Source organism: Thalia democratica, chromosome 4 (genome assembly GCF_965202585.1).
Source record: "Thalia democratica chromosome 4, ktThaDemo2.hap1.1, whole genome shotgun sequence".
Taxonomy (NCBI): domain Eukaryota; kingdom Metazoa; phylum Chordata; class Thaliacea; order Salpida; family Salpidae; genus Thalia; species Thalia democratica.
In genome coordinates, this window is record NC_139168.1 from 5,842,350 (window position 1) to 5,914,438 (window position 72,089).

General features: G+C 25.0%; 3 protein-coding genes across 3 annotated transcripts; 2 read left to right on the forward strand and 1 right to left on the reverse strand.

Annotated features, from left to right (window-relative positions):
• Positions 1-4,798: 4,798 nt before the first annotated feature.
• LOC145833777 (pre-mRNA-splicing factor RBM22-like) lies at positions 4,799-18,112 on the forward strand. Its single transcript, XM_082940956.1, has 3 exons — positions 4,799-4,891; positions 15,389-15,569; positions 16,844-18,112. The coding sequence occupies exons 2-3, from the start codon at positions 15,403-15,405 to the stop codon at positions 17,841-17,843; spliced, it is 1,167 nt and encodes a 388-aa protein (XP_082797082.1). The 5' UTR covers positions 4,799-4,891; positions 15,389-15,402; the 3' UTR covers positions 17,844-18,112.
• Positions 18,113-29,828: 11,716 nt separating this feature from the next.
• Positions 29,829-43,628, reverse strand: LOC145834346 (uncharacterized). The gene is made up of 16 exons (XM_082941757.1): positions 43,253-43,628; positions 41,166-41,262; positions 39,440-39,555; positions 38,619-38,727; positions 38,272-38,340; positions 36,789-36,890; positions 35,927-36,120; positions 34,987-35,112; positions 34,468-34,546; positions 33,858-33,953; positions 33,397-33,570; positions 33,082-33,183; positions 31,780-32,439; positions 31,091-31,376; positions 30,515-30,592; positions 29,829-30,308 (listed from the first exon to the last, which is right to left on the reverse strand). Exons 1-16 carry the CDS (start codon positions 43,594-43,596, stop codon positions 30,271-30,273), a joined length of 2,670 nt encoding a protein of 889 aa, XP_082797883.1. The 5' UTR covers positions 43,597-43,628; the 3' UTR covers positions 29,829-30,270.
• A 6,041-nt stretch (positions 43,629-49,669) lies between these two features.
• On the forward strand, positions 49,670-54,882 carry LOC145832933 (claudin-7-like). The gene is made up of 5 exons (XM_082940136.1): positions 49,670-49,774; positions 51,128-51,167; positions 51,227-51,307; positions 54,144-54,308; positions 54,737-54,882. Exons 1-5 carry the CDS (start codon positions 49,670-49,672, stop codon positions 54,880-54,882), a joined length of 537 nt encoding a protein of 178 aa, XP_082796262.1.
• The last annotated feature ends 17,207 nt before the right edge of the window (positions 54,883-72,089 follow it).

Sequence of the window (72,089 nt, forward strand, 5' to 3'; positions counted from 1 at the left end):
TAAAACATAAGTACTAATTTCAGTTTTTGTACTAAACTACTTTTTAAATTAATTTCAAACACTTAAAAAAATATTGTGAATATTTGTTTTAAATACTTAACAAGGAAAAGTATCAGCTATTTCGTATACATATATATCTACTCTAAGAGTCTTATGTTATAAAAGAACTAACCATGATTTTAGTGTTACAAAAAAATCTTATGACAATTTAATTTGTTCTTTCACGAAAACTCTAATAAAACTATGTAAAGTATTATTTATACATAGTTTTATCTAAGTCACAGAAGTAAAACTACATAATCTAAAGTAATAAGTTATAGTAGCTTTACGTACTACTATTAAAAAAAATCTAATCACATTTTTTGTTAATAGGAGCTATAAGAAAAAATTATAAGCTTTATTTAATAAAAAAAAATAAAAGTCTCTTAGAAATATTATAGTTTATTTATATGAAAATAAACAGTTACACTATGTTTGAACATATTAACTTTAAAAACTTTACTACATTTATCACTAAATAATGTAATGTTAATATTCATATGATGTGTAATTATCAACAGAGTTGAGTTATTTTTTTACTAACTGATTTATTGATATAGCACAAATTTGGTCAGCTTAAATTTTTTTTTAATTAGAAATAATGTGTATTTTATTCTATTTAATATTATATTCTAGATTAAAAAGTTTAGTATGTATTAACATCATTTTGCAAAATTTTCGATAAGGTACTTTTGAATAGTTTTTGTAAAAAAATTAACGTTTTAAGAATTTACAATCTGAGCTAAAGTATAATTCCTACAAATATAAGTATAATATAAATTGTTATGTGAGTAAATAAGCTTTTCAAGCTACACAGCATTTTTTTAACATCTATTACAGTAATTAAAACTAAGAATAAAGTTATCAAACAGTTAAAACAATTTTTCCTATAAGATATAAACGGCATAGATTATATACAAGGTTTATAAAATAAAGTTAGAGCGTTTTATTTATAAGTGTAAAGTTTTTACGTAATTAAAAAAGTAAAAAGCACTTCAAAATAAATTTGTAATGTAACTAATGTAATTAAAATCTGCTAAAGCAAATTCAACTTAAAAATAAAATAAACAGCTTCTACAAAAGTTCAATAAACTTTCAAAATACTACAACTTCTTTTATAGATCATCATAAATGTATATACTCACTTTTTTCTATTAACTTTTGTATTAAACTTAAAAGACTTTTGACATTAAACGTTAAGTTTAGATAAAAATAATATGTAGCTAATTTTTTTTGATAAATTTGATTAGCACATTGCATTGATGAGCACTTTGAACAAAATTTGAAAAATAAAAACGATTTGTAGTTAAGATATTTTTAATTATTCTGCAATGTTTAAACAACGTTTAAGTATGATGATATATTAACAATGTACACATATAAAATAATACTTTTGTGCTATGCTTTCTAAACTAATCATGATAACTTATAAATATGATTATATGATAACAAAATATTTCTCAAAACTACAACAAATTGAGTTATTTTTTTATTATATTCTTTGTAAAAGATTTGTTAAAAAACAAAAATTGCGAAAAGTAAAACATAGTTTAGTTGAGGGCTTCATAAAGTCGACGAAATCGTAAAGTGCGAAAAAAGTAATTAACTAGTAACAAGGCAGTTTATGAAATTTTTTGGAAACTAAAATTTTAAGAAATTTTAAGTTATATTATTCTCCCTGCCCATAAGCTGAGATCTTTAATTGCTTTTTCAAAGATTAAAGCTTTAAGCCTAACCAAATGAATTAGCTTTTAATTAGTTTTTTTTTAATAAGCTTTCAATAAAAAAGCTAATTAATTTTCAAGACAATTATTATTTACAAAAATAAGTTGCTTACGTAGATTCTCAGACAAGTTGTTTAAAATTAACTGAAGAGAAGTTTTGTTCTTTTAAATTAAATAAGGGCCATTGACAAATAGTATAAATAGTACTTACTCATTTACACTTACAATTTTTAATAACTATTTTGAAAATAAAAAAGTGTATGTTGTTAACTTTAATTAAAAAAATAAAATGAAAAGTTATGCATTAAAATACATTTGATTTTGAATATATAAAAACTATTTTTTTTACAAATGCAAAGTACTGAACAAAGTCAAAATTTTATCACATTAATAGAGCTTCTTCATATGATGGAGGTTCAGTTTTTAATTCATTTATCAAATAATAGTCACTTTCATTTTTGCTTGTTCCATTAACATTCACTATTTCTTCATAAGTTGGAAGAGGAGCTAATTGTCTTTCCGAAGAAGAATTATTACCAACTGTATTTGCTAAAATATTAATTATAACTTAAACATGCTTTTTTTTTAAATAAATTATAGTTTTAATGTGTCAAGTAGTTTGTTAAGTTTTTCATTTTGTTTAAAAAATATTTACTTGAGTTCTCAAGAACTAATGTCTCATTATCTTCATATCCATTCGTTGACCAATTAAGTATTTTCAGTAGAAAATAAGTTAGAACAAGAATAAGTAGAAATACTACATTGAAATAACCGTTCATTTTGTGAAGAGTTGCACTTTATATAATCACTCTGTTATAATATAAAGAGTTTATATTTCGTAGTACTTCTAAAGTTTGTTAACTATCAAAAAACTATTATTGAAACCTAATGATTTAAAACTTACTTAGAAAAATGTACAGAAGTTTATAAAATTTGTATTTTTAACTTTTTTTTGATAATAGTAAAACTCTACAAAAGAGTATACTTGTCATAAAATGAGTCTTTTAGTTATAAAAGTGCTTAAACTGATATTTTAAAGTAGTTATATAAATAGAAAGTGTAAAACGTGTTATACAAAACATAATTTAACATCGATTCAAGTTAAAACTAAAATTAACATTAAATTAAACTAATATATTTTGTATAAATACAGATACATTTTATAAAGGTATTTCAAATCAGACATTGGCATTTTCTGCTTTATAACATAAACCTCTGGCTCGCAACGTGTTTCTTAGTTTAAAAATAACTTATGCAACAAAATTTAAGTGAAAATTTTTGAAAACTATTACTTTTAAATGTCCTCTTCAATTGTATTAGGCAACAGTGTTTATTAAAAGAACACTTTGTTAGAAACATACTTTTTAAGACTTTTTATTTTAGAAAATTTCTTTTTAAATAAGCGGCCTGCGAAGATTTTTAAGCCCTGCCAGCGAAATAAAATTTCTGTTAAATTGCAAAACCTTACTTAAAATAAAATACAAAAAAATAAGATGTTTTTAAATTTAAAACCTTTTTAACTAATTTTTAACTGAGAGTATGAAAAACATTTTATTTGTAAATTAGTTAACAAACAAAAAAAGCTTTTAACCCAAATTTTGAATACTTTTACTAAAAATAAAACTTGTGAACGAACACGCGATCCATGAAAGGCTCATGCCCTACGAACATGCCCCACGAAAACTTACTTCTAAAACTTACTAATGATTTAGACCTATTAGCTTTAAATACTTCACTAGGACTTTATACAAAGTTTAGAATTTTGTAAGATTTTTCCCTTCGAAATCAAAAATATATTAATAATTATAGTACATTCCAATGTAACAAACCAAAACAAGTTTAAAGTATTTTGTACAAGGTTTTTAAATAACTCTATGTTAACATATATCTTATCTAATTTTCAAAAAAACATAGTTAAAGTTATATATAGTAATAACTAGAGTAATTTTTATAAAAAGAAGTACTAAAAATTTTTTTAGTGAATTTACTATTTAGATAGAAATAAAAATTGTGTAATAGTTGTTTTTTAATTTAAAAACAAATCTTAAGCTTAACAATTAGTATGTCACATTATTTCACACAAAACACGATAAAATACTTCAAGATAGCTTTGTGTAAAAAAAAGTTAAAACAAAATACTAAAACAAAGCTAATATTGACTAATTAGTTTTCAAACTAATCTGAGTTAAAGTGTGGTTTGTACGCACAAAAATTTAAACAAAATAATATTTTACTGATTTAGCTTTATAGACTACAAAAAACTTTTATAATATCTATCACTTTCATTAAAACTTACTTATTTAACTCGTAGAAAACGTTTTGTTACATGTAAATCTATTTGACTTAAACTATAATCAAATCTAAGTACTTAAAATTACTTTTAACGTTTTTATCTATTGATGGATGAAAGTCTTATGGTTATAAGTTAAAAACTAGTTTCAAATGTAATTACTGAAATGTTCTCACGAATATTTTCCTTAAAATAGTGCTGGAAAATATTATTTTTTCATGAGTGTTATTTCTACTAACGATGTTAAAAATGTTTATTAAATTGTTTGTTATAAGAACGTTATTCTTCTATCTGCTGAAAAATTATATTTTTAATACTACAATGCTTGTTTGTAAGAACAATACAAATAATTTAAACTAAATTTAGTTATACTCGTTGTTTTTTTTGAAATATAGCTAAAAATTAAATTTTTTGCAACAGAAAAAAAAAAGATTTCCGCAACTATCTAGAAAAAGTTGTTATATTCAACTAATCTTTTATTTACACTAAACACAAAAATTAAAGGTAAGTAATGTCGATGGTTTAATTTTGGTAAAAATTAGAATTAAACTTTGTTTATTGTGAAACTTAATTTTTTTTATAGCATTTAAGAATACTTGGTCCTTTTTTATGGATAACTCTTGTTTTCTTTATGTCTTCAAAATTTTCCCTGCTATTTGTAAAACTGAAATTTTGAGCTTTGAACATTACAGTTTGAGTGGTAAAATTTGTTGGAATGTTATGACAATTCACATCTTAAATAAAGTTATAGAATAAAAAGGAAAACTGAAAAATGATGAACCCCTCCTATTATTTTAGAAGTGGTGCATGAAAACTTTAATTAGATTCAACAAATCCTGTTAGTTAACGTTTTTTAAATTGTTTTTTACATCTATGACAACCACCAGGAAGTATAAATTTTGCTGACAATGTAGTTTGTTTCTTAATATTTTCAGTTAATATTTCACTATTATCATTATTAACAGTGTAAGAGAGTATATTTTTGGTAAATTTTATTTTAAAATTTAAGAAAAAAATCCTTCACTTATAGTAATTACAGTAATTTAAACAACTTTAATTAAATTAGTAACTCAAATATTTTGAAATTTTATAAAATCTATGCTGTAAAATTAGTTTTGAATAGTATTTAATAATTTTCAAAAGTGTTATTACACATATATTTTTCTACTTTATACTGAAATTATATGGTTTTATGAATATTAATTATCTTCAAACTTGAAGTAGTTCAATGAACTTGATTTTTTAAACTGAAATTCAAGATGTGTGAAATAGTTTTAGGCTGGTTTTATGTTTAAATTTACAAAAGCATTATCATAGTATTGATTCTCACTTCAATAGTGTTTTGTTTTTAGTAATTTTTTTTTTGGTCATAATTAAGCAGATATATTCACCTTTTTTAGCATGATGTTTTAATATTAACATTAGTTTTTATTTTGAGTTTTTAAACTTGATTGCACCAATTTAAACTGAAAATATATTATATTTGATGTCTTTTTTTAACACATTTTTAGGCAAAAAAATTCTACCTTATAATTACATAAATAAAATTAAGCTTATTTATCATAAAATAATAAAACTTGAATACTTAAATGCTTTTAATTGACAAAATAAAAGCTATTATGTAGATACAATAATTTATATTGATTACGAAATTGTAAAATAAAGTCAATTTAATTTATTAGTTCATCATAAATAAATCTAATTCTTACTATGTATTTATACAGCTTGTTTAAAACAAAGTTTCTTTCTAGTTGAAACATATTAGTTATAAAATATTGATTTTTAGCCTATAATAGTAGTTATAAAAGACATCAAATGTAATATATCTTCAGTTTGAGATTGGTGCAACATCATTCTAGGTAATAACCAAAACTTTTCAGTTACTGTGTGGAAGAGCAGCGACAGATTGAGTATTATAAAGTTAAAATCTTTTCAACATTTATAAAAATTAAAAGCTGAAACCTTAAACCAAAAAATGCCTTTCAAAAATTAAACAACTTTTAAGATAAGTCAGTTTTTGTATAATTACAAGTTTTGGTACAAGAAGAAATTAATAAGTAAAACAAGTAACTTGTCCCCCTAAAGCTTGAAATTTCTATTTATTTGTTAAATCAGTGCTATAAAAATATCAGTTATGATTCTTATTGACTATTACTATTGACTGTTATTTTACTCTTAATATTGATGTCAATTTAATTGTTACTACTAATGTCTCTTTAACTTATTGAATATTTTTTATAATATAGTTTTGTATTAGTACTATTTAAAAAATGGTTTTCTTAAAATCTTAATATGTATAATTGTTTAAAATTTAAATTTCTTTATAGGCTATTAAGTTCTTTAATTTTTTTTTATAAATTTACACATCTAGTATTTTATTTAGTTTATAAAAAAATTGCTAAATATTTTATAAATAGTACTTAGTATCAGTATAGATCTTATTTGATATATATCAGTACCAATGGTTGTTTGTTTATTATTAGTAATCAGGATACTTTTTTTTCTTAATTGGATTGTCTGAAAATATAATAATAACACCTTTCTCCACATACATTGTTGTGTTTATATAGTTCTGTACTGTTTTTTTCTATATTCACAGTGGGCTGAAAACAGGGCTCAAGCGGCCATTGACCTTGATAAAATAATTTTCCTAAAAAGAAAATAATATTAAGTGTTTAACATAATATTAGATAGAACTTGATATTTTTTTTTAAATTGGTTTTGTTATTATTATGCTTTAAGTATTTAAGATATTATTTGAGTTTAAATCCAATTAGTTTTTGCCTTTTATAATTTAAAAACTAAGTTTAAAATAAAAGTTTTTCATAGTTTTTGTCAAAAACTTCTTGAAGAAAACTACAGAAAATACCTTAAAGACTTATTTGAAATTTTTTAATTATTTTTCTCAAGTTTTGTTTAATTAAATATACAATTTTTTTTTGTTAAAAAAAATTAATATTAAAAAGAAGGAATTAGGCATCAAAATAATGCTCTTATAAACCTAAAAAAAAGTTATTTTCCTATTGATTTTTTTTTTTGTATATTTGTTATATTAATACTATATAGAATCCTTGTTATATTTGCTGAAACAAAAAAAAAGATATTTCAGCACTAAACTATTTAGGTATTCTCTTTTAAAAATACACTGTTTTGCCTTAAGTACACCAAATAAAATTTTTGAAACAGTATCAGTTTTTTAATGAGCAATATACACTTGTTATTTTAAATTTTCAAAAAATTTAAATTTTTTTTAATTAACACTAAACCAAAAAACCTAAAAAAATATTTTTTTTACAAGCTTTCAAGGTATGTTTTAGCAGTTGCTGTAGGCCTTAATTTTGACATAAATTTGAAGTTTTTCAACTTATTTTTATACTTCAAAATAGCAAAAATTTGCTACATTTAAGCTTACATAATTTTTAGTATACATATAGCAGAATAGAATGAAACCCAGTTTGTAAAAGAGATCTAAAAAACTAAATAAATCTTTTAGTATAATTTTTAAGTCACTAAAATGGTCAATAGCCACTTGCCAGCCCACTACAATTTGATTCAATTTAAAAAAGTTTCTGTGAAACAAATTAAAAAAAAGTTCCTGTGAAACAGCTCATCCAGCAATAATAATTTTAGAAAACATTTTTCTATGATGTCTAACAGTGTTAGTGAGGGTCTAATGAAGGTATAAATTTTGTTTACAAAAAGCTTGAAATATGATCTATTAGTCAATATTGTATTTAATAAGAATTGTTAAATTAAATTAAGAAAATTAACTTTTTTATATCTATTTTGTAAAAAGCTTTATAAGTAAATGCAAAAGCACATTTTTTCTCAAAGTTTTTAAAATAATAATTAAAAATCTTGACAATTTTTCTAGTTTCTAAGTTTCTTAGCTAGATACTTCAAGTTTTCAACAAATAATTTTGCAACATTAGAAAAATCTATAAACAAATGAAAAATAATAATTTTTTATAAAATAAATTTTTTTCTTGAAAAGAAAAAAATTATAAAGAACTTTTTTTCAATTTGTTGAGTATATCAATAAAGTAGTTTAAAAAATATTGTTTAAAAAGATAGATCTTTAGTGAAATAGTCTCTTTTGCTTTTTAGTTTGATTGATCTATGAGGTTATTTTGATCTTATGTAACTCTTGGGAATGCTTGTATTTTGAAATTGATTACATTTTGAAAACCTGTAAAGTTGATTAGTAATATAGTTATAAATAAATAAGACTATTATAAACTGTCTTAATCATTCTCATTATTCATAATGTTAAGTATGAGATAAAGTACCAAATATTTAAATTATTAACATGCTTTACACTAAAACTAAGAGTTTTTAAATATATAAAATCTGAAATTTACAATCTTTTTATTTAGAAATTTATACAGATACTAAATAAAAGTTTTGGATACTATTTGTTATAAAAATAATATAGATACAGATATAGAATAACAATATAGCAGAATAGAATGAAACCCAGTTTGTAAAAGAGATCTAAAAAACTAAATAAATCTTTTAGTATAATTTTTAAGTCACTAAAATGGTCAATAGCCACTTGCCAGCCCACTACAATTTGATTCAATTTAAAAAAGTTTCTGTGAAACAAATTAAAAAAAAGTTCCTGTGAAACAGCTCATCCAGCAATAATAATTTTAGAAAACATTTTTCTATGATGTCTAACAGTGTTAGTGAGGGTCTAATGAAGGTATAAATTTTGTTTACAAAAAGCTTGAAATATGATCTATTAGTCAATATTGTATTTAATAAGAATTGTTAAATTAAATTAAGAAAATTAACTTTTTTATATCTATTTTGTAAAAAGCTTTATAAGTAAATGCAAAAGCACATTTTTTCTCAAAATTTTTAAAATAATAATTAAAAATCTTGACAATTTTTCTAGTTTCTAAGTTTCTTAGCTAGATACTTCAAGTTTTCAACAAATAATTTTGCAACATTAGAAAAATCTATAAACAAATGAAAAATAATAATTTTTTATAAAATAAATTTTTTTCTTGAAAAGAAAAAAATTATAAAGAACTTTTTTTCAATTTGTTGAGTATATCAATAAAGTAGTTTAAAAAATATTGTTTAAAAAGATAGATCTTTAGTGAAATAGTCTCTTTTGCTTTTTAGTTTGATTGATCTATGAGGTTATTTTGATCTTATGTAACTCTTGGGAATGCTTGTATTTTGAAATTGATTACATTTTGAAAACCTGTAAAGTTGATTAGTAATATAGTTATAAATAAATAAGACTATTATAAACTGTCTTAATCATTCTCATTATTCATAATGTTAAGTATGAGATAAAGTACCAAATATTTAAATTATTAACATGCTTTACACTAAAACTAAGAGTTTTTAAATATATAAAATCTGAAATTTACAATTTTTTTATTTAGAAATTTATACAGATACTAAATAAAAGTTTTGGATACTATTTGTTATAAAAATAATATAGATATTGTTTTTATGTAAAAATAATAATTTAGAATTAAATCAATTAACCAGTCTTGTACAAGTTTTTAAATGGTTCAATTATTTCAAGCTTATTTCAGGGTGGCCATGAAACCTGAAATCCTAGAAAAATATAAAATTAAAAAAAAAACCTGGAAAAACTCAAAATTTTGAACAAGTATCACTAACCTGGAATGTTTAACAATTTTTCATGTTAAGTAATGAAATTTTGATTTGACACATAAAATCTATCATATACACAATTTTTTTTTGTCATCATGAATTTTTTTTAATCAAAAATCAAATTTTAAGTAGCTTTACAGTATCCTTTAAAAGTTTTTACACTACTTAACTCAGTTATTAACCTAAAACTTAACTTTGGACTAAAATCAGATCCAAAAACATCTTCCTTCTAAACCCTGGAAGAAATCTCTCAAAAACCAGTGGCCACCCTGTTATTTAAAAGTAATGAAAATTTGCTCAATAATAAAATGACATCTTGTTTACCTGTACTAATCACTCAAAAAAGTAATTTTAACTAAATCTAATTAATTATGTTTTGAGTTTTAAGCATCTATAAAAATGTTGTCAAATATTTTTGATTTTAAAAGATTCACTTGCATGTTTTTTTTTGAGTTTTCATCTAAACTTTTTAAAAATACTTTTATAATGTTCAAGAATTTAGTATGCTGTTGAATGTTTTTACTAAAAGTCTTATATTCATTAATTTAAAGTTTATAAAGGTTACATTATGAATATTGAATCAAAAATCTATAATATTTATATTTGGGTATTATATTTACAGCAAACTTGAGTAAATAAATAATGCTATACAATTGTTTTTTTGTCAAATTAACAGGTATCTAAATTTATAGCTGATTGACAAGATAGTATTTGTTTTCTAAACTATTATTTTTTTAATTAATTTGAATTCAATTGCATTTTATATTTATTTAAATAAATACATTTTTATGTATTTATGCAATTCTAAATACTTTTTCCTAGTTTGAATTATACAGGGTTGCCACCTGGTCAGGAAAAGTCAGGAAATCAGGAAAAGCCAAGAAAATTTTTCAAAAATGACAAAAGTCAGTAAAAAATGGGGGGTTTTGAAAAAAAGTCTGGAAAAGTCAGGAAATTTGATAAAATTAGAAAAAAATCAGATGTTGTCAGTTTAAATTAACAAAACTCCTTGTTTTCCAAAGCCTTCAAATGGTAAAAATTAATTAAAAGTTCTTTAAAGTCAGAAAAAAATTCCAAAATTTTCCTAGAAATTCACAATAATATTTAATTTTATTTCCAATCCCTTCACGTGGTATGAATTAGTAAAATATACTTTATAAAACTGCAAACATTTTCTATTTAGATATTTAAGGGCATAGGGGGGTAAACACCCTTTTTTGGTTTTTTGTCTTATTTTATATAGTTTTTACTAAGCTACGAGATGCTTTTTACAGATTTAAAAAATTCAAAATAGTTTTTGAGATATAGCCGGTCAAAGTTGGAGGCAACAATAGGTACCTTATGGGAGGCGCAAACTAAAGCGGCAAATAACTAGAAATCACTAAAAATCTATCTCCTCCTACGTTTTTTGAGATAACTACCTCAAATTTTCAGGAAATGTTCCTTGCAATATTTATAAAATTCTGTCGGAAGGAATTTTTAAAAAATTAAAAAAAAAAAATTTTACAACAAAAAAACTAAAAAAAATTGTTTTTTTGTTTATTTTTTATACAAAATTTTTATTTTTTAATTTTTTTAAAATTCATTCCGACAGAATTTTCTAAATATATCAAAGAACATTTCCTGAAAATTTGAGGTAGTTATCTCAAAAAACGTAGGAAAAGATAGATTTTTAGTGAAATAGTCTATTTTTGCCGTTTTAGTTTGCGCCTCCCATAAGGTTCCTATTGTTGCCTCTGACTTTGACCGGCTATATCTCAAAAATTATTTTGAATTTTTTAAATCTGTAAAAAGTAGCTTAGTAAAAACTATATATAATAAGATAAAAAACCAAAAAAGGGTGTTTATTCCCCTATGCCCTTAACAAGTACCCTACTTGAACAAGCAGATTTTGTAAGCTTTTTAGTATTGATGATCTGTAGTAAGGACACTTTCATAGTGAAACTGTGATATATACACAAAAGTTTATCTAGCATAATTTTAGAATCCAAGTGTTTTTTGTTTAAATAATTGAGCTCTTTATAACTAAGCAGTTAGTTTAGTATTTTATGTAACAAGTTAATGTGTATACTTTACCTCTTTATAATTTTTTCAAAGTTGTTTAAATTTATAAATTAAGTTATGAAAGAGGTATATGCCAAGTTTACTTATTCTTAGTATTTTTTGTAGAGTAACTTAAGTTTTTAAAGTAATAAGAGTATATTTATTTGATACAAATTTTATACTAAATGATAAGAGGAAATATTTTATACAACAGATATACAGTTTACTTTTTTATGTCTTTGTTTAAAAAATACTTAAGTATATTCTTTTTTAATTGATTTTTAATTTAAGTAACTTATATTAAATAGTTTGGTAATATTTTATTAAACTAATTGAACAATTACTATAAGTAAAACTGATTGAGAAAAGTCAGAAAAATCTTGGTAAAAAGTCAGGAAAAGTCAGGAAATTTTTCTCAGCTTGATCAGTGGCAACCATGTATATTGCAATTCAAGATATTTAGTTTTTTTCATGTCATTTAAAAGTTTTTCAGAAGTAGTTGAGAGAAATTCAGACTATGTTTGATTTTTTATGAATTTCATGCTAGTTTAAGTATCTTTTTTTTTGTTAAATTCATATTTATAAATTTTAAGTCTTTTTGTTTATACTTAGTATTTAAATTTGATTAACAGTGTTTTTAAATTTATTTGCACTTTTTAAACATATTAAAAAAAGCTTAACTTAATCTTAAAGGCTGGCTCTTATGATTCACAGAGTAGTAACTTTGTTAAAACATGATTAGACAATAAATTTACTAAGTATTATGTCTTGCATCACATTAACTAGGAGTTTTTATCCAAAAAATAACTATTTTGGCTCTTTGCAATAAAACTATTTTGGCTCTTCGCAATAAAACTATTTTGGCTCTTTGCAATAAAACTATTTTGGCTCTTTGCAATAAAACTATTTTGGCTCTTTGCAATAAAACTATTTTGGCTCTTTGCAATAAAACTATTTAAGCTGAAGGCATTCAATAATATCAGTTTTAGCTAACAGAACTAGGAGTGACAGATTGAAATAAAAAAACATAGTTAGGATATTTTTTTGTGAAGTTAAGTACATTTTTAATTTATATTTAAATTATAAATACTAATATTGTGAGAGTTTTTAAAAATGAAATTAGTGAACAGTACTGCTACTTTTATAATTGCTTATTTAATAAGTAAATTTAATATTTCAATATTGATTTCTTTTTTATATAATTTTAAAAACCCTTCTCCTATTTATTTTAAATCAAAGAACTAAAGTAAGAGGTAAAGACATAACAGTTCATTGTAACCAGTTGCAATTTTATCATAGGTAGTTTCTAAAGTTTGAAATAATTGATAATTTTTATTGCAATTTATGATAATAAAAAGCTAATATTTGTACTTTATAGCTATTTTTTTCTAAAATAATTAACCTGCTTTAGAATTCCTCAAAAAGATAAAAAAGGTTTAGTTGGCAAATCAAAAACTTAAGTATAGATATTGCATACATATAAAAATTAAGTAGTAAGAATTATATAAACAACATGCCACTAAATGTTTTAATGAATTTGTGTAGAAAAGAAATAAAAAAATTAAGTGTTCATTATGTTTTACTAATATATTTAAATGAGTATAATACATTTTCAAAGATATTAATGCAGGGTTGCCACTTGGTCAGGAAATCAGGAAAAATTTTTAAAAATGACAAAGTCAGGAAAAAATGGTGGGTTTTGAAAAAAAGTCAGGAAATTTGATAAAATTAAAAAGAAGTCAGATTTTTTCCAGTTTAAATTTACAAAATTCCTTGTTTTCCAAAGCCTTCAAATGGTAAAAATTAATTAAAAGTCCTTTAAAGTCAGAAAAAAATTCCAAAATTTTCCTAGAAATTTACAAACATATTTAATTTTATTTCCAATGCCTTCACCTGGTATAAACTAGTAAAACATCCTTTATAAAACTGCAAACATTTTCTATTAACATATTGAACAAGTACCCTACTTAAACAAGTAGGTTTTGTAAGCTTTTTAGTATTGATGATCTTTAGCAAGGACACTTCCATAGTGAAACTGTGATATATACACAAAAGTTTATCTAGCATAATTTTAGAATCCAAGTGTTTTTTGTTTAAATAATTGAGCTTTTTATAATTAAGCAGTTAGTTTAGTATTTTATGTAACAAGTTAATGTGTATACTTTACCTCTTAATAATTTTTTCAAAGTTGTTTAAATTTATTAATTAAGTTAGAGAGGTATATGCCAAGTTTACTTATTCTTAGTATTTTTTGTAGAGTAACTTAAGTTTTTAAAGTAAATAAGAGTATATTTATTTGATACAAATTTTATACTAAATGATAAGAGGAAATATTTTATACAACAGATATATAGTTTATTTTTTTATGTCTTTTTTTATACAATTACTTAAGTATATTCTTTTTTAATTGATTTTTAATTTAAGGAATTTATATTAAATAGTTTGGTAGTATTTTATTAAACTAAGTGAAAAATTTGTATAAGTAAAACATATTTAAAAAAGTCAGAAAAATCTTGGTAAAAAGTCAGGAAAAGTCAGGAAATTTTTCTCAGCTTGATCAGTGGCAACCATGAGATAGATTTATGCTAGGAAATGCTAAAAAATTGTGTCTTTTTTCAGACAAGCTGTGTTTATATGGTAATAATACAAATATTTTGCTGATCGAGCTGTTTATTACAACCATCAATCATACACAGATGGTTTAAGTGATGTACTGGAAGTTTGATGATAGAATTCAGGAAAAAACTGTTATTTTTAACCTGTATTAAAGTTAGATTGAAAGCTTTATATAGTTTCAAGTTTTAGATTATGTATTTTAGAATAAGTTTAATTTAAGAGTTTGATTTAAAAAAGTCAGGAAAATTTTGGTAAAAAATCAGAAAAATTCAGGAAATTTTTCTCAGCTTGATCAGTGGCAACCATGATTATATAGTTAATTTAGTTTTTGATGTTAAGTATTTTTTTTGACTTGATTGCCATTTGGGTTTTTTTAAGGGCATAGGGGGGTATTTTTAAGGGTATAGCAATCTTCTTCAAATTTTCAGGAAATGTTCCTTATATTAAAAGGAAAAAATGTTACTTAAGAATTTTAATAATGTAAAAAAATAAAAATTTTATCACAAAAATTGAAAAAACAAGTTTTTTTTTTTCAAAAAAATAATATTTTTACAATTTTTATTTTAATTCTAAAGTAACATTTTTTGTTATTGTATAAAGATTAGACTGTGAAAGTTTGAAGAAGATTGATTGAAAAATGTAGGAGGAGATAGATTTTAAATAAAATAGTCTTTTTTTGCTCTTTTAGTTTTCCCTTTCTATAAGGAACCTATTATGCGGCCCAACTTTGACTAGTCACATCTCAAAAAATAATTTGAATTTTTAAATTGATAAAATACATCTTCAAGCTTAGAAAAAACTCTTTAAAATAAGATCAACTTGTAAAAAACGTGGCTTACCCCCCTATGGCCTTAAAACATTTAAATAGTCTCATACTTTAGTTGTCAAGTTAGCTTATAAAAATAAGTTTCAAGGTTTTTCGGTTATTTGGAAAGTATTTTATACAAAAGTAATAATACTTTAATTTAAAGTTTGTTTTAAATATTGATAACTTAATCTAGTTTAGCAACATGAATAACCCAATAAACATTTACAGATTTATAAGTTAAAATGGCAACATCGTTGGGAGCAAACCGTTACAATCGTCAGAAGTGGGAGGATGCTGACTACCCCATCTTGTGTCAGACCTGTTTGGGGGATAACCCCTACTTGAGAATGACCAAGGAGAAGTTTGGTAAGGAGTGCAAGATCTGTGAGAGGCCGTTCACTGTATTCAGGTATGTGTATGTTTCATTTGTTAAAATATATTGTAATAAGTAATACTGACACAAATTTATTCATTTAAGAATTCTTACATTCACAGTGTTTCACTCACTTAATCAATGCTGCTAATGAGAACCTCAGTTACAATTAAGTTTTATTCAAACATAATCTTTAATTAATATCTCAAAATACAGTAACCTGATAACTAAGTACTCACTTTGAACACAAGGGCGTACCTAGGAAATTTTACCTACACTAAGACAAACATGTTAAAAGCCACTGAAGTTTAGAATAGAGGCAAAGTTCCCAAAATAAAAATTTTTACCATAAAAAAAAACATACTTGTTGAAATTTTGTAAAAAAGTATAAGTTCTTGTTAGTTATATGTTTTTATGTATGTATATTTATATTTAACCTCAAAGTTTTTTGTTCTATCTTGTATTTCCTTGTACATTAAAAATTTACATAGTAAATACAATTATTTATTAACTTTAAATGAATAAAGATTAACGAAAACTTTGATTATGCTTTTATTGAATTGTGTTAATTTAAAAAAGCTTGTTTAGGTTTATAAAATTTCACTCCTGCTTACTTATTAATGAGCATTTTTTTAAAAACTTTTTACATATATGTTGCAGTCCTTTAAGTAAAGTCAATTGCCTTGGTCAGTTAGTTTAATTTTGTTCTACGTTCATGTTTCAATCTTTAGGTATGTAGGTATTAATTTCATTTTTAGTTTACCTAAATTTGTATGGTTCTCAAAGTATTTTTTTATTTCTATAATTTAGTTATATGGTTTGAAAACTTAAATTGCACTGTCTGTTATTTTCGTTAGATAAATTAAGACTAATATGTTTCTTTTGAATATTGGATTTGGTATACTCTTTGTGGGTTTATAACTTATTTAATGGTCCCTTTTATTTTATTGTTTAAAATTTAAAAGATTACAATTTATTATAAAATATAATACTTATGTAATATTTTTTTTTTCAAAGTTTAAAAATTGCATTTTTAAAATAGCGTTTTTTGACTAAAAAGTGCTTACCATACCGGTAACTCGTACCTAGGATGATCGTATCTCCTTGACAGGTTACTGTACTAAGATAATAATACTATTTAGAATTAAGATTAAGTATAAGTATCAAATTCGTCAGGTATACTATTGGTTAACTAAATGAATATCATGTTGTAGGTTTAATTTTCTAGAAAACAATTATAAATCTCTAACAAATAGAAGGAAAACTAATCCATTTAAAATAAGACACAATAAAAACTCATTTCACAACAGGTGGTGTCCGGGCCAGGGCATGAGGTTCAAGAAGACGGAGGTGTGCCAGACCTGCAGCAAGATGAAGAACACCTGTCAGACGTGCCTGCTCGACCTCGAGTACGGCCTGCCCGTCCAAACCAGGGACCAGGCCCTGGCCATCCAGGACAACATCGCCAAGTCGGACGTCAACAAGGAGTTTTTCACGCAGAACATGGAGAGGGAGATCGCCAACACGGACGGAACCACGGCGGTGGGAAGGGTGGGAAAGGCGCAGAAGAGCAACGACCTGCTGCTGAGGCTGGCCAGGACGCAGCCGTACTACAAGAGGAACCGGCCGCACATCTGCTCGTTCTGGGTGAAGGGGACGTGCAAGCGGGGTGAGGAGTGCCCGTACCGACACGAGAAGCCCACCGACCCCGACGACCCGTTGTCGGACCAAAACATCAAGGACCGGTACTACGGCATCAACGACCCGGTGGCTAATAAATTGATGGCCCGGCTGACGGACCGGACCAAGCAGGAGCTGCCGCCGGCCGACGAGAGCATCACCACCTTGTACGTGGGCGGGTTGGGGGACGTTGTCGGGGAGAAGGAGCTGAAGGGGCACTTCTACCAGTTTGGGGAGATCCACCTGGTGTTCATGTCGCAGAAGCACAACTGCGCGTTCGTGCAGTTCGTCAACAGGAAGGACGCGGAGGAGGCGTGCAGCAGGTCGGCGGGGAGGCTCGTCATCAAGGGCAGGCGGCTGAACGTGAAGTGGGGCAGGTCGCAGTCGAGCAAGAGCGCCACCCAGACCAAGAAGGCCCAGGAGGAGAAGAAGTTTCCGCAGATGAGGGGCGTCCCCGGCGCGCTTCCGCAGCCGGATCAGGTCTGGGGAAACACCGGCAACATGTACTACCAGCCGCAGGCTTTCAACATAGCGCCACCCACCGGCCCGCCCGCTCCGCCAGGGACTTTCCCCAACCAGCATCAGATCTACTACCCGTCACAGGACCCCAACTTGAACGGGGCGAAATAAACAGTTGTGGGGATTTTTATTCAAATGTGTTAAAGATGTTTCCAAAGTATTTTATTAATATTAAAGCTTAAAAATTAAAAAAAAAATAATGTTGCATTTATTTTTTTGCTATAAAAATAAAACTAATGTACATATTTTAGTGGTCAGTGGTTTATATTTAGTGGTTTTTTATTCTTAAAAATTATATTTACATTTTAGAATTAAACAGTTTTGCTTTCGATTTTAGCTAACTTTTTTCTTTTGTTTTAATAAAAATAAAATTCGATGTAAATAAATCAAAAAGTCTTGTTTATTGAAGTGATCTACGAAAATTTAACAATAAGCTTTTCAAATATGTAGTTTTAGTTTTTAATGTGAAATAATACTTTTCTGAATATTTTAAGGATAACATGTATTGTTTTTATTAAAGTTCTGCAAATTTGAAAATATGATAAATTAAGAAGCGATGTTTTATGTTTACTTAATATATGATTGCAAGGAATCCTGGTAAACCTGAAATTTGACAATTTAGGCGAAAGAACCTGGAATTTGCAGGGTTGCCACTCGGTCAGGAAAAGTCAGGAAATCAGGAAAAGTCAGGAAAAGTTTTAAAAAATGACTAAAGTCAGGAAAAAATGGGGGGTTTTGAAAAAAAGGCAGGAAAAGTCAGGAAATTTGATTAAAAAAAAAAAGTCAGATTTTGTCAGTTTAAATTTACAAAATTCCTTGTTTTCCAAAGCCTTCAAACGGTAAAAATTAATTAAAAGTCCTTAAAAGTCAGAAAAAAATTCCGAAATTTTCCTAGAAATTTACAAAAATATTTAATTTTATTTCCAATGCCTTCATCTGGTATAAATTAGTAAAATATCCTTTCTAAAACTGCAAAAATGTTCTCAAAACATTTTGAACATCTTTTAATAGTTTCAATTGTTAGATTATGTATTTTAGAATAAGTTTAATTTAAGAGTTTGATTTAGAAAAGTCAGGAAAATTTTGGTAAAAAGTCAGGAAATTTTTCTCTGCTTGATCAGTGGCAACCATGAATTTGTGAAATTTTGAAAAAAAAAACCGGAGTTTTAAACAGTTTTTTCATGTTAAATACTATAATTTTGATTTGACACCAAAAATCTATCATGTAGATAAAAATAATTGTCATCTAATTTTTTATTTAAACACATTCAAAGTAGCCTTACAGTATCTTTTCAATGTAAGTTTTTATACAAGTTGTTATATAAAGTTTTTTACTTTGAATATAATATTAAATAAGACTTGGAAACGTGTACTTTCAAAAACATGGAAGAAATTCCAAAAATCTATTGGCCTTGTATATTATTCTATTAAAAATGGGTGGAAAAAATGGAATAGAATCAGATGTTATAAGACAAAATACTTAATACTCAGTTACCACCCTGTTTTTATACTTTTAACTTTATTTAATAAAACAAATAACCATCAGTTGAATAAAAATTGATCAAGTCATGCAAAAAGTATTAGATAAACAGTGTAATTTGGTTACCATTTTCATTGTATATAAACTAGGTTTTTAATTAACATTAATCGTCGTTATTTAAACCAGTGATTCCCAAGGTTAGCAAAAATTTTAAACATTTTTTATTTTGTATTATTTAAAACAGTGCCAAGGGGACTGTTATAAAAAAATTTTGAAAAACCTTGATTTTCACTAAACATATCGATTTATATTGAAACATTGGAGGTTACTGAAAGAAGCTTTAATATTGAAACATAATCTATCATTCCATTCGAAAAAACTAAAATAATAAAAGTTTTGCTGAAAAAAATCTTTTTAAATTAGATATATATAAATAAAACATGACACGCAATGAAATACTTGTTTTCACATTAAAACTTAAAAAAATATGTCTGTGGATATACAGTATGAAATTGCATAACACACAGTCTTGACATTTGAAACAAAACGAATAAATTTTCAATAAAACTATTGTGCTAAAAAAGTCTGAAAAACAAGCTAACTCGCAAAATAAAATATTTATAACGCAAAAATATGTTACAACTTATGGTTGCAAATTAAAGCTTAAAAAGATTAAGTTATCATTGTATTTTTTTTTCTACTATCTCGAAGCATAACTACTAGCATTACTTGTTAGATAAGTTTCTAAATTTCTTTCATGTTAGAGGCATGACCCTTTGTAATTTTTATAGTGCCTCCTCTGATGAACTTAAAAACATATTTCCAATTTAACCAACTACATTAATTCATTTTAACTTCTATAATATCTATTTTATTTTTAAACCATCTAACAATATGTTTATAAGTTACTTTTTAAACTAATCCTTGATAAAACTAAACTTAACACAGTTAAAAAGTTTTGTTTAATACAAATACGGTAAGATAACTATTGTAAAGCTAACAAGATATGTTTTAATTATACGGTTTTACAGTTACTATACGTATGCTAAATAAGAATAAAAACTTGACATTTTCTTTAATAAAAATATTTTTTTTTGTAATACTTTAATATAGGACTGTTTATAAAGCATATCTTTATTAAAAAAGATATTTGAAGGTAAACATTATCTCTATGTTGTAATTTTTTTGTTATAAAAGTAAAACAAAACTTTGTTAAAAATAAAAATATGAAAGTAAACGTTTTCTAAACTGTTTTTTTTTTTTATATAAGTGTAAAACATACATACTAAACAAAAAGTATCAAAAAACAATTAGTCAAAATAATTTACATTAAAGTTTAGTTCAAAAATTATCAGGTTTAATTATAAACCTGCAATAGTATTCCACAGAATAATAAGTAGAATTATACTAGTATATATATATTATATTAGTATATATATCAGTAATAATTAGTATTATATGATAATAAAAAAAATATTTAATTTTATAAATCTACCATTTAGTTTCTTTAAACTAAATATACATAATAAACACATTTATACATTATAAATGTAAACATACTTCTTTTACTTTAGAGTTATTTACTATAAAAGAACAACAATTAAAAACTATAAAATAAAAAGCATATACCAAAAGGATTTAAAATTAGATCTTCATTATACTAAGGTGTGATTATAAAAAACATTTGCGGACTTTGTATGTATTTAAACACCGTGCAAATAAATAAAATTTTAATAAATATTAACAATATACAAAAATTATTACAAAAGATTATTAGCAAAAAGGGTTGAAGACTTCGCTCATGGTCTAGTTTGGATTTTAATCTAAAATTTTTAGATTCAGACGTATTTGTATTTTATCATGTGTTTCCATTTATATCAATAACTTTTTAGAAGTAACCGTTAATTAGTAACCGGCTAAGCTGCCACAAATTTGTGGTATTCAAATTAGCTATATATAAGCTTTTAATTGTTTTGAAAAATTTCAGATTTTATTTTTTCACATCTAACATAAAGATTGAACATAACATATGTAGCTTTAAGAAACTACTCAGTTAAAAAAATTTTTAAAAAGCTTTTTTTGTTATTATTTTTTGATTTCAAAGCATATAGTTTTTTTGCTTAATATTTATATGTTAGTTATAAATCACTATAAGATTTTAGTTGTTTTGTTTTGTAAAAACTTAAATGATATTTAACTAGAAATGTTTCTTATTTACTATTTTTTAATAGAACAAAAACCAAACACACTTAAATTTTTCTTTAACATAACATACAAAGTTTAAAAATTTTTTCTTTGTTAAGAATTTCATAATTTTTTTTTGTTTTAATATGTTGTTGATGACGGTCTAAATTTTGAAAAGTAGTGAAATTTGAGTAGATAACGTCACTACAAATATAAATTAAGTAGGTGAAAAAACTTCCTACATGTTGAGTACTTTAAAGCATTAAAACATTTAGGAGCTTACTCTAAGCAATTTATTTCACTCATTATTGAACTACAAAAAAAGACGCTCAAAATATTTGGTCCTAGGACCTGCTGCACGAAGAATTTTTCGGTTATCGAGTCGTACACCACTTGGATACCTTGTTAACTGCTTGTCCAGGAGCTAACAAAGTTTAAGTTTTTTTTTTATATAACAAAAGAGAATATTCAAAAGTATTTAGTACTGGTATAATTTGATATAAAAGTTTTAATTTAAATATTCACCATTATTTTTTAAAATATTGGTACGTATATACACATATTAGAATCAAGAAAAGTCTAGTAATCTACAAATAGATGCAATTTTTTGAAATAAAACTAAATTTCATACATATGTTTCTCAAAATAAAATATCGTAACAGTGTTTAGTTTGTTTAAAATTATCAATTATATTGGTTACCACATAAAATAAAACCAAAACATAAAATACTTTTTATATATACCATTGCTTTAACTATAGATTATTTCGCCTTTGTAAAACTGTATAACCCAATAAACTGTTAAGCAGCTTTTTAGTGAATATCAAACTGATAACAGTTATATTTTATTAAAGTTAGTTTTAAGTATGATAAACTTTTATTATTTTATTGATGAATATCCTTATACATCATCTATAAATTCAAAATAAAAAAAACTTTAACAAAAGAACGTTAATGATCTGACTTTAAATAACGCGGTAGTGTCAAGGACCTTGACTTTAAAAACTCAAGGTAGTATCCTAAAACACCTTATAAATTTTTGAAGTGTATTAATTATAAAAGTTTTAAATGGATCTTTTTAATATTTTATTCTCAGTCTGTTTCACTACTACTTATAAATATGTGAAACAAGTTTTATTAACACAAGGTGCTAATTGATTAATTTAAATTTTAAGTTTTTTAATAGTGTCTACAATCTCAACCGCTCTTTAATAATGAATTTTGGATATCAGAATAAAAAAAAAGTTTACCTTTAAAAAAATTATAAAGTGCAAAAATACAATGCTTTTAATTTTTATAATGCTTGTTTTCATAAACAACTAAACACAAATTTTAGGAGCCTACGAGCAAATGCAGAAGTAATGCTGCAAAAGATAAATATCTGAATCATACTAAAACAACTATCCATCAACTGTTGAAGATTTTTATACTACAGTTTATCAAGGCAGATATAAATTTATAGGAATACAGAGTTAGTATAAAAAGCTTTAAAACTTTTTTATCATAAACTTTTCTAAGCCTGTAATATTGGCCTGATGGCAAATATCACTTTCTGAAAGAATATCAAATGTAAAATAAACTAACTATACTCAAATAAATCCTTTAACTTTTAAACTGAAGTTTATTTATAATGACAATAGCTTTATTAGTTGTACATAGTATGCCGGCTATAGTTAACACAAACTTGAGATTAACATAAACTGTTTTGAAAAATGAACAATAATGCTGTTGAGTGTAACTAATATTAACTAGTATAAATTTAGCAATTGCTCTTATGAATACATTTTTACAAAAAAGTCTGTTGTTTTATCAATTTAAAATGCAGTAACAGTTTTTTATGCTGGAAACAACGACTTTATATAAGACAAACTAAGAGAAACTTTTTTGCATTATTAAATAGATTTATTTGCTTTAAGTGCTGTACTAAAACAGTTACACAAAAATATACACTTAATTTAAAGTGTATTCGTAGATATACTAGTAATTTTTTTGTAAAAACGTTAAAATAAGAAGAGCTCGTTTTTATAAACTATTTTTTGATCATGTGTTTAAATGAAATAGAAACATTATAAGTTTTAACAAAAATTTAAAATATACAACGAATAAGTCAATAAAATCAAAATCAACATATTAAAGTATAGATTTGAGTTAAAAACATTCAGTATCAGATGTATTGTTAATTTATCATATCTTTCTATACGCATTATATAAGAATTCATTTGACGTTACCGTAAGCGTAAGCTAAGCTATCACACGATTAGAATATCTAACATAGTTATATAAGCTTTTAGTTGTTCAGAAAAACTTTTAAATTTCCTTTTTAGTAGCATAGTTAATTAACCAACCTAACATCTTCAATAAAACAAAAGCATATCAAACTCAAAATTTTATTCAACATAATAAATTTTAAAAGTTTTTGCATGTTAAGGTTTTAAAATAGAAGTTTATAAAACTTTTACTAGTTGGCTTTGTATTAATTTTTAAATTGCATATAAAAAAAATATAAAACATTAAAAAAAATGTTATTGGTTTTCTGTATACATATGTGTGTCAAAAGGGAAAAGTTCTAAATGCTACTAATTAAAACTTATTAGCATTTTCAATTAGTATATTATCTTACTTAATTTTATTATGTTTAGTTACAATTGCAACTTGTATAAATGAAACTGATGATATAGGATAGGGGTGGGCAAAGTAAATAGTTGACGGGCCGGATCTAAAAAAAATAGTCCTTAGCGGGCCGGAGCATTTCGAGTTAGTGATCTACCGGATTCAGCTGGATCCTTTTTTAGATCCGGATCCTAATTTGAAAATATTATTCTGATCCGGCTAAATACTAATTTTAAACAACGATCCGGATCCGAATTGAAGCTAGTTTGAAAAAGATTTCGATTCGGCTGGATGCTAATTGATCGGGTAGTTCGGAATTTTGAATCAATATTTTAATTACCAAGGTTCTCAAGTATAAAATTTTGTGTTAATTTTTATCAAGTAATCATAACTCTATATTCATTATAACTCTGGACCTAATAAATACTAGTAGTCTTATAAAAACAATAACTTACTTACTAAAAAATACTCGAGCCTAATATTTCAAGCTAAAACATTAAAAAATTGTTAACTATCCGAATTTATCTAATTTTGGCAATCCTTGGCTGAAGTTTTCATTGATAATATTATTCAGAAGTTAATTAACATTACAAAATTAAACTACTAACTTTTAATTTAAACAAACTAATAAAGATTCATTACAAATTTTTGCACGTATAAAAGAAACCTAACAACAAATAATTCTGATATAATAAACAGTTTTACCATAAAAAACGAAAAAATAAAATTAAAACATTTCGATGAAACACTTAACGTTATTCATGTATTACAGTTGTTTAAATCTAGTTGCATGACAGTTTGGGAAAATATGCAAGTGCACTGAAATACCGATTAGATTTGAAATTAGATTATCCTTGTTAATGTTATGTTCAGAAATGTTTGTTTTCAAATGTTGAAGTCTCGAACAAAATAACTAGTTTCATAGTCATATTTTAAAGTTGACAAACTTTGGCTCGTTCAATAATAAATAAAAATCTATCTAAAAATCTACTAAAAGCAACGAAAAATTTATGTTTGATATAAATTTTCATATCAACATATTTAAAAAACAGTTAAACCTAGATAAAAAACTATTTAGGCTTAAAATTCTAGTACTTTTACTTTTAAAATATCAAACAGTAATGATCAACTTATGAAACTTAACTAAGTTATGTACTCTAAAAATAATACTATTAAACAATTCATCTAAAACACTTTTATAATAGTATAACATAAAACACGAAATACTAAAATAAAAAAGAGATTAATTAGTAATTAAACAAGATAACCATATTAATTTAATAGATTTTTAGATTAAGATCAGTTTCACAAATGAAAATAGTACTAAACGAAAAACTAACATATAAAACTGTCATATTATATTTTAAATGTAAGGTAAAAGAATTTAGCAAAAATAATTAAACTATAAAGAAGTCAATGAGACATTTGTGGATCATCAAAGTTTTTAACAAGTTGTTTAAAATCTGAAAGTATATCCGAAGTAGATATTCTTAGTAATGACTGCAGATTGGCATCAGTAAGATTTGAACGCAGCTAACTTTTGTTTATAAACATGGTTGAGATTGTTTGTTCGCAAGTATATGTAGACCCAAACAGAACAAGTAACTTCATTGCCATCTTTTTTAAATTAACAAACTTTAACTTGTTAAGTAGGGCGTAGATCTGTCAAACTTTAGAGGTTTAAATTATTTTTGAGTGTACTGTCACATTAAAGTTTAGCAGTTCTAACTGTATATTACTAGATGCATTTTCGGTGTCAAACGTCAACTATGATGACACAATATCAAATTCTTTTATTAGTTGTTGAAAGTCTGCAAAACAACGACCAAACTCATTATCAAGTGAAACTATTGTCATCAATTTGTCATCACTACACTTAACCATATAATTAATCAAAAAGTCATAAATAAAAAATCTTGAGCAGAAAAGAGTAGAAATTGTAGTCTCAATTGTATATTTTATTAAAATTTAGTGTTGAGCAGTTTGACTTAAAATAATTGTCAGAGTTTAAAAAGATTCTTTTTATCTAAACAAGTATAAAAACAACTCACTACACATCTGGGAAAGACAGCAATTTTTAACACGTCCATTTTTTATAAAAGTCATTATGGTATGTAAGATCATTAAAGTTATTTCAGCAAGCAATTGTTTTTGGACAATTTTTAGAAAGGATTACTTCAACTGACTCGATACAGAAAAAATGACTTTAACAAAAGTGTGTTTTTATCACCACAAAAATAAAAAGCCTATTTTATAAACGTTTTCAGGGTCAAAGTTTTACATTTTTGTTTTATTGAAATAATTCTAAAAATTTTTTTACAAGTTTTGTAATATTTACATTGGTTGGCCGGATTTCATATAAATTTTGAAAATGCTTAGCGGGCCGGATAATCTACTCGCGGGTCGGATCAATTTTGTCCGCGGGCCGGATTCCATTTAAATTTAAAAAAGGTTTGGGGGCCGGTCATGTTCACTTCGCGGGCCGGATCCGGCCCGCGGGCCGTACGTTGCCCACCCCTAATATAGGACCTGGGTATAAATCGTGTATTATACCAATATCGTTGTTTTGTATACTACTTTAAAAACTTTAGTTTTTTTTTTCTTTAACATAAAAAAGCGATAATTAAAAATACAGTAGCAATATCCATAAATTTTCTCATGATAATTTTTTTTTTTGAAAAACAGATATGGTACAATACAAAACAATCATCTAAAAATTATTCATTTTTAAGGTTGAAAAAAGATCATAAAAATCTTTAAACCATAATTCGAGGTTATATTACATAATTACTATGATTTGAAAGTATTGATTTAAAAGTAGGTAGTAAAATAGTTGTGTTTGAACAGTACAACTAACACAGTACAATCAGTTTTAAAAGGTTACCTCTGCTTAACATCTTATTACTGCTAAAAAAACTTGATTTTATAACAATAAAATAGTTACTTTTTTAAAAGCTAGCTTGTTATAGTTTCAAGAATCCTTAAAAAAAATTTAGAATTTACTAACATGTGAAGTATTAATTTTTTAGACCATTTCGGTCGAATTAATTTTGTTTTAGTAATATAGTTTTAGACTTGAAAATATAACTAAAAAGTTATTGACTTCCATTTACAAAATTATCTTAAGTTCAAAATTTTATTTGGATGTTATCTTTACCGAAGCCAGTGAGAAATGTGTTTTTAAAAACCTTTACGTCTTGTAACTTTTTATTAAAACATTTTTGATATCAAAATTTCATTATAAATTTATTGTTTGTATCTAATTGATATAATTGTTATGGCTTTTAATTTATTTAAGCAACAGTTCTGTGCTGAGCCAAGTCTATACACTATAAATTACAAATAAAATTAATTAAATTCTATAGAAATGTTTATTAGTATCCTGGATAAGACTTTAAACTGTATATGTAGAGTCCAACTTAATAACCAGAAATGTTTTTTTTGTACACCACATCCTAAGATCAAACTTTTTGTTGTCATTCAATATACAAAACTGTTTTTAACTTTTTAATTGCTGCATTAGATTTGTTTGAAGCCATTTTTGATTTACAATCATTACCAAACAAAATAACTTTTCAAAATATGTTTTGCAGAAAAAATTGCACTAAAGTTAACAATAAAGTTGACCTTAAAAGACTCTAAACTTTGAAAAAAAAGTACTTTTAGTAAAAAAGATGAGTTTTCTTCAAAACTTATACCAAAAAATAAAGTTGCATGTTTTTCAGTTTTGCTAAATCTATCAAAGAAAATTGTTAATATAAGACAATAAAAAACTTTTTTGGTGTTAAAATTAAGTCTTAATATAGTCCACTCGCTTTTGCCCAGAAAACGTATTTCTTTGCAATGTGTAAAGTTTCAGACTGATATTTTTTTACCTCATTAACATAGACTTTTAAGTCAGCGTTGTCAGTAAACATAGAACAAACTAAAAAAAAATAGAACTTAAAATGAAATTTATATTTGAAATGATTTTTTGATCCTACAGAAGATATGCACACAAAGTCTTAAGAACTATATTATTTGATTTCTACCATGGTTTTTAACCCATATCTCAACGAAAAAGTCTTTTGTTTTTTTAGAAGATTGAGCATAAGGTCTTATTCTTTACAATTGAAAATTGTTTCTCTACTACTAATATTTATTTTACTGATTAAATGTGTCAGATTTTAAAGTTATTTAAAAGTAAAAGAAACCTAATTTAAGTCTGATATTATAATATGGTCCAACATCGCTAGGTACTCAAAAAAACCGGGCAATTTAGTAATGTTTACAAAAGTACTAATACATCTTACAATTAGCTTCTCTTTAATATGGTTAGAACGCTTGATAACAAATATGGTTGTCATAATAAAACAAAGACGTAATCAAGCCAAGTTGTTTATGAACAAAATTTGCTTCTACTTAAAAATAATATTACTGAGCGATCTTATTTTGTTAGACTCAGCACACAACAGTTTTACTTATGGTAAAACTAGAAGGTACGATCTATGTATACTATACTGTACAGAAATGGCTTAGATGCAAAAAATCTTTCATAGCACACTATAAGTGCCAAATGAAAGACCTTAAATTTCTATACGAGAAGAGTTTGTAAATTGACTGGATAAAAAAACTAATGATTCGAATTGAAATGCTAATATCTTTAAAAAAACATAAGAAAATTACAATTGCAACTTGTTTAAAAAATATAATACTAAAAACACTGCTTAAAAAAACAGCATTGTTAAAAACTAAACATATTTAATAAAAAATTACATGGTTGTTCATCAGCGTCGCGCAGATGTTCCACTTAAAACAAATACGTATAATAATATTTTTTCAATATGTTTTAATCAATGTTGTAATTTCATTTTAATAAATTAGTTTTAGAAGTTATCAAATTGAGGCGTTTTTTTATTACTTATAACTTTTCGAAACTCCTATCGAAAATACAACACGTCGGCCACCCGCTGTATTTATTTTTACTTGGAAAATTTTATGAACTAAGATCAGGGTTTCCCAACCAGAAGGTGTGCGAGATGGCTTTTCAGTTTTTTTTTTTTTGATAAATAACGAGACTTTTCTTTACCTTGGGCGACTGTAAGCTGAAATTTCTTTTACTAAACAAAAATATCGTCTTTAAAGCCAACAAGCAATTAGAATCATACAAAGCGGAGTTATAGATGAGAGCTAAGACAAGTGTTTTTAAAGCTAATTTTGGAACTAATACTAGATTATGTACTGCAAGGAGTGCGAGAACTTAAGTGTTTTAGGGGTTGCGGGGTATCAAAAAGGAACTAATGTTTAAGCTAATAATCAAAACTAATAAATTTATTATACTGTATTCCAAGGACTTGTTAAATTTCTACAAATTAATGACTGTTCGTAATAAATGGAATAATTGTCTGATAGATAAATTAACAGGCAGTTGTTTCACGCGTTTAATTATTTTTGTAGTTACTAAAATTATTTAAGTAGAATTTATATACTTAATCCTCTTAGTAGATATGTATAACAGCTAAAAATATTTCAGATGATTTTATTCCACTACTGTCTTTAAAACAAAAAAACAATTTCAAAAGCTACATAATTTTATTTGTCATAAAAAAATACATAATTCAAACATTTGTAGTTACAAAGCTCATTTGTAAAATGCTTAATTGTATTATTTTAACTTATAATGAAATTAGTTTGAATACTAAAGGATTGACACTCTCAGAGAAAAAAGTCAAGTTGACTTATATCCATCAAGCATGAATTTAACTGGACTTATAAAATAACCTGGAAAACTATTGAACTAGTTTGAGTGTTTCAAAAATTTTAAATAGTTTTGATTGTATCAACCCTGAAAATAATTTTCAAGCACAAAAATTTATGTACAATTCTGATACAATACACTAAAGACTAAGAAACTTGTAAAATTTTCTCATTCGATCTAATACTACTAAATATATAAACAATTCTCTACAACAATTACTTAAAATCAAAACAAAAAAGTGTTCCGTTTCTTAGTAGTTCAAAATAAGCGTACGAATAAAAATGAAACTATTCCTAATTCATTGTAATATAATATTAATAATATATCTATTGTATAACATTTAGGCAGTACAAAATTGTGCCTTGAGATTAGGTGTAGCAAATAAAAATGACATAGTAACGTGCAACTTAATTTTCTAAATTTATTCACTATTTTATAATTTTACAAACAACTTTAATATTTTTTTATTTTCTAACTTTATTTTCTAACAAAATTCACTATTTCCACACATATTTTTCTGATGTTTTTTTATTCCAACTCTTCTAGTGATCTCGCGAAGGCTTCCTCTGTAGGATATTAAAGTATATTATTTAAATATTATACACTATAACAACTCTAGTAGTATATGACGTTTTTAAAACTAATAAAAAGAACAAATATTAATTAAAAAAACGTTAACAACTTTACTTATTTGTTTAAACATTTAATAATACATAAATTATTGATTTTAATACATTATTTTTAAATATAAATAATATCTAATATTTATTACCTTCAAGTTTCATTTTTTTAGCTGCAATTGCAGCAGCCTCGTCAGCTTTCCTCTTCATTTCTCTGTCTATTTGTTTTTCTGTAAAGAAAATAATTGGTTATTCTGTCTATTTGTTTTTCTGTAAAGAAAATAATTGGTTATTCTGTCTATTTGTTTTTCTGTAAAAAAATAATTGGTTATTCTGTCTATTTGTTTTTCTACAAAAATATATTTAATTGCTTTTCAAAAAAAAACATCTCAATAAGGTACTAAATTGTAGACTACAAAATTTTGCATTGAACTCTGATAAGTATTCAACAGTGGCGATACGTGATGACGTCATAGGGAGAGAGGAGAAATGTAAACTACTTTACGTTTTATTTTATTGAGTCAAAGTTAACAATTGCAGAATTAATTGAAGCGATCGAGTAATTTTTGTTATTTTTAAATTTCCGTTTATGAAAATGAGTCAGGGCAACACTGATATATGACGTCATCGCGTGCTACCACTGGTACTTGTTGAAAAATAAAAATAAAAAAACAAACAAATAATTATTTCGTGCATCAAAAAATAAGTGAAATTATTCATTTTTTAACCTAGTTGCTCATCAGTGAGCAGAGGTCTCGGAACAACAAATTGAACGTTCGAATCTGCGACTTGCATCGGAGTGCCATCAACATTGTCCGAAGGCTCAACTTTCACAATATCCTCAACATTTGCTTCAGCTGTTTGTAATGCAACCTTCTGTTCTGGCTGTATAATGCTTGCTTGCTGCTGTGCAACACTGTTTTGCACTGCATTTTGTTGTTGCGCAATGTTGTTTTGTTCGTTAACGTTAGTAACTGGTTGCAGTTTTGAAACACCATCTTGTTGTTGCTGCATCTGTATTACACATTGTATGTTTTTTAATTCTATTTTACTAATTGCTTTAGAGGTTGTACAATAGTTAATATGATTTCTAAAGCTCAAGCAACTTGAACATATATAGTTTTGATTAATATATGGTTACATTATTTATTTATAGCAATGAAAACTACTTTATTTAATTCTAAGTGATATTTTACTTATGTGGGGAAACTTTTGCCAGTGTTAAAAATAGTTTTTAACTGTTATGTTAACAAAAAAAATAAATTCATTCATTATAATTAACTATTTATGTATTGAACAACAGGAGAAACTAATGTTTTATACTATGATCATTTTTATGTTAACCACATAAAAAAGTAATCAAGTCAAAATAAAAGTTGTAAAAAATATCAATATTTACTAAACTAAAAAGTCTCACCTGTGGCGGAGCAGAAGCCTGTACAACATTTGATCCGTTCACCTTTACTGCTTGTGGGACAACGTTGAGAGCAATTTGATTGGCTGGTACGACATTCTGAGCAATTTGATTGGCTGGTACGACATTCTGAGCAACTTGGTTGGCCGATACGACATTCTGAGCAATTTGATTGGCTGGTACGACATTCTGAGCAATTTGATTGGCTGGTACGACATTCTGAGCAACTTGGTTGGCTGATACGACATTCTGAGCAACTTGATTGGCTGATACGACATTCTGAGCAATTTGATTGGCTGATACGACATTCTGAGCAATTTGATTGGCTGATACGACATTCTGAGCAACTTGATTGGCTGATACGACATTTTGAGCAACTTGATTGGCTGATACGACATTCTGAGCAACTTGATTGGCTGATACGACATTCTGAGCAATTTGATTGGCCGGTACGACATTCTGAGCAACTTGATTGGCCGACACAACATTCTGAGCAACTTGATTGGCTGTAATGATGTTCTGAGCTTTCTGATTGGCTGTAATGATGTTCTGAGCCTTCTTAACGGTGGAGACAACACCCTGAGAGTTGTTGTTTGCTGAAACGATGTTGTGAACGTTTTGATTGACATGGACGATGTTCTGTGAAGATTTCTGCAGCTGAGCCTGTTTAAAATACTCTTGCTAAAATATCAAGTTTAGATCAGTTGCTTTTTACTTGAATCAGAAAGAACTCTAGCAAACATTACAAGCGTGAATTATTGCACGTGGTAAAGCTTAAAAATGTAAGTCAGGGTTGCCACTGGTTTTCAAGAAATTTCTTCTAGGTTTTAGAAAGTAAACGTTTTGGGTTTATTTCTAGTTTAAAGTTAAGTTTAAAAACAGTGTAAATAGCATAACATTATTGAAACGATACTGTGAAGCTACTTTAAATGTTTTTTGATAACAAAATTTATGATGATGACAAAGTTTTTTTTTATCTTTACGATGTTTCGTGGCAAATCAAAATTTTACTACATAACGTGTAAAAATTGTTTAAAATTACAGGTTTTTTGGTGATTTTTGTTCAAAATTCCAGTTTTATTTCACATCATATAAAATTCCAGTTTTTTTAGCCCAAATTTTCAAATTCCAGGTTTTTCCAGATTTTTTAGCAACCCTGAATCAAGTTTAGATGAGTTGATATTTATTAAACAGAAAAAGAACTAGCAAACGTTTTGAGCATGAACTTATTGGTAAAACTTAAGAATACAAGTATAACTTTTAGTTTTACATAAATCAAACTACAAACTAAATGTAAAAACGAACCATGTTGTAAACAGTGGGAAGTTTGTTGTTTTTGTTGCTCGTCAACAATTTGATTGGTATCTGTCTTGGCGGGCTCATTAGTTTGTGTTGAGCTGTTGCCACCTGTTGATAAATATTTGCGTTAAAATATTTTGTCACAATCTTTATTATAAAACATACAAGTTAAAAAAAAAAAATAAGCAACAGTTCCCTAATACAAATTATATAATTATATTTAAATAAAAAGTGTCTACCTCATTTAGATTATATTAAAAAACTTATTCTGCTACCATATGTATATATATAATTAAATGAATGTAATATATTTTAAATAACCTGGTTAACATTGTTCTTCGACACAAACTGAACAGGAGACGGCTTGTTAAAAACAGGTTTGACCGTATTGACGCGTTGAACGGGTGAAATAATCTGTCCGCTAGCTGGTGATGTTGTCGGTTTGTTCAAAATGTTCTGTGCAGAGTTTCTCACAACTCCTACCTGGGCACCTACCTGTAAGTAGAAAAGTGTTGTTGTGAAAATAAAAATAAAACTATATACTGTCATCAAGCAAACACTGTAAATGTGTATGTTTTATTTTTAAGGTTGTTCTAGCGGTTGAAAAATACATTTATCAAATATAGGTAATTAGCTATAAATATTAAAAGCGTTAACTAGCTTTCGATGTTTTTTAACTTTTTTTAAGATTCAACAGAAAATTATATGATAAAATATGTCTACTAGTAAATATGATGTAACAAATTAACAACTTTGTAAAAACAGTAATGTTAAGAACTGACCTTAATAATATTAGAATTGTTTCTAATTGGTTGACTCGAACAAATTTCACTCAACAAATGGAGTCCTGTCTTCTGTTGGGGTTGAACAAATTTGTGCTGGTAAGTAAAATTAATTAATAAGTTGTAGTAGAGAAACATCACATTAGGTTTGGTATATTATTGATTGGTATAAAAGATTTTCAAAGCTTGTTACACTCTGACAAATTTAAATTATAAGTTAAATGTTAATTAAACTACTATCAACACTAAGTGTTATTACATTACGTACCAAATAAATTACAATAAGTAACTGTTAAGAAGTGAAATAAAGATTGTATAAGTTTTTATGAGAAATTTTTGATATTTATAAAACATGTTTCAAAGTTATCTTTATATACATAAGCTGGCATACAATTCAAATTTATTTTGATAACAAGAGCAATATGATTAGAACTTTATTCAATACAACAATATCACTAACACTATTTAGCTAGAATTGTAAATATTATGTTATGCTATAGTTGATATTTATAATATAAACAGACTAACTTCACTTATCATAAAACATACTTCCTCATATTTTAAGAGTAAATATTTCATTTAAATATTTCAATGTAGGAATGCTAATAACCTGTTGTTGTTGATATACAGGCAAATTTTGAACTTGTATATTTTGCTGTGATACGTTCAACCCTGGAACTTTTGCGGGGCTGTTACAAGTTATAAAATTTTAGTGTGTAAATACACAACTGCTCAAATATGTTATTAAATACATCATTAACAATATAACATCTGTAACAAGTTTCAATTGTTGATATGTTACAAGTTGAAATAAAATACTTAAGTTTTCGCAGAGGCATTAGGTTTCAAAGTTGGTCTCAGTTAAAGTAGAAACTAGAGACTCAGTAAAACACTTTTTTAAATGTTTATAATTTATAGGCATCTACTTTGACATGAGTTAAAATACGAAAAAAGTTTTAGGGGTTAAAAAAGTTTATAAATCTATGTTTTTAATTTTGTAAAAGCTACCCATTTAAATAAAACCTGTTTTTTTATCACAAAAAAAGTCACTTATTAAAATTATAAATTGTAATATTGTAAATTTCTAATAAAACTCATTAATATTTTTCCAACATATAAAAATAGTAACTTGTTAATACTGTGAGTGTTGTTGTTTAGTAACTGCACAACCGAAGGACTGGCAGAAGTTATTGGAAATTCCCCGCTTGACTTTCTACTGTTTGAATTTCTAGTGGGACTTGTAGAATCAGTAGTTCTGTTATAAAATATAAACTATACAACGCGTAAGACCAATATCTAGTAAAACATTATGCGTTTATATTCAATGTGCATCTGTTCACAAAAATAAGTTGACCGTACAAAAAGTTTTGAGTGAGTAATAAACCAACTTTAGGATTATATACTTCATATTATTTTATTACTAAAAGCTGTTTATTAGCAAAGAATAACAAGATCTATAACAGTTGTTATTCAAAAAAAAAGAATTTTATAACATGTTTCAGTTTTTAAGATGTCAGGCCATAAAGGGGTAAGAAGTAACAAAAAACTACATCAAACTTTTTTATTTATTAAACAAAAAATTTAAAAAGATTTATTAAAAAATTACAGGTTTTTAAATTTAATACTAATACATAAACAGCACTTCATACTATGAGATGAGTGATGATTAATTTTAACAAAAATTGTACAGCTCCGAATCTCTATGACGTCATTAAGCTTAACCTCTTCAACACCCTTGTATTCAAAAAAGTAAATCAAAAATTCGTATAAAATTTTGAATAAAGTAACTCAAAGCAAACACTAGCAACTAACAGAAACAACTGAAAGGACTTTTTAATTTTTATTATTCTTAATCTTTCTTAAATATTTAGAATATACCTAGAGAAACAGCTGGTTTTTCACATTGTTATTATTAGTTTATTGTTAATTATTATACACTTATTATTAATTTTCAAAAACAGTTATTGCTATAGTTGTTACATAATTAACGTTTACTAACAAAAGTAACTGATTAGTTGGATTCTTATTATTATTGTTGCTATATAAACGTATATTCATTATTAACTAACAAAAGTAACTGATTAGCTTGATTCTTATTGTTATTATTGCTGTTAGTGGGCCTCCTTTTCTTCCAGGCGGTTATCTGCAAATTTTTTATCTGCGTCTGATCAATCTTCCAGTGGCAACCCTTCCCGGCCGCCTCTTCGCTTCTGGGTACTTTCACGAAATATCTGTTCAGCGATAAGTTGTGACGGATGCTGTTCTGTTAGAAACATTAGAACGTTTGGAATAGCATGGTTTGTAGTAATCGAATTCATATTTTATGGTTTTCATTTGTTATCTATTGTTCTGTTGAATAGTTCTACAAGACTTATAGTGGAAAGGTTATTAAAGCAATAAATTACACAAAAAATACGTATTACTTTTTAAGTTGCAAATTACAAATGCAAACCAAAAAAAAATGCAGAGTTAAAGCCCTTTTTGATAATTAGTGATTAGTATAAACATTAAAATTGATAAGTTTTTAAAAACTAGTAAATATGATTTAAATATGTTTATACTCAAAAAACAGTGAAGAATAAAATTATTCCTTGGAGGTATTAATGTTATCAGTTGAATTGTGTAAAAAAAATTGTAAATAGAAAGTACGATTTGAATTTTTATTATACAAGTTTAATTACTGTGTTAGTACACAGGCTTGGGGTAAATCAAGTAAAAGTATTGTATTGTTATTGCTTGCCAGGATTTTATTTGACTTTCTGCTTTTGATATAAAAATTAAACAGAGGTTCAACAATGATGATAAAAGTTGTTATAAATATACAGTTCAAACATTCATTAATATTAAACTATATGTGTAAAATAAACTTTCTATAAAAAATTAAAAATTAATAAATACTTATTAATATAAAAAACAATAAACAATTATTACCTGCCATCCTTTTTCACCAGTAGAGTAGTATGGGTAATATTTCATTATGTGGTTGTAAATTCCATTCAATGTTAATTGTTGCTGAGGAGCACAAGATATTGCCTGTTATTGCAATAATTTTTAATTAAACAGAACTGTTTAAAATGTTTACATGAAACAGGTAAAATATATAGAAAGCACATTAACGCACACCAAACTTATGGTATCATATTGTTTTGCGTGGTATTGCTTGCAGTTAAATAAATTAAGTATTTCAATTCATTTTTTTATGGAACGACATAACTACAACAAAGAATTTGTTTACAATTTAATGTTATGTTTAATACATAACTTAGCCATATGTTATTAATCAAAACATAGCCAAGGTACTTAAACTTGTTATTAAAACTACTTTTAAAACAGTGTAGTACAAGATATAAAAAATTATATAGTATGTAACCATTTGGTATATTTAGAAGTTAATAAAAACTTAAATTTTCAATAAAAACTTTTAAGGTTATTTTTCCAATTATTTGTTTAAAATTTTATATAGTTTTCACTTAAAATCAGTTGTTTTGAATTAATAAGAAAATTTTGTTTTTACAATTTTTTATTGTCACTACTGAAATTTTAATTTATCACAATTAAATATTTTCACAAAAATTGTAGTGAATATTTAGTGATTCATTGTTAAAACTCAAATAACAGGATTTAACTTAGTGTCAATATATCATAATTAAGATTTATATAAATATAAGTTCATTCAAGTTTATAAACAACTGTCTTATAAATTCTGTTTGATACTTATACATTGTGCTGTATAATACTTTAGAAAAGTAGTTATTTGAAATATTCTAAACAAAGGCTAATAAATTAAAACTTTTAGCGAAATAAAATAAAACATACACCAGAGTTAAAATTTTCAGACTTTATGGGATTTAAATTACATGGTAATAAAAACTTTAAAAATTAATCTTAATAGCTATAGCTGCTAATAGGTGTAAATGATTATTATTTGATAATATTAAAAATTTAATTTAAACTTATCAAATGTGAATAAAACTTTAACAAACAAAACAACATTTTTAGGCACACGTAAAAAAAATAAATTTATATATATATAACTTAATTGAAAAACAATAAAACCCTAAGTTAGTAGACAAAGCGTTTTTGTTTTTATAAAGTAGTTTTTAAGGCTTGTATACACAATGCTTTGTGTATTACTCCTTTAAGCTACAATACTACTGAAAACGTTGTTTGTACAAGCTTGTAAGCCCAGTAAGCTTTTCATTGGGAAAATTTTGAAGAATACTTTATTAATTAAATATGTAAGTTAATTTATTAATTACCTTAATGTTATTAGTATGCAAACTTGTTATTTGAACAACAATTATACAAATAAATTATAAAACTTTTTAATTACCTAAAAAATTATATATTTGAAAACAATAACAATAAAAAATAGTACATCAAAACTTTTCATATGAAAATAAAAAATAATTACCTGTATAATTAATTGAGCGTAGCTGAATGGAGGTTTTTGGTATGAAATTGGCTCATTCTGTAGTTTTCGCTGTCAATATATAATTTTTATTAGGTAAACAAAACAATTTAAAATTTTTACTGTGAATGCCTACATTACCTTTTATACTTTATAAAAAATAGATAACATGCTCAAGATCTTTGTGTAATAACTACCGCTAAACAGCTTGTATTACAACACTTCAACAAAAATGTTAAAAATATGACAGATATTTATAAAATGTATACCTCACTTATTTAAATGAGTTTTTATATTATAAATTATATATATTAGCAGCATATACTAATTATATGTGGATACAAACTAACCTTGCTTTCTTCAAAAGTAAGAACTCTGTTCAAATCTTCCATTTGAGCGTCGTTCAATTGTTTGTTTTTCTTCATTTGTTTTGGTGAGGATGGGCATGAATTTACTGCACTGCAATATTAATTTTTTTTTTAACTTGTTTTCAAATATAGTGAAAGTTGTTATAAAAAAGATTTATAAAAAATATATACAACTTAAGATTTATATGATTAAACTTGTTAATTGTAATTAAACTTTATAATATATTGTAATTATAATGTTGTAAATTTGTTTGGTATAATCAAATTTGTTGATAAAATAGAAAAAATCATATAAATTTAGTTTCAATTGTTATTACCTATCTACTTCCAATTAACTGTATACAAGTTTTTATGAAATAAATCTGATTGGAAATAGTAGAAGTAAATGTATCAATATGAACAGTTGAAGTAAAGTAGTAAATTTTAAAACTTAATTTAAATTGTTTAGTGTTGAAACTATATTGTTTATAATATACTAAGGGAATAGAGGGGTCCACCATGATTTTACAAGTTGACCTTATTTATAGAGTTTTATCTGAGCTGTCAGACATTTTTAACCATTTAAAAAATTCAAAGTAATTTTTGAGATATGAATGATCAAAGTCGGTGACCTCAACAATCTCTTAATGAGCTTTAAAACGCAAAAAATTCTATAAAAATAGGCTTGTAGTTTTTACTTTAAGCTTTCATATAAGAGCCAATGTTATTTTTAATAAAAAGAAACGTTGAACCCCCTGTGCCCTTAAACTAAGTATATAAAAATAATAATACCTAAAACCAAAAAATTAAACATTAAAACTTACCTCAAAGTACCAGCAGGAGACGCAGGGGCGCTTCCAGTTATGCCGGCAGTTAACCTGTTATGCAATGGCATGGGAAATGTTGTCAGGTTGCTTGTTGGCGGGTTCGCTTGCGGCATCTGTATATACAGCTATAAATATAAATAGTACTAGAAAATTTGTATATACAGCTATAAATATAAATAGTACTAGAAAATCTGTATATACAGTTATAAATATAAATAGTACTAGAAAATCTGTATATACAGCTCTAAATATAAATAGTAATAGAAAATCTGTATATACAGCTATAAATATAAATAGTACTAGAAAATCTGTATATACAGCTATTACAAAAAATTCATTAATGTTGTTTGTTTGTTGTTACATTTAAAATTTCACACAACAAATATGAACCCATATAAACGATACTAGAAAATCTGTATATACAGCTATTACAAAAAAGTTCATTAATGATGTTTGTTTGTTATAGGATGTGATAACTTTACATGTCGGTTATGCAGACAAACTTTATTTGTCATTAATACTAAATAAAACCATACAACTTTCAAAGCTGTCATTGCTAGTATTTATTTTTTAAGGGGTTTTTGTTTTTCTAAGACAGCTGTATAAACAGATAAGAACTAACTTAAAAAAGTAATGTGGATTTTAATTTACTAATGGTAAATAAACATGTAAAAAAACTAATCAAGCTATTGATTGTTATAAATGTTACTAGAGAATCTGTACATAAAACTATTACAAAAAAATATATAATTGTTTGTTTGTTGCTGCGTTTAAAATTTCACACAACAAATATGAACCCAAATAAACGATACTAGAAAATCTTTATATACAGCTATTACAAATATATATATATGTTATTTGTTTGTTTGTTATTACATTAAAAATTTCACATAACAAACATGAACCCAAGTAAATAATACTAGAAAATCTGTATATACAGCTATTACAAAAAAAAATATTGTTATTTGTTTGTTGTTACATTTAAAATTTCACACAACAAAAATGAACCCATATAAATAATACTAGAAAATCTGTATATACAGCTTTTACAAAAAAATATATATATGTTATTTGTTTGTTATTACATTAAAAATTTCACACAATAAATATGTACCCAAATAAACGATACTAGAATATCTGTATACACAGCTATTACAAAAATATATATATATGTTATTTGTTTGTTATTACATTAAAAATTTCACACAACAAATATGAACCCAAGTAAATAATACTAGAAAATCTGTATATACAGCTATTACAAAAAAGTTCATTAATGTTGTTTGTTATTATAGGATGTGATAACTTTACATGTCGGTTATGCAGACAAACTTTATTTGTCATTAATACTAAATAAAACCATACAACTTTCAAAGCTGTCATTATTTCTATTTAGTTTTTAAGGGGTGCTTGTTTTTCTAAGATAGCTGTATTTGTATATTAGATGAGAACCAATTTGAAAAAGTAATGTGGATTTTCATTTACCAGTGGTAAATAAACATGTTAAAAAAACCATCCTAAATATACATACTCAAAGTTTATTATCTTTAATCAAATTATTTTAAATTAATGTTTAATTTTAGTTCTTATTATATTTCTATTAGATGATAAAATATCAAAAACTTCCAGGTTTAAAAATTAAAATAAAAATATTTCAAGCCATCTTATAATTATAGGATATATATACTCACATATAATTAATAAGTAAAAAAAAAAAACTAACCAAGCTATTGAACATGCCTGGGTCACAGTAAGTATCACTGGGTGCCTGAGGTTGAAATGCTAGAGTTATTGATGTGCTGGGAAACCTGATACTGCATCTGTTTGATAGATATTTATGAAAAAAAAAAAGAAAAATTTTTTCTAGGTAGTTAAGTACACTATAAAGTTTGTAACTATAGTACAATATTTGAATAACATTTATCTGTTAAATTGGTAAATTTATCATATAAAATGAAATAAAGTGCATTTATGATTTCATATATGTACTAAAAGTTTCATACTAAGTTAGCTTTGGATTGCATTAGTAAATATTTTAATCTTTAAATACTTATAAATTAATTTAAAAAAGAGTAAAATCTCAATATAGTTGTTTTTAAATCAATTTATGGCCATAGAAGGTACAAACTTTTTTTACAACTTGTTCTTACTATAGAAATTTATTTTTTTACTACAGTTTTTAAACATTAAAAAAAATTTTCCATTGAACTTATCAAACATACAGATATTTATTATTCTAGGCATTCATTCGTTTAAGTATATAACTAATTGATATGTCAGACTTATTACTAAAGTTAAAACTAACTTGTATATGTTTTTTATGAGCACCTAGGTTGTTCAATAAACTTCAGGTTATTTTAGAACTATGTCAATATATAAATAAATTGTAAATGTTTTAGTTATAGAATAGTCATTTCATTTATTACTAAACGAACAACTTTTTACAAGTGTTAAAAACAGAACAATTTGAGACTTAACATTATTTACAACAACTTTTATAAGTGTTAATAACTTAGTTTCACAACATAGAAAAGTTAAATATTCAAATAATCCTTTATAGGCATTGTGCCATTGTAATTCAAGTTTTAGAACATATCTTTATTGAGAAGCTAGATTGAAAAATAAAGAAGAGTTTTTGTACATATTTATTACTGTTTTTTTTTACTTTGATGTTGGTTTTATTTTTTAATATTTTTGACTGCCTTAAAATATAATTATTATATGTTTTCTTAAAACTAATAAGGCCATTTCACTGTTCACATTATACAGATCAAGATATTATTATACAGAAACATAAACATTTTACAAAATGTTATCATTCTGACAAAAAAATTGGTCAAAAAATATGAAAAAGGAACTGGTATGTAAAGAAAAATATGGAGCTAAAAAATATGCAAGAATAGACCTAAAAATTAACATAAATTGTAGTGTAAAAAATAGTACAAGCATATTATTAATTATATGCAAATTTAAAATTCTATAAATTCATAACTTTAAAGGAGTTAAATTTGATAAAATAAGTATAATAGTAAGCAGGAGAGTAACAAAATTTTATGATTACCTTAAAGTTAATCAGCTGCTGGTATCAAAAACTAATTTAAATACTTGTGTCATGTGGCTATTATCATTATAATATATATATATATATATATATATAATAAGGTTAATGTTCAAAATTGAACACCTTCTACTGAGCCCACTTGAAGGGCTTTTAAATAATTTATTTAAATGTACGATTTTAAAAATACTGAAACATATGTTTCCTAAAGACAAAAAAGATTGTCTTTAATCTTCAGCCAGTTCAAATTTAAAATAAAAAACACTTTGGTAAACAAAGATGCAAAAGTTTACAGAAAAGCAAAAACAATATGATGTAAGAATTGAACATCGTACATTACAAATGTTCAGTACAAAAATCGATCTACCATCTAACTAATCAAACAACTAAAATTTACAAAAACAACAGTTAAGTGACTATAAAATACTTATTTTATTTATTAGTATTTAGTATTTTATAGTCACTGAACTGTTGTTTTTGTAAATTTTAGTTGTTTGATTAGTTAGATGGTAGATCGATTTTTGTACTGAACATTTGAATAAGATCTCATTATAAATTTAGTAATTACTTACTTACTTTTAATAAAATAAAATTATTTTAATAACAAAGTAATAAGAAACACAGTATAGTATATATTTAAACACACAAGTAAATTAACTACTGAGCCTAATAAACAATTTTTTTCCAAAACATAACTATTTACTTCAATTAATATTAATATTTAACTTATCTAGAATATCACAAAAACAAACTTTTCATTTAGTGGGATATTCTCAGTGCCACTCATGTGGAAGCTGCCATTGATGAAAAGCCCGTTCTTGCCAATGCAGTTCATGGTGAACGCACAGTCCTTGGACTTGCCGTTGTACTTTATGACAGCGTGCTTCCTCGAAATGTAAGTGGACAGGTCTATGTGGAGGTCTACCAGGGCATTGGCTGAGTTTCTTCCAATCACAGTTGTGGGCTTGTATATGTAGTAATCATCAATACATTCACCTGTTATGCAGCCCAGTATCTCTGGCTCAGGTGGTGTTGACACCTCAACAGCTGTCTTGGCCTGGTCTGCGCCTTGGGGCGGTGTGTTTAAGTCTATCATGGTGTAAAGTTCAACTGAAATTTATCAATAAGGCTGTTGTTAGCTGAGGAATTCAAAACAATAACAAATACAACCTTTTACTACAGAGAAATATCAATGAGAAATTGGGTTTCAAAATAAATTCTCGGGGAGTTTAAAAATGCGGCCAATTTAGTCTATAGCAAACAGAGTTGTAGTAAACACCAGGGCGCAAATAAATAGCAATAGTATACTGCGAAACATTTGTAAGAAATTTTGCCGAGCTTTAAACAAAAAGTAAGCAAAATAAAATTACTAATACTCTGAAATATTCAAAATTATTTAAGTTTTACATCATAACAGATACAAAAACTAGTTAACAGTAGTTTAGAAAATTTTTTAATATAGCCGTATAATATGGCAAAACTGCCAGGTTTTATGAAAAATCGCTACATAATTACAGGTATTAAAGTCTAAAGTCAAATTTTTTAATTCGTGACAATTCAAGTTTTATTCAGTATTCAGAACTCTTTCATTTGTAATTCTGGCAGTTCTGATATACGGTATTAATTGACAAATAAATGAAAGTTAGTATACTACATAAATTAACTTCACGTGTTTATTAATTTAAGTTTAGAATATTTTTTTAGCATAATTTTAAGGCTTTTTTTTTGTTTATTATGAAAAGAATAAAACATTGTTTTTTAGACTACTTGCAGTATTTTTTGTAAAACTTTTGTAAAAAAAATAATAAACTTAAATCTTTAACTAAATATCTTTAAGCCTTAATAACTTTAGCAAAATTACAAAGTTGCTAATAATAAAACTTTTTTTAGTTGTAATTTTTGATAAAAGTGTGTTCTGTACTCTAAAACATCAGTTTTAAGCTGTTGTAAAAACAAACAAAAATATATTTTTAATGATAAGTAAACTGTACTGTTCGTGTTATACTTAAAACTGTTTTTTTTTTAATATTATTTTTTTCAAACTTTTATATAATATTTCCTAAAATCTTAGTTTAAGCAAATCCTTAAGTATATTGAATAAAAATAAACTTTAGCTACCATTCTCAATTTCCGATAAAAAAAGGTTTCAATTTAGTAATTTATGCCACGACAGCGATGCGTATTTAAAAAAATTTAAGCTAATAGGCTGAAAAGGATATAAAGAGTAAATTAACACTTTTAAGTTTTTATAAAAGATCAAAAAATATTAATTATTTATAAGAATAAAATAAAATATAATAAATTTAGTAAGTTATGTAGTACTTTATATAATTAATATTCTCTGAAGTTTTCCTAAACAAATAAAACTTATTAAATGTAGAAGTAATGTAGTAAAAAAAATGTTTTATTACAAGGAGTTAAGGTTTTTGATGTGCTTATAATTTATTTCTTGCAATTTCTCACAGTAGGAATGGAAACAGTTAAGTATGCTATTGTTTGTAAATTTGTTTGTTTTAAAGATAAAATGTGACCGTTCATTGTCTTAAGTTCTGAGAATGATAATTAGTCATCATCTTCTTCATTTTTATCGTTATCAACAGCATTTTTGGTCTAGTTTTCTGTAGTAATTATTTTTTCTAAGTATAATTAAAACAAAAGTTTTACCGAATTTATTGCTTTACAAATTTTTATCGCTTAAGCGATGGTCAGAAGCAAATAAACTACCAATGGAAAACTTTATAAAGCTTTAGCTAGGTAATTAGTCAATTAGATATTTAAGTGAATTTAAGTTACTTTCTTTAAAGCTAATTAACAATAATATAAAATGCAACAATAACAAAAAGGCAATATATAAAAAACAAAATAACAAAATACTTTATAGAAACTAAGGTAAGTAAATTAAACTTAGATCCAAACAATCAAGATTTCAAATAAAGTGTAATGCAACTGTAAATTTTCCCACCAACTATTATTGGTGTAGTATTTTTTATTTTCTGTCTTTTTAGTTCATGTGAATATATAATAATTTTACTGATAACCGAGATGGTTTTTACCCTCTTATACCCCTTTTTATCCGTAAGAAACCCCTTTACTGCAACAAATTTATAAAAAAGTAAATCATGTTATATCTATCGTAAAATTAGAATACAAATAGACAAAAATAATAATAAAAAAATTAAGTATAATATATTTCGTCCGTTATAAACCAGTATTGGCTATGTGTATTAAGCTTAAAAAAAGAAAAATCAAAAAATAGTGTAAACAGTAATAAAAATTAAAAATTGATAATTTTAAGCCTCTGTTCATAAATGTATCTATTACACTAGACATTGTTTACAAATAATAAAATCAACAACAAGTAATAATGCTTACTTGTTAAACTTTGTAGTTTGGTGCATCAAACATATTGTATTTTAATGAGCTTTATTGTATAAATTGTAACTTTATACTACTATAAATTTTCAAGTGGTCAACTATCAGTTACCAAAGAAGTTTATAACTCTATATGAATTTCCTAAATAACCTTGTTTACAACTAGTCTGACTAAAATCGTTTATCAAAAATTGAACATTTTTCAAACATTAAAGTTATTGAACTTAATCTAATACTAAATTGAGTGTTTTTTTTTCCTTAATTCTTACTGTATTTTTTATTTAGTAATTTGAAATATAGAGCAAAAATAAATTGCAAAAGCGATTATTAACAAAGATAAACAAAATTAAACTTAAAAACGAATTAAGCACGATATATTTTATTTAATAATAAAACATTCTTAAGATTTTTCAATATTTTTGTATTTTTACTGGTTTCGTTGGTTAAAATCAAAAAGATTAAAATTTATTTACATAAAAAATAACATAAGTTTTACTCTACATATAACTTTACTTATTTATTTTCCGTTAATTTTAATCGTTTTGGAAATCGTGTTTATATTCAACAAACAAAGTTTAAAAAAGTCTTGTTCTCTAGGAATTGAACAAAAGTAGAAAATTCTCATTCAAAATAACTAAACTAAGTTTTCTAAAAGCTATCTTATTAAAATCATGGCGTATATATTATAGATAACAATTAAAATTGGATTAGAAAATAAAAAATATATAAAGTGTTTTGTATATACCTTTTACAATTTACGAGCTAACAATTTAAATACTATCATAGAAATAACAATATTTTTTTTTTTTACTAGTTAAATACTATAGTTACACTTTACTATATTAATTTGGTAGTTCTCAAACTAATATTTAAGGAATACCATAAAAAATGTTTTTAAAAGTTTGTTACTTATAAAGATAGAGTTTGTTTTCAAGAAAAAATCAATTATACTTTTAGATATTCATTCAGCTGATTTAAGTAACTGAAAATAAAATTTTGAAACTGTTACAATGATTCCAAATAATTTATTTCATTTATAAATCTTTCTGACAATTTTAATATATTGAAAAAGTATTATTATTAAGTTCATTTCATAGACGAAACATTGAGAAAATGTATTAATTTTAAATTATTAATTGAAAACTTTTATTCAATCTTAACTTTTTAAAGTTAGGATGTTTGAAATATTCTGTAAACTGAAATATTATAGAAACTTTTAATAATATAATATAAGTAGCACTGACGTAAGCACTGACGAGGTCTTTGACCGAAACTTAGTTTGTAAAATAAATTTTTGAAAGAATAAATTCATAATATGAGCGATTTTATTTTCGTTTTTAAGTTTATAATTATTAATCAAAAACTGTTTACAAGAAGAGTTATATTGAAACTGTTTTTTAAAACTTTAATTTTTTTTAAGACTGTTGTTGTAAATGCGTTAAAAAAGGCTATGTATTAAATCTTACACTTTAAAATAAAAAACTATATAATCAGTGATTCAGCAGCACATATATGTTTTTCTAATTTTCTACTTAAATTAACATACAGAAAGGTGGCTAACTGCGCTCACGGTCTTTGATTTGAACTGAAATCTTTTAGTGTTAGACGTAATTTTAATTTATATATATATATATATTTCCATACAATTATAATAATTTATTTGAAGTAACCGTTAAGCTAAGCTGCCACCCGATAAATACGTAAATTTATTAGAAGTATACTGTTCGTAGTTGTACCTGAATGTAAAATGTTCTTGTTTTAATTCAATTAATAAATAAAAGCAAAGAAAATAGGTTCAGCGTGTTTTATTTAACTTACAGAATCAAACTAAAGTTAAAATAAAAACTTGTGATGGGTTTGTATAAAAAATAACCAATACTATAATTTTATAAAATATTTGTTTGACAAAAGTTACTAGTTGTAAAGAAACTGTAACAAGTAAAATTTCAGTTAATTATAATATTTTTAAGTCTTACAACGTACTAATACATTACTTTCAACAACAAAGAATTTTTCGTGGTTTTTATTACTAAAACTCTTTTTTGTGAAAAATCGTTACGCTAGTAAGAAAAAAAGTTATTAAGATTTTACTTGTTTTGAAACTTCTTAAAGTATAAAAAGTTATTTTAGTATTTAAATTCAAAATTTCAATTAAAATCTGCTTATAAACTATTCTGCATGTTCAAAACAACATCACATTATTTTACTAGTAACAAAATGTTTAATTATACTAAAAAAAGTAAGTCATTTAGTTTTTTAGTTTTTTCAATGAAGCACAGTTTGGCTTATTTAAATTTAAAGCTGTTTAAATAAGCCAATACTTAAATTATTTTGTTTCTTAATGTTTCCAAAAACAGGTAATAAAAGGGAATCACTGGGTATAAAATTTTAATTTTAAAAGAAAAATAAATTAAAGTAAAAATAAAAACAAATGTTAAAACGGTGTTAAATAGTTTTTAAAGTTGTTAAGTACAGCTGGTGTTAAGTACAGCCTGTTAAGCTAAATAGTCTGTTTTTCTTTTTGTGTAGGAGATATTATGGAAGTTTATTTAGCTCATAAGACTAATTAATTTTTAAGTAACCAAGTTCATAATTAGCAAAAAAACATACTTGAACTTATAAAAAAAATTAGCTTAAATACATATATCGCTATACTTACGCAAATCTATTATTTTAAACTTTTACGCTATCAGTCTTGTTAATCTTTGAAACAGTACTACTTTAACAATTTTATAGCTATTACTAAAACACAATGTGTAAACAAAATTTTCGGATCAAAAGATTACATGTATAACAAAACTGAGAGTAATAACCACGATGTGACAAATGTTTGTATTTTGATAAGATGTGTAAACAAAACGTTACATGCATGTAAATGGTACAATGATTTATCTTCACTCGTGGTACAGTGATTATGTTTCATTAAACAGATTAGTTTTTGAATTTCAAGGACTAAATTAACTTTTTTTAGTTTTTTTTTATTTGTAATTTGGTTTAAACTGCACTTTAACCACATTTTATTGTTATTAAATTATTAAATATTTTGTTTAAGTTAAACGATTTAATAAAGTCAATACTTTATTTTTTTTATAGATATGCTTATAAGTTTTTCTTAGGAACAAAGCTTACTTAAATTATTCTATCAAAAAAATATTAGTATAAAACTAAAAGCCTTTTTATGTTTTTAAAAGTGTCTTTAACTTATAAAGGTGTCAAATGTACTATACATTAATAGTAAGAAGTTTATTGTAGTTTTGATAAATAACGTAAAAAATTCTGTTTTAGTTATAAAACTATGTAAGACACTTCTTAAAAAAAAATTCAGTTTATATTGCACAAAATAGTTTTCAAAGGTTCACAATAACATTAACTTATCAAACCAAACAGTAAAAAAACTAATCAGTTAGTCTAGGCTAGTTAAACTAAACTTAGACTAGTTAGGAAAAAGTTATTTTCTATGTTTTTTGTTGTTGTTCTGGTTTTTAAAATTCATATTTAAGCTTTTTTCTTTAAAAGTTTTTAAGTTGAATATAAAAATAGTAATATATGTATAAAACACTATTTAAATTTTTTTAATAAGTTTAACTTTTTATTAATTTTTGCTTACTAACAACATAACTAAAACTTTACAGTATTTTAAATACTGAAAATATAATACTAAGTTACTTGAACATTTTTACGTACTTTAAAAATTATAAGTTTTATCATCATAGTTCCACTCGTTACTATTGTAAAAGTAGCACAAAAATACTTTACTTTTAGAAACACTGTACAATTTATGAAATATTATAAAAATAATGGGAAACCCTCTAAAACAAGTAGGAGTATTTGGATTAGCAATGCTTCATTACTGGATTATGGTTGTTACTATATTCCCATACTGGAGAATGTCTACTTCTAAAGTTTGTATATTGTATAGTTGAATTATTTACTTGGAAAGAATTTTCGTAAATCGAGTGTTAAATTAATATAAAAAGTAAACTGGTGTATTTTTTTATAATATTTTTGTTTAAACTACGTTTATTTGTTTACAAAAGTAAAGTTCAAGACCTAGTACATGATTTAAAACCTTAAATTATATAAAGAACATTTAATAAAGTTGTATAGAGTTTAGTTCTAAGGTTAATTTACTTAAAGGAATTGAGTTTAGAAAATGTTTATGTTGTTTTTAGATTTATTTGCTGGGGCTTAAATTTATAAAAAAAGATAAATCTTATTTTTTTTTACTGTAAAACATTATTAGAATTAACAACATTATTCTTCAACCTATTGTAAATTTTTATAATCAAGTTTTTAAACATTTCATTTTATTAATATTTAATACAGTTTTATATTTCATATAAAATTTTTAATGTTTTAGTGCTATTAAAAGTATTTAACTCACTAACTTGTTATTTATGAAATTTAAAAGCTTGATTTGTCGTAAGCAAATTTATAAAAAGAGTAATAATTTTTTGAATGATAAGTAATGCAATTTTTTAACTTCAGCAATTCATAAACGTAGTTTATAACTTTATATTTTTTTATAAGAAATTACATTCAAAAACCATACATATTTTAATTATTTTTTTTTTGCATTTTTGAATAAGTAAACATGTCTTACTTTATAATTTCAAGTAAAAAATGTACTAAAGTTAATTATTATCTGTTTCTAATGTAAAATCAATCTTTAATGCGTGTTTTAAATTATATTCACTTTTTCTTATTTGTTAAAAGTAGAAATTTCTAAAGTTAGAAATTGTGTGGTAAAATTCATTATTTACTAAAGTAAGAAATTAAGTAATTATATCTTACAGCTCAAAAAAGGTGGAATAAAATTTTATGTAACTTAATGACTGAAAGGTCATTCTTCACCTCAAGTATTTTGACCATATTTTTAGCTTTGAATTATTTTTTGTGTTTAACAAACTTAAGAAGTTTATATATGCTTTAATGAAACAAATACACAGCTTATGTTCAGATTAACTTTAAAAGTATTTGTGTGCTCAACTTATGTAAAACACATGTTTTACATTATAACAAAAATATAAATTTATCTTAGTTTACGATGATGACATAATCTTATTTGTTTATTTAAACTTGACCTATAAGATAGGGTAGTTTAAAAAAAACACTTGTAAAGTTTTGTTTATACTTATCCAAATATAACAGTAAATAAATCAAAATCAATATTCTAGGTATTTCGTAAAAAATGATGTAAAAACCTTTTTTTGCTTGAAATATTAAATTGAAACTAAAAAAAAAATACTTTTCAGTTATCAGACGGAATATACAGAGTTTGGAAAGCGTGGGAAGGTATATATTTAATTTTTATTTTATCTCTTTTTATTTATAATATTATTACATTTTATTAGGCATATGGTGGAGATGTACAGCAAAGAAGCAAGGAGAAATGTGGTGCGATTTTCATAAAGACCCTCTATTCAAACTTGATGGTTTGTTTTTATTGTTATATTAAATTAAACTGTGGTGTGATTTCCACAAAGACCCTCTATTCAAGCTTGATGGTTTTTTATTGTTGTTATATTGAATAAAGTGTGGTGCGATTTCCATAAAGACCCTCTATTCAAACTTGATGGTTTGTTTTTATTGTTATATTTAGTTGAATGTGGTGCGATTTCAATAAAGATCCCCTTTTCAAACTTGATGGTTTGTTTAACTGTTATCAAAACGATAATTTTAAAATTATGCTAAACAAAAATTGATTTTACGCATTGACACTTTGAAGTGTAAGTAGTTGTTTTCGTATGTAATGAACTTAAACTTTAATTGGTTGTTTGATCAATAGAAAATTTTTAGGGGTACTTGAACAAATTAGTTAAACTCGAAATAAAATTCAATTTTATTGTGATTAATTACTGCTAGTTTTGCTTTAATGACTTGCTATCTTAGACTTTAATTTGCTAGTTAAGTAAAATAAAACATTTTATGTCGGTGCAGTTTACTATAAGAATAATTTTGAACTTTAACCTTTTATTTTTACCGTGAAAATAAAACTACTTAACGTTAAGAAACAAAGGTTACAAAAGTTTTCAATTTTATCTTTTTGCCAAATCATCGAACCTAAAATTAAATTTTGAAACTCTAACTCTATTGCTTTTATTAAGTCAAAACTAATTATAATACAGCTTTTTTTAAACGAAATATATTGATCAAAATAAACAGTTTTCATATAAATGTATACAAACAGTATTAAGAAATTGTTTTATTTAGTATTTAATAAATGTGCTCAATTTTTTTTAAGTTTTATTTTGGAGAACTGTGGTAATAACCCTTAAGCTTTATAAGCTTAAGTTAGTTTGCAAGGGTGTTTATTTGCTGTTAAAACTTTTTAGTTATAAGAAAAATAAATTAATCAAATTATTAAAGATTTTTTTTGTAAATAGTATCAGTTTCTATTTAAAAAGCGTGTCAGCTGTCACACTTTATGTTATTTGCTTTTAAAATTCAAGTCTTTATTAGCATTTGTAGATGATTTATTAGTTTTTTCTCAAAACAAACAAAATCGTGATTAATTTTCTTTAACCAAACAAAAAGGTGTTATCGGTGCAAAACATTTCAAAAGTAAATATGCACTTTAATCAAGCATTAAACAAACATTTGTTGATTGAATTAGTGTCTGTTTTTTATGTCTTTTGTCTGAATTTAGGAAGTAAATTGTATCAACAACAGACGTAAATGTAACTTTAATTCAAGTTTAAAAGTGAATTGTACTTTTTTCCGAGTTGAACTAAAATTGATTCTTTACTATATACTAAATAGCTACAATTTTGTATGAAAATATTTTAATATTTAACTAAAAAATACAAAGTTATTTTCTAAACTTAATGATTGTTTTCTTACGAGACTAAGATACTTTAGTTGATTTTGTAAATTTAACAAAATGAACAAATTTTAAAGTTTTTAACAATGTATGAAAAGTATATTAATAAAAATAATTTAGATACCTGAAGAAAACAGCGAAGTCAATAATAGATTAAATAGTACAGTAACGTTTAACCTAATTTTATTTATATTTTGAATTTTTTTACGTTAGCTATGTATAGCAAATAGTTAAGCAAAAAAAAGATTGTTTTTTTTTTACACGGTTTTCGTTATTTGGTTTAGTTTGTAAACTAAACTTAAATTTTTATTTTTTTGATATATTTTTTACCTAAAAGTTAAACTTTGATGCTTTTTAAAAATATTACTTTTGTTTTACTTTTAAGTTGTTTGTAGTTTACAAACAAAACTTAAACCTACAAAAACTTGTAAGGCTTAATATTTTCTAGTAAAAGCTTACATAATAAGTATAAAAAAATATTTAATCATAATATATCATTTTTGGGTTTTTATTTAGTTTTTAATACTACATTTGTTTTAAAATTAAATTTCTATACAGCCAAAAAAGTAAAACCATCTTGTAGAGCAACTAAAATAATGGTTAAACTTTAAAACAATAAAATTTGAAACTTAACTACCAATAAGTGTTCAGTGAATCTTATGTAAAAGATTTGGTAGTACCTTCTTGAAGTTTTTTAGTTAATTCCAAGCTTTTGTAAAACATAAAACTTAAATTTGAGGAGGCGTTTTATAAAGTATTTGAAAAAAAAACACTACAAATATAACTTAAGATCAAAACACTTAAGCAAGTTATAGGATCGAATACTAATAAAATTAAGAATCACAAAAATGTTAAAGTCATAAAAAAGATTTATTGTTTCATACTATTTAGATAATTATGCGACTCGCCAAGCCTTTTCCCAAATATTCTGACCCGTAAAATACTTTTCTGGTGTATTTGGTTCACTCTTTAGAAACTACTGACCGTTATAAACTTATAACACTCCATTAAACTTATCTTTTAATCGATTAAAACTTTGTAATAAACGTTTTTAACTAATGGCTGATGAGAGCAGCGCTTATGTGCCTGTTTTCAGTTGCCTGTTTTCGTATAAGAAAGTCTCATCAACGTAAACATTTTTTGTTTGATAGTTTTTTTTTAACATCTAACTTTAATAAGATCAACAGGTTACAACTGATGCGAGCTTTGATATGCATGTGCTTTTTTGTAATAAAGTAAATATAGTGTAAATAATATAAAAAGATATAAAATGTCACAAGTATTTTAATGTAAATTATCATTGGTAAACTTTAACTAATGAGGACTTTGGTTTACATTTGCTTCGCTTCATTTTAATAAAGTAAATAAAAAAGCATATAAGTATGAAAATGTTTAGATTTATAGAATCATCACAACTAATTAAATCAAAAATATTAAACCAATAACAGGTCAACTTCAACTAATGCGAGCACTGATGTGCTTTTGCTGTGTTTTCTCATTTGTAGCAGTTATTACGTCAATAATGTCACTGGAGTGCGTAACAGCGGTACCTAGCGGAAGTAAAAACAAAGCGATGGCCTCCATTATATCAGCCGTTCTCACTCTCATATCAGGTATTTAACTTTTTATTTTATTACGCTTTTTAAATATTAAACAAAAGGAATTAATTTTTATAATTAAAGTGAAAGTTAAAACAAAAAAAAAATAAACAAAAAGCTTTTAATTGATGCTACGTTGGGAGTTTTTTGCATTTATGAACAAATTTAATGTTAGATATGTTATAATTAAGTCTGTTCATGTTATATTGTTTTATGTTTATTTTACCAAAAGACAAAGATTTTTTAAAACAAGAATATAAAAAATAAATTGTGGCTTAAATTTTCAAAACTTTTGAAAAATAAACATCGTTTAATTTGTTGATATATTTACTTTTCAACAAAATTTTAGCAATCATGATACAGTTATATAAAATTTTGTTACCAAACATTTATCTAAAACAAAAATAAATTTTATGAAATTTATAACTATGACGTCACAACAGGTGGATTCATGGCGGTGGCGACGTCAATATACGCGGTTGACGTTTACCACGAATACACGAGTCCCATATACAAGAACAGACAGGTGGGATTCGAGTTCGGATACTGTTTGTATTTCGGATGGGTGGGGAGCTTGGTAGGTTGGTGAAAAAGTAAAAACATATTTTGTTCACTAATTATGTCTTTATTTTTTTAGAAGGGTAAAAAGTTTGGTTTAAACTAGTTTTATATTTGTATTTTTTACTATACAAGACGTTTTGTAAATATTTTTGTATATTTTATTGTTATGCTAATAATTTGTTCTTTGGATGAGTGGGATGTCTTGTGGGTTAGAGAATTTGTGTTTCGTTTTTAGTACAGTGTACCCTCGCTTATCTAGCCCTCGCTAATTTGGCCGTGTTAAGTCGATATGTAGATGTGTTTAACTCAGCTAAAACCAGTGTTTTCACTTAAAATATTTTAATATATGTATAAATTAAATTGCTTACGGTTTCGTTTTAGATTGCTTTAGACTAAGTCAAATAATTTTTAGTTTGTTTTTTCTTTTCTGATTGTTTTATTCGTTGAAAAAATCTGTTAAACTTGAATGAAACTTTGTGTGAGTTCTATTAAATGCATTTCATTATATAAAAGAGGTTGATTATTGAAAGAAACTTTTGGCCGGGTAAGAATTTGTTCTTACCCGGCCAAAGGTCTTAATTACAAAAACAACTTGTCCAATATAGCCAGATTAGATAAGATACACTGTATTAAAGATATTTTGTCAAAAATAAATCTTCAATAGTCCTTAAAAATAACAAGTACTATGTTACAAATATAAGTTATTCAGCAATAATTAAAAAGTAATATTCATACGAAAAATACTTTTTAGCATATATAATATAAACAGTATACATCAGGGGCGTAGCGTGGGGAGGGACACTGGCGCATGCGTGCCACCCAATAAAAGAAAAGAAGTTTAAAAAAAATGTAATATCTTTATCCTTTATTATTATTTTTTTTGCTTAATTTGCTTTTTTTCAACTATGTTTATCTAGTATTCGAAAAGTTAAACGAAATTTTAAATACCAATTAGTGACATGTTAGGAAAATTACCCAATATACTTATTCGGTGCGCAAACGAAAGTGTGCACCGATTATGATGAAAAACTCCATAAGGTAAAATTTTATAACTACATTAACTTTATAAGAGTTTAGACTCAAAAAGTACGCAACTAATTAGTACACCGCTGTAGTATAACCTTATGGCAGATTTTTCTACAAAAAGTTTACAAAAATACGTCATGCTTAAAGGAAAATTAAACAATTTTACAAATTTTTTTTTATGCTACATTGTTAAGACTACTGCTAGTTTTCCGAACTTTATTTTTGTAAACATACAAGATAAGCGTGTCGGCCTATGAGAAATAAACTTTGTTTGTGAATTTTATTTTAAACAAATACAATCAAGTGAATCAAATTTAAAAAAGTATACTTTTATCTGTTTTACAAAGTTGTAATAAATTATAATAACAGTTGTAAACTTGGTCTATTTTAATTTCTGTGTATCTTTATTTAAATTATGTGCAATGAGGTGTTGTTATCACTGTTGTATTGTATATCAAAGAGATAGATATTTTTTTCGTAAATAAACAGATACTTTTGTTTTGTTGAACATATTCATTTTTAAAGATATAAAGTTTACTGTAAGTAGTAAAAACAATTTTTATTTAGTAAGTTTACATTTGTGCAAGTATAAGTAATTCTAATGAAATTTATACTTTTATAATTGTTTAACTTCGTAATATAGAAGTATTTTTTAGAACAGCTACTTCAAACTTATTTTACTTAATTAATTTATTTCAAATATATTACTCATAAAGAGATCTTTTTATGGCTAATTACAAAAGTTTTAATATAAGGGATATTTTAAGAAAAAAATTTGCGCACCCCCTGGCCAAAATACCACGCTACGCCACTGATATACATGTAATAACTAAATAAAAATAATTTGTTTTATTATTTTAGAAAAAACGTGCATATAAGTATGTATAAGTATGATAAAAAGTAACATTTTTCTGCCTTAATTATAGGAATAATATTCATGCAAGCAAACGTTTTTTACAAATATGTTTTTAGCACTTTTTATCGAGTTAATTTTTATAAAAAATATTTTCAGCACTACTAATAGGAATAATATTCATGCAAGCTGGTTGTAGTGAGCTAAATAAATACAGAGAAGAAAATATTGATGACTCATATTCATACTCACCAACTACTAGGTAAATAAAATAATTACTATATGGAACTTTATATTAATTTTTTTATGTTTTTCTTAGAACAATTTAAAGTGTTGAAAGTTTTTAATAACTGTGTTTTGTTTATTTATTAGACTCATGTTTTAATATTTTTTAGAATGTATTTAAACTTTAATTTTCAGACTTTAATAGCTAGTTTTAAATTTATTTAGAACTATAGAAAAAATGTTAGCTAATTAAACAAAATAATTTTAACTTACAGTTTTTAAAGATAACGTAAATATACCCAATTAAACATGAAGAAAAAATAAGAAGTATTACTTATAGTTTAACTTACAAGCATACGAAATACTTATGTTGATGCTTCAAAGTATTTTAATGTATCAACTTAATGTAAACTATTGCCTATACTTTCAAGTTGTATTTTATAACCCTTACAAGTATTTTAAGAAGTAGCAGACGTCTATTATTCAGCTTCTAATATTTTTTTGATATATGTTATTATTAAAGTTTTTCATTCTATTTCCATAGAATTTTACTCTTACTTTATTTATTTTGGCAATTTTATTAAAATGAAACGAGTAGTTTTCTTTAGCTCTCACAAACTAATCATGCAAGTATTCAGAAATACAAAACTAGTTTTATTATCTGTTGGCTTGTCAACTAATTTGATATTTTAGAGTGGAAATGAACAAAGCACAGTATGTCTAAAATCAGATTTTAAATAGAGGATGAATTTTTGTTGCAAAAGAGACAAAATACTAATTTGTGTTTTATAGAGTTTTATATCAATTTTTTTAGATTTACTTTATTGCACTGTTTGAAAAACAATTTTTATATGTAAATAGGTATAAATGTTTTAATGTTTTTTTTGTCTCAAAGTTTTGACGAAAGATACTTTACTTAACAAGTATGTTTCAGTTTTATTTAAAATATTTTGTACAAGTTACTAAACTTTATAAATTTTCTCAGTACTGTTTATCTTTTTGTAAAAATTTTACTTAGAAACAATAAACTAAAAAAAGAGCACAGTTCGTTGTAAGTTTATAATCTTATTAGTTGTTAAATAAAAATCTATAACACTGTTCATCATTTGTACAGCAAAAAGTACTTTATTATTTCTTTTTTAAACTAAGCAAAACATTTTATTGTATATTCTACTGTCATAACTATGAAGTTTTAGTGAAAAATATCTTTGTTTATAATAATAAGTTAATAAAAATAAAAATGAACTAGCTTTAATGACTCAAAATTTTTGTAATGTTTCCTAAAACAGTCACAAGAAAGAAAAACAGACTTTTATAATAAGTCATAAAAAAGTACTATAATATTTTTGTTATATTATCAAATTAGCTACGAAATTGTTTGTTTTATGTCTATTTAGAATTATTCGTAAGCGTATTACATATGTTTTATTACTAATAATTTAAGTGCTTGTAAATATAAAACTCACCCGAATTTTGTACAATCATCAACCAAATAAGTAATGAAAAAACAGCTCTAATTCAACTACTAGGTAAAGTCTTAATTTAAATCATACATATATACATGAAGTAAAAACTTTTTTACTTGCTTAATAACTTAATTAGTAGCTTTAATGACTGCGTTGAAAATATTTAAGGCGCTTTGCAGCTTATAGAGCTAAATTGATAAGATACCATCATTAATTTTAATTCTAACTTTACATAACCAATTTTAAGCTCATATTGATTAGATAAAAGTTTTACAGAAACATTTTCATATTTTACTAAGTGTTAAACCTGTTTTTACAAACCAGTTTAAAGTTTTTGTTATAGCAATTACTTGTTACACATATTTACCAAACTTTGTGTGAAATTATGTGGTATACTATAGTTCTTAAAACTATTACATATTGTTAAATGCATAACATTGTCTTATCATCATTCTTTTAATTTTTAATATTTTTAATGCTGAAACCAAGAAAATAATTTCACTGACTAAATCCTTGTTATACAACTAATTTCTTACTAAAAAATAACTGTATTATTTTTTAGAAATTAGTTACATATGATCATATGAACTTTAAACTGTTTTTTTTGCTTTATTTTACACCGTACTATTTTTATATCTATGATTTCGTTTGACTTAAAAATATAATCTTAGAATAAACTTAAAGTATGCATACAATGTAGAAAAGTATTTGAAGAAAATTTGTCTGACTAAAAAAGTTAACTAGTTTAAATTTAGAATATATAAACTGATACTGAAAGGCTTTAAATTTTTTTTTTGTTTGTAAAAACCTTTTAGTTATTTTAATGTACTTAATATAAATATAAAACAATAAAAATTTTTAAAAATATGATAATAATAATAGTATTACAAACAATTACTTTCGAAAATTATTTTAGATTATTTTTTTACATAACAATATTAGTAAAGCTTTAGAAAACTTTTGTAACTATTATGACAGAACAAAATAAAACTCTCTTAACTTTTTTTTTATTATTTAACAAACTAATTTTTGTTACATTATAACACTGATTAAATATATGTATATAATCAATACTAATTATGTTTTACTTATAAAATAAAGTACACAACTTTTTATAGTAAAGAACTTATTTTCTTATAAACTTATTAAAATTAGTTGGAAAGTAGAATTTAAAAAAAAACTTATTGATAGCTGTGTTTAATAAATATATAATTCAAACTTTAAACTTTAAGTTGAGAACTGTATTTTTGAGTCTATTAAGTTTATTGTTTTAAACATTTTTATAGTATCTTTATAAGCTATTTTTTCATTGAAATTTTCATCTTTATTTAAAAAATTATTTGAAATTTTATAATAAACGTAGATTACACATATAAATAATAATTTAAGAGTTTTTTGAACACTATCAAAACTAAAAAAGACAAATATTACTTAATTAAGTTTAAATAAACCACAAAAAAAGCATACATAAAACTTCATTAAATACTGTACGTTTTACTCAATAAGTTTTTGTCTTCAAATGTTTTTGTTTCAAGTCAACAAACTAAAGTAGTAGCTTTTAATACATTAATTTTTTTTTTGTTTTATTTGTTATTCATCGTTTCGCTGAAATACAGTTCTCCAGATACAAAAGATTTATAAAACGAATACAGAGCGATAGAATAAAGTTAAAACTAATATTAAAAATAAAATATGGTTAAGTATCAGTGTTTTGTTAAAGTAAGTTACAACTTAAACAAAGTAAGTACTATCAAACACTTTTTATTTGATCAGACCGAATTTGCTACGGCTAAAATGAAATTTACTCAAAATTTATGCCTTTTCTTTGTTGCTGGTGTAATCTACTTGTTCATAAAATTTTGCCTTTGTGCGACATATTTTGACGAAGAAGATGATGACAACACTACAGTCACCGAGAACACAAGTTAATAATGTTTTAAATAGAAAAGTATACTTTATATTGATAAAATTAGTTTTATTTTTTGAGAACAAATCTAACTTTTTATTAATATGTTACGTATATATTTTATTTTAGCAAGTACAGTCGATAACAGTCCACCTCCAGTAGAACAAGTAGCTCCTCTTCCGACTTATGAAGAAATAGTGAATCAAAATCAAACAAACATATTAGAAAGTGATAATTATAACATGAATTTAGATAACGACTTAAAAACCAAACCTCCAACATACGAAGAAGCTCTTTCAATGTAATTTTTTTTTCGTATTTAAAACTTGCTTTTGTTTTAGTTGTATCGTATCACATATGAAATATTTTAATTAACAAAGTGTGTTTTTTAATTATATGCTTTAATGTTTCCACGTTAAAATTTTATGATCGTCCATAAGACTCGATAAATAAAGCTGATGAATTAAGGTTAGATTAAGTATTAAAAAATCAAAAATGTACTTAGCTAGTCTTTGTTGAGTATTTTGTGTTTAATAACGACAAAGATTTTTAGTCTTTTCTGATTTGTTTAGTTTACCTTCACACTAAAATTTGTGTTAAAAACGTTTTTTTTTACAATTTATTAAATTAATTAGTAAATGTATTGTATAACGTAAAAACTATTTTTTAACACATTTTATAATTTTAAAGTTATTTTGAAACAAATCTAAATAGCCATAACACAAAAGTAATTAAATTTTAAACTAGTTCTATACTCCTTGAATGATTAATTCATGAAACGTAAAAAAAGCTTTCTACTATCAATCATTATAAGCGGAAACTATTTGTCATTTTTGTTAAACTTTTTTAGTTCGATTTGGTATTGGTTTTAAACAGTTTAAAAAGCCTTTAAACATTTTTATTACCAAAAAATTAGCAAAGCATGCTGTATTAAGTATAAATAATACACTTGAATGTTTGAAACTTTCTTTCAAAAACGAAAATAGCTCGTTTTTTAATGAAACGCAAGTTGTATTCGCTTCCTAAATAAAATTTTAAAGTACTTTTTGTTTCTTACATATCTTACAACTATCACGTCTAACAGTTTGTTATTTACCAGCTTTAAAACATTTATTTTTAGATTTGCTAAATATTTAGCTTGGTCTTTTATAACTTTTCGTCAGTTTTAATCATTAGCTGTTATATTATCTCACTACTAGAAATAAAACCACATGTTGTTTTCTAAGTCTATGTAAAATCACATGTTGTTTTTCTCAACGTGGAACTAGATTGAAACCAGTTTTATAATAAACTATACAATCTGATTTCTAACCTAGTTCCTAACTGAGTAAAATCAGTTGTTTGGTATTTAAATTTCATGAAAACTCTTAAAAAGCAATTATAAATTAAGATTTATTAAAATGTCAAATGTTTTTTATCTCATTGAACTTTTAAAACAAACGTCTTGAGATATGAAAGAAAAGTCAACTACAAGTTGAACAAAAATAACGGATTTGTTAAGTAAAGAAGGATATTACTTTAGATCACATTTAGAGCTTTTGATTTTCTTTATAGTTTCTTTTTTAATTGTTCAAGATTTTGTTGCAGAATGTCTTAATCGTACTCAAATATGAAATAAAGAATTTGTTTTTTTATTGTTAAACAAGTTTTCTATTTCATAGAAAGAGCAATCAAAATAAAAGTTTTTACTTAACTGAACCTTTAAACTAAATCATTATGATTCAAATTACAAAAAAAAAGTAGACGTGGTTGAATATTTTTATTAAAACTTTTTAATAGATTTTAATTGTAAGGTTTTGATGATATTGAACTTTAAAAATAATCATCTTGAGCTATGGATGTCTAAAAATAGTTATAAAAAGTTACGGTTAGTTTCATTTCTAAAAAATGTAGATTTTTTTTTTGAATATCTAAATAGTAGTCAACATTTAAGTTGCAAAATGTTTTGAATTTTTCTGAAGCATGAATTAAAGAATTTGTAACAATTTTATTTTACAAATTATCTACCTCATGCTTTTAGAATAACTAAAATTAATTTTTTATCTCATCTAAACCTTACATTTAAATTAGACATAGAAAAACTATTTATTACACAGAAAAAGGAAAAATAACAAACTATAAAAAGTTGCAGCAAAATGATCTAATCAATTTTGAAGCTTGGTATGGTATTGTGTACAAAACAGTTTTACGTATCCTCGTGAAATTGGTTTCCTTCTTGGACCAGATATGTTACCTCACTTGTATTCTATAAGTTTCCTTTTAAAGCTGTTGGCTTCTAAAGGACCTTCCAGTATTTTTTAGAAACTTTTATTGATATATCAGAATTAAAAAAGAAATATTTAGGAAACAACTGAGTTATATTGTACAGTAGCTGAAATTGTAAGTAAATTATTTGATAAACCATAGTTTTTTGACCCTCTGTTGTTGATTTTTTTAAATCCAATTAAACTTAATGTTAAAATTTAAATTTCACAAAAGAGTTGTTAAGAATAGTTATCGGTAAAGTGTGTTCGTGATTAGATTTTCTTCACTTTATGAAAGTTGACTTAAGATTACTAAATCAAAACTGCTAGATATATTTAGAAGAATATTTGTACTAATACCATACTTGGTGGTCTGTTTGATAATCTTATATAAAACAGAACATCAAGTAAACTATTAACACATAGATTATTTAAATATACCTAGTAAAATTAAAAAAAAAAAAATATATATCAAGCATTTTTAAAATAACTTGTTCAAGGTTATGAACAATAAACATGACATTTAAAACGTTATCCAATATCCGTTTTGTTTTTCAGACAAAGTTGGCTACTAAATGGAAATGAAAATGCAAAACAAAGTATTTAAAATTTCCTGTGTCTTAAAATTCAACCACAGACTCATTCCAGTTCCTCGGGAAAATTAAAAAGAAGTTGTTTCCTAAAACCTGTATGTAAACTTTTTTTAAACTGTATAAAGCTTTAATATGTTATGGTTTAGATCAGTGGTCTTCAAGCTAATCAAAATCTGTGCACCCCGAATTGCGAAATTAAAGTTCTGTGTACCCAAAGTGCAAATATCCAGTACAAGTTTTAAGTTTTCCATAATATCTAGTGCATAATTTCCTAAAAATTCTCAAAAAAAGACCATAAAAACCACATAAAACCTTTTTTTTTTCTGCTCTTCATCATTAACTCAAGAATATCTAAAGTAAGTTTCAAAAGTGTAAGTTCAAGAAGATTTTTCAAGTTACGATTCATGCACCCAAAATAAATTTCGTGCACTTAAAACGTTTCGTGCACCCCAAAAAAATTTTTGTGTGCACTAGTGAACACTTTAAAGACCACTGCTTTAGATAACTATACAACGAAAATACTTTGCTTTCTGTCATCAATCACAAAATTCATCCATTAGATGTAAATTTACTGCTTTGGAATAAATATTCTTTTGACGTTTCGTAGTTAAAATTTATGTTCAGTCTGTTTTAGCAGATAAACTAGTATGTGATTTGGTCAATGTACAACTAAATTGAAACAAGTTCTTCAAACTGGTTTCTAATTTAGTTCATAACTGGGCAAAATCGGTTGTTCGAAATTTAACTTTCAAAAATACAAAAAAAAATTCATAAATCAAAAGCAATTTAACTATTTTGAACAAATAATATTTTACTTGACTTTTAAAACGTACATTTTGAGTTAAAAACAACAGTCTACTTTAAGTTGAACATAACATCTTGTAACACTTTAACTTTCACTAAATCTATAATTTTTGATTTTGTTAATAGTTTCTTCAATGGTTGTTCAAGTTTTTAATTTTATAATGTTTAAATAGTTGTCGGGTATGAAATAAAAATCTTGTTATTTTGTTATCAAACAAGTTAATTATTTTATATTAAAAACAATCTGAATAAAAATTATAAAAAATTGCAATTAGTTAAGACATAGAAGAACGTTTTTTATAAAGTATAGATTTCTTTGTAAGTACCTTAAACTGGATTAAATTTTGGTCTGCAGATTTTTTAATGTTTCTTGAAGCATGAAATAAAGATTTTGTTTTTCCCCTTAAATAGATATAATGTTTCCTAATTTTAAAACAACTAAAATGTATGTTAAAGTCTACTCAACCTTCCTTTTCAGTTATACGTAGAAAGAATATGTTAAAATGCATAAAAAAACATACGAAATAAATAACTAAGTTTAAACAATTACAGAAAGGTTTCTAGATTTTCTAGATCTTTAACTTGGTACCTTATTTCGGTATACAAAAAATTTTACACACCTTTATAAAATCGGCTTCTCCAAAGACCATATTTTTCTTTGTTTTCATTGTGAACAGCATATTGAACAGCTGTATTATCCCGTAAGTTTTCAGTACTTTATTAGGATTAACAAAAATGTACACTGATGTTACATATTATTTTGGAAATCACTGAATTACATTATACAGTAGTTGAATGTGTTGAAATTCAAAAAACAGTTACCATCAATAGTTATAAGAAAAATGTGTTTGTGGTTAAATTGTTTTCATTTTATGAAAGTTAAACTAAAATAACTGAACTAAAACTGAGCAATATATTTAGAAGAATATTTGTACTAATACCATACTTGATGGTTTGTTTGGTAATCTTTTATAAAACAGAACATCAAGTAAAATATTAAGACATTGATTTTATAAGTATACCTAATAACTAAAGCAGTTAAACTAAACTTGTACATATATTTAAAAAATTACTATGTTTAATGTTTCTAAAGTTTTTCTTTTATAAAAAATAATTTACGGTAATATAAACCAAAATTGAGTCATATATTCAGAAGAATATTTGTAGTAATACCATACTTGAAGGTCTGTTTGATAATTTTATACAAAACAAAACATCAAGTAAACTACTAACACATAGATTATTCAAATATACCTAATCAACTAGACAACTTTACTAAATCTAAAACAAGCATTCTAACATTATATGTTCAACGTTATGAACAGTATAAATAGCACTTTTAGTTTTATCCAATATACGTTGTTTACTCAGATAAAGATTTCTACTATATGAAAATTGAGTATAAAATAGAATATTTAATATTTCTTTTGGCAATGGAAACAGTCTCTGCCGTAGAACTCAACACAGGCTAATCCCAATACCTCAGGAGAATTTAAAATGAAATTTACTGTGAAATCCTTTTTCATTTTGTTTGTTTAAACATTTTCTACTAACTTAATAAAAAAAAAGTTAAAATAAAAGTATTAGGCCTTAAATGAAAAAATAAGTTGGTTGTTTTAACTTACTGGTGGTCGCTATCTTTATTAAATATATTGTTGATATTACTATCCTTCCACCATGATTGATAATAAAAACTATTTATTAAATTCTACAAAAGCTTTCTACCAACAATCATTATAGGCTGATAGTATTTTAAATTTTCTGTAGAAACTATAATTTTGATTTTTCTAGAATTTTGCACAACATAGAGGTTAAAGTTAGTATATCAAACTCTAAGTAATTATTTTAAGTATAATTAAAAACATTTACTTCCCATACAAATTCCACTATATAAAAAATAGATTACAAAGTAGAATGTTTAAAGTTTCTTCTTGTAGTTAAAATTAAAAGTAACTTAAGATATCTAAATCAAAAGTAAGTAATTTGTTCAAAAGAATGTTTGTACTAATACCATACTTAATGGTCTGTTTGATAATCTTATATAAAACAGAACATCAAGTAAAATATTATCACAAAGATTATTTAAATATAACTAATAAACTAAAACAAATAATAAAGATTTTAATTTGATATGTTTGATTTTTTTTCTCTTTTTTTTTCTTTTATGAAAATTAAATCTAAATAATCGTAACTAAGTCAAATCTGAGTGATATATTTAGAAGAATATTTTTATTAATACCATACTTGATGGTCTGTTTGATAATTTTATATAAAACAAAACATCAAGTAAAATATTATTACATATATTATTTAAATATACCTAATAAATTAAAACTATTAAACTAAACTCCAAATTAAAAATTTTAACTTAATATGTTTGATTTTTTTTTCTCTTTTTTCTTTCATAAACTAAATCTAAATAATTGTAACTAAATCAAAATTGATCGATATATTTAGTAGAATGTCTGTACTAATACCATACTTAATGGTCTGTTTGATAATCTTATATAAAACAGAACGTCAAGTAAGCAATTAACACAAAGATTATTTAAATACACATCAAAAATTAAGAAAATTTTACTAAATTTAAAATACTGTTTTTTAACTTAATGTATTTTAAGTTACGAATAATATAAAGAACACTTATAGTTTTATCTGTTAAACAAAATTTTCCAAACAGAGCCTTCTATATAGAGCAGAACATCTTGTGACAAGGGAAATTGTATTAAAAACTAAACCACAATCTAATTCCATAAACTAAACAAAAAAGTTTTAGAAGTTTTCAGTAGATATATTTTATTTTGAACATTTATTACAACTTAGTTAAAAAAAGCACCAGTTTTAATTACAGTATTAAATTTAGTACTTTTAAAATCGAATTTTTCTAACAAAAAATGCTAGTTTCAACTTACTTTCAAAGTAATGATTTTAAAACTGACTGGTACTCGCTAACATAAAAACATATGTTCATAAGCCATTTTAGATTTCACTATCTTTCTTATATGGTTGATAAAAAAAGCTTTTTATTTAATTCTATTATGCTTTATACCTTCAATTATTACAAGCTGAAAGTGTTTGCAGTTTCAAAAAGATCAAAAAGAACAGTAATGGTTGTAAATCTTATAAAGAACGTTAAAAATGTTATCTAAATATTTATTTTCCTAACAATGCTTGCTACTATGTATGAAAGATGGAGTACAAAGTAGAATGTTTAAGTTTTCTTCTGGTAGATAAAATAGTCTGTGTTAATATTCTACAGCAGGCTAATTTATCTGCCTGAAGAAAATTTTAAATAACTTGTTTTTTTTTTACATATTACATGTCTGTGAACTTTTTATATGATTAAAGCTTTAATTTAAAGATAAAATGTTAATGTTTAGGTTGTTGAAAAATCAGGTTTTGTTTTTGTTTTCTGTAAATAATCTAGAATTATTACAATGGCTACAAATATATTTTACTCTTGGAAATGAAAACACGGAAAAACTGGTAAAAATTTTCTAATTGAAGGTTTTAGTGCGTTTTAGAAGCAGTATGTGATTTCATCAGTGTGCTTTTCAATTGAAACCAGTTTTAAAAAATCAACTTGGTTTTAACCGAAATGCTCACTGAGCAAAATAAACAAACACAAATATAGACAAGAATAATAAAACTTTACAAACCAATAACAATAAACAAATTACTTGGCATAATTTATACCATAAATCCAAATACTTAACTTCCTAGATTGGTTGATGCAAGTAATTAAGAAAAAAAAAAAAAGTTCAATGCGTAGCTTAAATGTTTGGTAATCCTGGTAATAAATAAATATTTAAATATTGAGTTATAAATAAAAGGTATAAACATCTTTAAAAATTTCTCTCAGCTTTATGTAAATTTGAAAAGTAAATGTTTAGGAATGTTGTACACTGTACAGTAGTAACTTTTGTAACTTTATCTTTCCCTAAAATCTAGTAGGACTGTAGGTATTAAACTTTTTATGGTCTTAACTTCAGAGACTACATTTAAGACCAAATTCTCTCCATACACTTTTCATCTAACATTAGACCAAGCCACTTTTTCATTGCTACTAAAATCAACTTTTGGTCTGTACTTAATATATACAATAGTACTTTTGAGTAACAGCTTACTAGTTCCTACCAATGCAATAATGAAATTAACTGCTCAAAAAAAAACAAAATTAGGGTTAAGTTATATCAATTTACGATCTTTAGAAATAAACTCATCCACCTCTATACGTAGTGGCTCTCCTTATTGTAAAAAAACCGATCGTTTTCTTTCTTGCTTTTCCTGCTTCAAAATGCTCAAACGCATCTTTACATATTAGACATACGACCATCCACATGATTGAAGCAGGGTTTTTGTATCTTCTGCTCCAAGATGCTCCAACGCAGTGGCATCATCAGCTGGTGATTGAAGCAGGGATACTTCTCTTCAGCAAGAAAACCTTCAATGTGCAAGCAAAACTGCAAGGAGATCTGTTGTAAATTATTTTAGTAAAAAGTTGCAACTGGCACAGTTTTTTAATGAATAAAGACTAATTAGACTAAAGTTAGTGCAGAACAAAACAATTAGTAAGGTAAACTGTACAATATTTTAGTTTTCAACAGATTGAAATTTATATTAAATTGTTACTATTTTTATGGTATTCAACTAACTAAACCAAATCTGAGCGATAATTTTAGAAGAATATTTGTATTAATACCATACTTGTTGGTCTGTTTGATAATCTTATATAAAACAAAACATCAAGTAAACTATTAACACATAGACTATTAAAATATACCAAACAAACTAAGGCAATTTTAATAAAAATAAGCTTAACTATTTCTGATTAAATAAATATACTACTTTCTGACATTATGAAATTTAACGGAATTAACTTATGTTGTTTTGTGTCAATAATAAAGGTACGAATGTCAGGCAAACTTGAACTGATTTTCCAAGTTAGTCTGACATTCGTTCCTTTAAAATGACAACTATTTTATTGAATTTGTACATGTCTTTGTGATAAAGGTTTGAAATAACTTCTAATTTTGCTACTTATTTTCTTATTTTAGGACTTTGTTAAATTTAACAAAACAGTTATCTCAGTTATAATATGTAGAGTACCTTAAATATTAGGTATTTTATTTCCTATTATAAAATTAAGCTTAGCTAACTAAATCAAAATGAGCCATATATTTAGTAGAATATTTGTACTAATACCATACTTGATGGTATGTTTGATAACTTTGTATAAAACAGAACATCAAGTAAACTATTAACACACAGAATATTTAAATACACATCATAAAAAAAAACTTATCCTAAAAACTATCTTTTTAACTTAGCATGTTCAATTTTATGAACAATATAGAGAATATTTAGAATTATATCTATCATACGGAATTTTCAAGACAGAGCCTGCTAAATAAATATTTGAAGTTTCTTATGGCAATAAAAGTAACCTGTGTTAGAAATTAAAATACAAAGCAATTTCAGGGCCTTTGGAGGATTTAAAACATAGTTTTTTTTTGCATTTTTTAAGGGATTCATTTTTTTGGACAACTTACAACTAACTTACAAAAAACACAAGTTTTAGCTAATTTAGATTTTACTATCTTCCTAGTATGATTGTTAATAAAAACCTTTTATTTAACTCTACAAAGCTTTCTATAATAACAATATATATAATATAATAAAGCAATGTAGGCTGAGATTATTTGCAGATGTTTATTCAAAAAGATAATAGAGTACAATAAAGGTTATAGACCTTACAGAGAACATTTAAATGTATCATAAATATGTCATGCTTGCTGTTATACATGAAAGATGGAGTACAAAGTAGAATGTTTAATTTTTCTTCAGGTAGATAAAATAGTCTATGTTAATATTCAAACGTAGGCTAATTTATCTGCCTGAAAAATTTTTAAATAGCTTGTTTTTTGTAAGTATTACCTGGAACCTGTCTGTACACTTTTTTATATGATCAAAGCTTTAATTTAAAGATTAAAAGTTAATGCTTAGGTTGTTGAAAAATTAAGTTTTTTTTTTTGTTATCTGTGAACAATCTGGGAACTATTTCAATATCCACTATTATGTTCTACTCTTGGAATTGACAACATGGAACAACTGCTGAAAATTTGCAATTTACAACAGTTTATTGAACAACAAAAAAACTCTCAAAAAATTTGGTCCAACGATCTGGTGTTCAAAAAAACCTTTTGGTTATCGGTTTTGGATTGAAGGTTTCAGTTCGTTTTATAAGCAGTATGTGATTTCATCAGTGTGCGTTTCAATTGAAACCAGTTTAAAAACGTCAACTGGGTTCTAACCGAAATGCTCACTGAGTAAAACCAACAAACATAAATTTAAACAAGAATAATAAAACTTTATAAACAAATGGAAAAAAAAATAATAATTAATTTCCATGTTTTGTACCAAAAATGCAAAGAATAAACTTCCTAGAGTAGTGAATGCAGTTGAATTAGAAATAAAAAACATAGTTATTGTATCTGAGAAGTTGTTTCGTGTCAGTAATAAAGGTACGAATGTCAGGCAAACTTGAACCTATTTTCCAAGTTTGTCTGACGTTCGTTCCTTTAAAATGACAACTATTTTAAATGCGTTAGATTAATTGAAAACCGACTTTATAAGTTTCTTTCTCTGTTATCTAAGTTTTTGTGTAAAATGCTACTTATACTGTTGAAGCTATGTTTCAGTAGCAGTAAACAGTTAGTAAAACAGTTTCAGTAGTAGTAAACAGTTAGTTTCATCAGGCTGGATAAAAATATTTGATACATACTTAATTTATACTCAACGTATATTAAGTCTTTTATTCTATAAATATTTTTATACAAAAATAATTTACTTCTTACATGATGTTTAGAATATTTTATTCCTTGTCAGCTATTGAGTTTTTGTTTCATGCTGAAAAATTTAAGTTATTTCCATTTTCTCCAGCTGCTACAATCCAAGGTGTTTTCTGTTGTTTTTCCTTCGAAATGATAAGACATCTGAAATAAAAGGTTGTTTTCTTATTATGATAAATGTTGTTGATTTTTAATAAATCTTATTTACATTAATTTTAAGCTATGACAATAAAATTATGAATTGCATTTAAAAAAAATCACTAAAACAATGTACAACTGTTTAACGATAAACTATTTTATGTATTTGTTTTTTTTTTTCACCATTAAGCTTACCATTAAATAATTGGTTTCATTTAAAGGTAGTTATCTATAGTGTAATCATTAAAAATTCTTGATCATTTGTTGTTGTAGATACTGATATCCTTCTTTTATGATTGATAATAAAAGCTTTTGCTGAAGTTTACAAAAAGCTTTCTATTATCAATCATTATAGGCGGAGAGCATTTATTATATTTTGTACAAATTAATACTTTGTGTATAAAACTTTTAAAGGCATAATTTGATCATCAGTTTTAACAATAGAAAGAAACCTTCAAGTATCTAAATGTGATTTTCACCCAGGCAAGCCTGCCTGTTTTGAAGAATGTTAATAATCTCTTTCGGGTAATTAAAATAGTTATAAACGTAAACTCACTTAAATTAGTTTATTAGAATATTTCGTTAATTTAAGTTGTTGAATAAACGCAAACTAGTTTAATTGTCTAAAGAAAATGAATATTATTAAATTTTTGCACGAATTTTCTTCGTAGAAGCTATAGATGTTTAAGTTTAAAATTTGTTTAGTTTGTTCCTATTCTAATAGTCACTTTTGTGTTAAAACTACTAACTTACGTTTATTTACTTGACATGTTAATTTTTGGACAAAAGTTGATGATAAAGAAAAAAACTTATTGAAAATTAATGAATGGATTTCTAATATTCCTACATTTAATTACATAGCCTCATGGGAGCAATACAAGGGGAAAATATATAGTAAGGGGGTTAAAAAAACAACAAGAGGGTTAATTTAGATTTATTTTGCAACAATAAAAACAAGTCGTCTACCTTTTTGGATAGTTGTATTCCTTTTTGTACAGAATCCTTCTTTTTCCTTCTTGTAGTGATTTTTTTAACTTTTTTCTGCTCTAAGGAGCTCCAACGCAGACGCATCTTCACGATTTCCATATTATCAGCAACATCGTGATTGAAGCAGGTATGCTTCTCTTCAG

What these genes read in the sequence shown, in the direction of transcription:
- LOC145833777 (XM_082940956.1), top strand. Translation starts at nt 15,403, where the DNA reads ATGGCAACATCGTTGGGAGCAAACCGTTACAATCGTCAGAAGTGGGAG. An exon ending in AGGCCGTTCACTGTATTCAG is followed by an intron (nt 15,570 to 16,843) that starts GTATGTGTATGT and finishes ATTTCACAACAG; the next exon opens with GTGGTGTCCGGGCCAGGGCA.
- LOC145832933 (XM_082940136.1), top strand. Translation starts at nt 49,670, where the DNA reads ATGGGAAACCCTCTAAAACAAGTAGGAGTATTTGGATTAGCAATGCTT. An exon ending in AGTTTGGAAAGCGTGGGAAG is followed by an intron (nt 51,168 to 51,226) that starts GTATATATTTAA and finishes ACATTTTATTAG; the next exon opens with GCATATGGTGGAGATGTACA. An exon ending in CGTTCTCACTCTCATATCAG is followed by an intron (nt 54,309 to 54,736) that starts GTATTTAACTTT and finishes ACGTCACAACAG; the next exon opens with GTGGATTCATGGCGGTGGCG.
- LOC145834346 (XM_082941757.1), bottom strand. Translation starts at nt 43,596, where the DNA reads ATGATAGACTTAAACACACCGCCCCAAGGCGCAGACCAGGCCAAGACA. An exon ending in AATATCCCACTAAATGAAAA is followed by an intron (nt 41,263 to 43,252) that starts GTTTGTTTTTGT and finishes TCTATCAAACAG; the next exon opens with ATGCAGTATCAGGTTTCCCA. An exon ending in ACGCTCAATTAATTATACAG is followed by an intron (nt 36,891 to 38,271) that starts GTAATTATTTTT and finishes TTGCAATAACAG; the next exon opens with GCAATATCTTGTGCTCCTCA.